Source organism: Apteryx rowi, unplaced genomic scaffold (assembly GCF_003343035.1).
Source record: "Apteryx rowi isolate R43461 unplaced genomic scaffold, aptRow1 scaffold_33, whole genome shotgun sequence".
Taxonomy (NCBI): domain Eukaryota; kingdom Metazoa; phylum Chordata; class Aves; order Apterygiformes; family Apterygidae; genus Apteryx; species Apteryx rowi.
This window is the reverse complement of record NW_020449752.1, coordinates 114227-186315: the sequence shown is the minus strand read 5'-3', so window position 1 is coordinate 186315 and position 72089 is coordinate 114227.

The following is a 72089-nucleotide window of genomic DNA, read 5'->3' as shown; positions in this document are numbered from 1 at the left end:
AAAAAAATGGCTAAAACAGTTTATTCTGAAGTGTTTCCAAATGACCATGCATCTTTGTTTCAGTGGTGAAAATCCCTTTTAAAAATTATTTTATTTCATCAATTAAATGCTACCAATTTCTGGATGCACTAACCACAAATTTGCTAAATTCCTGAGCTAATGAAAGGCTGGCTTGCTTTGACATGAATGGGAGTTTTGTTTGAGTAACAATCGAATAAGGACTTGGCCCACAGACAGCAAGGAAAACATTTAGATTTTAAATATGTATTCAGAAGACCTTTCTTCAAATCTTTTCTGTTATGGCAGCAGGCTGGTAATTGCCTTCTCCAGAAGGGACAGTTAGGTGAGACATCCAGCACCTCTCAGGATTTAGCGGAGTGAGCAAGAAACTATGCAAATATTTTAGTTTAGAAATACTTGTAGCTCCTTTTCAAACAATGAAAGCCTCAATTAAAGCCAGATCTCCGTTATTTAAAAATTCCAGGCAGCAACTGAGAGAGAAAGAGTGAGCGAGTTTGAGGTTTCTTCCTCACTCACAAAAAATAAAGTCCCAGGTATGTGACAGTCAGGAAAATTGCATCTAACATTRAAACTGTGAGAGCTGAGAAGTCTGAAGTTGTGATTCTTATCTTCTAAAGAGTTTTGCAGTTATCAATACCTAAAGCAAGCTGAAGTACTAGAAATAGGTGACCTTAATAGATATAACTCTGTATGGGTTCATTGTACCATGAAATTAAATTTTTAATCTGAATTGATGAACAAAAATGCTGGTTTGATCCTCCCCACACACAATAGTTTAAATAGTTTGGTAACTATTTCACTTCCAGAGGAATGTAGCTGCACAAACAAGATCAGTAACAAAATAACTCACTTCAGGAACCATCGGCTGGAATGATCCAGAAACAGAGAGATCATGGAAACTTTTTTGTTAATCGTTGCAAACAAGTTTTAGGATTATTGGGGAGGTAAATTTATGTTCTTCTGCCTGTGATAACTTGCAAGCGTAGGGGCTAATCCCAAACTCACTGAAACCAGTAGTCAGCAAGTCTTTTGATGGACTTAACTGGCTCTGGCATCTGCCTTTTGCAGTGGAAGCCATCAGTTTTGTGTATAATCACATTCAGCAGCACCTCATACCCAGAGTTCATCTCATTTCAGTGGGCTTCCTTACAAAGTGATGGACTTACTCCAAACGTACCTTCAAAACACTTACTGCCAGACTGAATTCAAAGCAGGCGTAGATTATCTAGCAGGGAATGACTGATTCTGTATTTGACTTATGACTACTTGACCTCAAGAACTCTAACAAAACTTGTAAAAGCAGAAATGAAGATATTGATAAAAGATCCCCTAAAAAAATAAAAATGAAGACTTGATCTTCTCTTTTATTTTTTTATAGCCAGCTTCTTTTCTGTTTTTTTTTTAAGTTCATTAATATTAAAAATACCCCTCTGCCTATGATCTTATTTATGCTATTTTTCCCTACAAGCTCTAACACAGTTGCGGCAAGTAGAAACAAAGAGGAAAAATCTGCTCTTTTGGTTAATACGGAAACCTGAACTTGAATATGTTGGTCAGCTAAAGCTGCCAGAATGGTTGGAGGAATTATCTGCTTTTATCTGTGGAGCGAACATCATCACAGAGTGAAAACTGATGCCACAGCATTTTTTATAATGCAGTAGGCATGGCCCTCACTACTCTGAGTACTGGAGCCAAATGTTCTGCCATGGCCCTATACAATAGCGCTCTTTGACAATAGCTCAGTACTTATTTTGTTATGAAACCCAGTCTATTTTGGGAGGGCCCTATTGTTTCCATTTTATATGTGCTGCAGACTTGTGTCTCAAAAAGCACGGAACTAATTGTAGAAGTTGTCGCTGCTGCCGAAAAAGCTGAAGGTTTTGTACCACTGACAGTGGAGAAGCATCCTTCTGCCAGCGAGAGCCTCCGAGACAGCTTGGTCCTGCAGGACTGCATTGAGTCTGTTGATGTCTGTAGAAAGGATCGGCTGTGAGCTAGCGAGAAATGTTGAAGTTCAGCTTGTCACCTTTTTGTAATAATTTCTAGAAGCACCAATGTCTATCCTGGAGGCAGATAAGTATTGCATTTTAGCACCAGTCACTGAAGGAGGATATAAAATAGTAAACGTAGATACTTGGCTCTTAGCATTTTTAATTATTTCCTGAAGTAAGGTGTTTTTGTCCCCATAATGAAGCTGACTCATTGTTGCCATTAAATAGGACGGGTTGCTCTATCTAGTCTGCTCTCTAATGGCCTGATTCCGCTGGCGTTTCCCTCACAAAAGACAGGGTCAGGCCATTAAAGTCAATAATGTGATGCACAGAGGAGTGAGAGGAACATGAGCTGGTTGTGCCTTCTCCCTCTCTCGCTCGCACACATGTCCTTGTCTCCCAGTTCACTTCTACTGTTAATTTCCTTACGGAAAGCAGGATCCTTAGGAAGCAACAACTGCGTTGCCAAATGGAGTTCTTTTGCAGAAATAGCTCACTGGGCCATTCCCTTGGGACGCCTCATTACTGCAAGAGGCCTCTGCCCCTGTGTGCCTCCATACCCCTATTTCTAGCAGCGGCTAAACAGCAGTGGCTCCCGTCTCGCTCTCCCTGTGTAGCCTCGGTGCCGGAGTCTGGAGCTGTGCCTGCTTTCCTGGAAACAAGGAGCAACTCCACAGACTACTCTTCCTTTCCAAAATGCCAGTCCTCATTGCAGCATTGCTTAATTAATTTCAGATAAATCCATGATCTAATGGTGTGCTTAGTTTTAGGTAAGGTAAACATTCATGGCAACCCTATCCCTGCACCCCTAAGAGAGGAAACAAAGTAGAGGATGATTTGGGGCATTAGGAGAATTAGAGAATATCAAGAGGAAAAAGGGTATTTTCCTTGCCTGGTTTTATTAGTAAGCAGTGATGTCCAGTGGTTGCTGGAAGGGACTGGTATTAATATCTCAGGAATTTAATTGTATTCTGACCTATGTCAAGGCACTGGACTAGCCACTTCACTGCCACTGTGCTGTGCCTCTGCTTTTAAAACTGTAAAAAAGAGATGTTAATATCAACTCTGTGAGATCGCCAGCAGAAACCAGAGAATTATTTGAACCCATGAAGATGACTCAAAGAAAAAAAACAACTCATTGATTCTTTTCTTTAGCTTGCTTTTGCTTTTGTCTTGCTTTTCATATATTTCTAAACAGTTAATGGTTTTTCAGAGTTCCCCATAGACCAACGCAGATGTCCTTTCCTAAYCTAGGGACTCAAAGTAAGGTTAACGAGTTGACTGAGATTGCCAGAAAGACTCAGCCCTTAGCATCAGGCCTTTTAAGCTTGGTCATGGCTCCACAGAAGCAAAATCTTCCATTATTTTAGACCTGGACTCTTTGCTTGGCATTCTAGGAAGGACCATGTTAAATCCACAGCATAGCTGGAGTAGACTGAGGCCCAAGCCTTTCCTAGTGCAAATAAACTGTAATTGTGCATCCTCATGCAATCTTACTCAAGTTACAATAAGTTTGAACAGTCAGCTTTTCTCTGCTGAGATCGATCTGAGCAAAATTAGAGCTATYGAACCTCATTAAATAAATATTTATGGTTGTTGTATGTGTATTTTTTCCCTTTTCCCCATTTAAAATGATTCCAAGTTTGTGCATTGAATGTAAATCAGCAAATGAGAGCTGATGAGGAGTTTGCAGACAACTAATGTCGATGCACTAGTTTCTGGTATGTGTTTCATCCTCCCTTTTTAGAAGACAGGATAAGTGACAGGYAGCACAGAAATGGTTAATTTTTATAGTGACAGAATCTTCTGAAGGACTTGGCCCCCCCTTGAAAGCACCCTCTGATTATTAATGGAAATTAGGGACACATACTGAGGAGACTAGAGGTGAGTCATAAAGAAAGAAATATTTGTTCTAAAGTTTTTATGTCTAAACTCAGTACAGGTGAAAGGAGCTGGACTGACAGCTCATGGGAAGCACAATATGTTCCCATATGGGACCCAGCATGGTAGTAGCAGAATACAGGAAGAAACTTTCACTGCCTCATCTGCCTACCTCCAGCATGGACTGTTGAGAATGATACATTTCAGGTTGTGCTTTTTAGCTTATTCATAGGCTCGTAGCAGGACAGCTAAGTGGTTGCAGGGATGGCAGTGGTTTGAGGTGCATGTGCTGACATGTATGTGTTTGCATGTGGTCCACCTTTGTGCTCCAGTAACGTATACCATCTTTAAAAGGAAATGTTGGTGCAAGTTTCTCAGGCTCATGGGCCAGAGGCTTACCTGGTATGAATCAGAGGAGTTCTGTCAGAGTAAAATTGAGCTATGCTAGTTTGTGCTGGCTGAGGATCAAGCCCGAAGAAATGTATGTGTGTGTATTAACTATTTAGTATAATTGTATGAGAAATGGGTTGCCTTGGAAGCTCATCTATCTTCCCATTCTGAATTTGGACAGTTTGCGCACATGACGATGCATTTGTAGATGAAGGACCATGCTGTTGTTTTCCAGACCAAGTTTATATCCTCAGTTGGCTAGAACAGTGTCGCCCCAGTTATTGAAAATTTAGCTGCCATCTGCAATATCAGACATGATAGGCCCAGAGTGAGAGCTCTACTTAAAGCAAAGTCTTTCCAGCCCCACCTCGCAGGTCTCCCAACACAGCATGTAAAACCTGAGAAGATATAGCCTGAAGGGCCCCTGCCTTATATCTGATCATGGGAACTATTGCCTAGTATCGATATTGCCTTATTAAAGCAATTAGCCAAGCATTTCAGAAGCTTGTTAATGTTTCTAGAGTGACTTCTAATGAGGGATAATGATAACAAGCATGGAAGGTCTCTGGTGAACTTTAGATAATGATGTAAATCTGAGAAAGGTCAATGGTATTCGTAGATTCAATGACRGCCATTCCGTTTCCGTTCATTACCTATTTCAGCTTTTATTTTCCCTTCCTAGGCCATTTATATCTGCAAGAACATGTTCCTCATCCAATCTGGAGTCTACCAGTTGGTTCACAGATTGATGTAGCTGCAAAGTAAATGATGCTAAGCCTTAGAACTGTTTGTAATGAGCTYGAGTCTAGACAACAGCTAATCAATTAGCACAAAGCAAGCACATACAACAGGAGGCACTGCGACAAACAAAGACATTGCTTTGCATTTATATAGCACCTTTCCTCAGAAGTCCTCGAAACGGTGCCTGGATATCACCATGAGCATGGTGGGGCTGCGGAAAGGATAAAGTCAGGGTAAGTGGGATCAAACTGAGAGATATAGAGGAGTCCTATAGTGAGGCAAGAAACGGAGCTTATTTGCAGAGCTGCACTGAAAAGCTCAGCTATGACAGCAAGGTCTAGAGCTGCAGGAACTATTTGTGTTGGTATTAAATGGGTATTTGGCTGGCATAGAAATATCATCAGATTACATACCCCCCCACAGTAATGTATCTGTGGTGACAGATTTCTTGTTTATCCCTGTCCATGGACAAGGACCATGGGCCTAACGCACAGGCCAGGACAACAGTAAATTTGCGTAGGAGTTAGGAGTGCGTAGCAGCCCTGCAGAAGGGGTGCAGACTCCTGAAAGGGCGCCTGAGGAGGCTGCGGGCGTCAGGATGGGCAAAACTTGAATATGGTTTTGATTAACGGTTTTGTATAGTCCTTTAAGGAGGTAGATGTGAAGGGAGTGTGTAGCAAGAGGAAGGGTATTTCCATCCTTACATAAAGTCATTACAGAAATCAGTGCTGTATGTATTTCTGATATGAGCATTGTTTTTATAAAGAGCCACGAAAGTAGTTGGAAGGATAAAGGAAGTATCTCACCAGACTAGACTGAAAGAGTTGTCTATTTAGGAAAAAGAATAGCGAGAGGTGACTTGATTGCTCCATCCTGGCACATTGCTGGTACATTCATGGGAAGAAAATACTAGATACCAAAAGGCCATTTAATCTACCAGAGATAAGGACAAAGGCCTGTCACCAGGCCAGACAAATTCAAAAGGGAAATAAGGCACACTTTTTTGTTTTAAGTGAGGGTGACCAGCCAGACTCTTAGAGGGGCCCTGGAGTCCCTCTTGTGGTCAGTGCTCCAAGGCAGGTGTCCCAGGAGCATGGGCCAGGAGCCCATGATTTGCTGGGCTCCACTTAGGGGTAACAAATTGGAGCCTGAAGTCCTCTGTTATAAAGGAAATCAGAATAAGTAAAAGACATGATGCTTTTTTGGCCATAGGTCCCATCAAGGTATGATCTCGCCACGCTTTAGAGTTTCAAAGATGGGTTCACCAAGCAAAAGGAGGATGAGCGTGAGCAGTAGGGTGGATCTGGCCGGGCAGCCCCATTTCAGGGCGGATCGAGGCCTTCTCCTGCACTTTGCTGCCAGAGGATGGTAGGTGCACTGGCCGTGATGGTGACCATCCCTGGTGGGGGCGGTTGTGGGGATTAATGATTAACGCTGGGCTTCCCGAAGCAGGGCCTGCTCTGCGCAGCTCTGCGGGCTGTTCCTGACTCACACGGAAATCAAAGCGGGCAGAATACAGCTGTAAATCATTTTCGGGAAGTAGTTTTCTGCCTTCGGTGGAAAGAAATAAATCAGGGGAATATTTACGTGCTCTTTGCTAGTATTTCGAGTCTGTAGATCACCTTTTGATTATCAGCGCAAATATTTGCTCTTTGTTTATTATTCTGGGTCTCTTTAAGACTGAAAAGGGAGGGAACTAGGAAGGGCTAGCGAGAGGGGCAGGTGGGAATTATTAAATAAACAAATACCAGGCCAGGCACAACATTAATCACCCCAGTGCCCACTCCAGGAAGATCCCCACGCTGGCCGATGCCGAGCTCCTACGTGTTCGGGCAGCGCGGAGCGCAGCAGGCAATCCCACTCCGTTTAATAATAACTGGTAACTGCAGGGAGAGATAAAATAGCGTGGGGGAAATAGCCGGTGTTATTGTGCACTCGAGCTGAGGGATGCCAAGCCACCGAGGCTGGCTGTGGGAAATGAGAAATCTGGTGCACTGAACAGAGACAAAACGTGGAGGGGAGACACCGAAGTTAAGTGACTCGCCCGAGGTTACGTGTTTGGGGAAGACCAGATGCGGCAGCCTGAGGGAGCCCTGCCTGCCAGGCTACCACACTTGCGCAGGTATATAATTTTAAGTGATAAGCCTCTTCCCCAGAAGCTTCCCTCAGTCCTACTTTGATTCGAAATTTCTTTCTGGGCTTATTAGTCAAAACCGCCACCGCGACTGGGGTTTGTCTGAATAACTGCTCTGTTGATTCTTTGCAACTTTTTACACTTCAAAAGTTCTTATTTAGAAAAAGAAAGAAACCACACGCAGCTTTGCCATAGAGCATCCCTTGTCTTCTCCCAAAGTTTCTCTCCCTGAAGAATGTGTGAAGAGCTGCTTCATGGTTTGGATGAAATTATGTATCTTTATTAGGTTTCTGTTCTCAGGAAACAATTTATTAGACACAAGAATGTTATGTTATACTACCTCCTCCTTTTTGCCTGGGAATTTACAGTTCACACACTGCACCAGCACATAAATCCAGTTTTATTTCTCAATTTATTCACCTGGAACTAAGTGGATTAAATCTTTTTTTTTTTAAAGGGGACCGCCACTGCATTTTCAAATAGAAGCACTGCAAATAATCACAATTGCTAGGCAGAAAAATTAGAGGTGGTTGTGGATACGCAGTTGCTTTCTATGCAAACTTTTCTGCTGGCTGAGTTTAAATGGTGTTTTTCTTTTTTTTTTTCTTTTTTTTTTTTCCAGTGCAAAATTTACCTTTAATGACCCTCTTTCCCCTTAATAAACTGGGATTGATTAGAATTTGGCTTTAAAAGATGAAAGGACTCTGCAATTATCTACTTGTATATGCCCTTCAGTAAACTACCTTGTCTCCCCCTTTCCACCTCCCCTTCTTAAGAAGACTTTCCCAGGTCCCTCTTGGCTGCGGTTGAACGATGTTGGCTCATGTCCATGCTGCAACAAAGACCTGGCATTCCAGCTGTCTGCTTCTAATCTCCAGTGTCAGCTCTTGTTAATGTTTCAGCATGAAATCAGAGGGGGCAAAGCTGCATGGAATATTAAAACCATGATCAGAATTCCACTGAAATGCTGATAGTCTGCAAGCACCATTAGGAGGGCCGTCAAATCACTGTCTCGCATTAAATAAAAGAAAAGATTTCTATCGCCGGGGCGCACGGGAAGTACAATCAGTGAATCACTGAACTAAATTAGCATTTTTTCAATTGGAGATCGAAGTTGATTTATTGTTCTACACAACATTAATGTAACTATGTGCTTGACCTGTTAAGGCAGCTAATTTTTCATTTAAATGGGTTCTTTCTGTATGCAAAAAGGTTGCAATCATATTTCAACTTTGCAAAGTGATCAGGAAAAGTACTGGACTGTTTCAAAATTGTCTTAAGGAGTCTCTCTTCCTTTTTTCCCCCTTATGCCTAGTGGTCAAGGGCAAGCAGATAAATTAAAAAAAAAAGCTGTCTCAAGTAATAAGCTTAATTGTCATTTGACTTGAGCTCTTTTGCACCACATTGACCATGCAGAAAAGCATTTGAGCGGGTATAAATTTTGCATTGCAATCTATGTGAAGGGATCTTAGTATAAAAGGAGGATCTGTCCCATTAACAATTTCAGTCGTTACAAAAAAAAAGCTTTTTTATAATGCTTTCTCATTTATTTTTCTCACTGTCTTGATTAAACAGTTGCTGGATATGACCATGGAGATGTCAGATTTTCTGTAGGTTAAAAAAAATAGCTCTGAGTTCAGTGGCAGCAGAATGAACTAAAGAATGAGAAATATAGGCCAATACAAAGCTCACTGAAATCAGTGCAGAAACTCCTGATGGTTTTAATAGACTTCACAGGGGACTATCTAGAGGGAGAGTTGTAGTTTTCCAGTGAAGTTTGTTTTGCAAATGAAAATGATAACTTCGTAGAACTGAAGCTGCCTGTGAGAAAGTGTTTCTGATAAGTCTGGGAAAAAAAAGGTAACTGTCCAAGAGGAAGTCTCCTTCTCTGATTTGAAATGCCATTTCTTTTTGCAAATGTAACTTATACTTTGAAAAGAGGGGAATGTTTTTTAAAAGGCAGAAATCTAATCTGTGTGCAAAAATTGCTGAGAGTGTCCCTTTCTTCTTGGTTCAGGATGGTGAAGGAGGTGGAGATTTGAAATCTGCAGCACTTGCGGGATGGGAAACCCATTTCCCATCTGACTCCAGTATGTTTCCTGTTAAATGTGTCTACTTTAAACCCAGTCATTTCCAACTGTTGCTGCCTCATAGTCCAACATCCCAATCTGGGAAAAACTTTTGTACAAATTGACATTCTCCAGATGACAATATAGAACACCCCAGTGCCTCCTCCCTAACAAAGTGAAGATAATATACATTTCCAATTAGTGGTACACATTCTAGTCATGTTCTCTTTTTACTCCCTAACTATCTTTGTTTTGCTAAAAAGCTGTTCGGTCATTAATGAAATCCTGCAGTTCTGCTAATCCTAGATACAATGCAGCTTTTCTCTAGCAAGCTATCCCTGACATAAAACTACAGTTACCCAAGCTCCCCACCACATTAAGATTCGTTGTCATTTGCCTTTCATTACATACCTGATGTAGCACAGTAGCAGTCAAATGTCCTTGGCAGGCAAAGCAAAGTATTTAATTGTATTAGTTTCCGCTTGCTCCGCCTTAGGAACATTTCTTTTTTTTCTTGGGGGCTGGGGTGGGGGGGGAATACTGTATCATGGAAACTTATACTTTTTGGTTGGGCATAAATTTAATTATACTTAAATTCTCAAAGCTATCTTGCACCACCGCCACCCCCCTCCCCAGCAGCACTGTATTGCCAGTGCCATATGAAATGCCTCTCCGTAGAGGCGAACAATGAGGCATTCATCAAAGGGAACTAGTGATTAGATGTTTTTCATTTTCAGAACTTTAAGAGATAAATAGGAGCCCTGTTCCTTTATTTGATGTACAGTACTGTTGGGATTCAATTAATCTCTTCTGATAAATACCGAATTTCTGCAATACTATTTCGGAAGAAAGAGTGTCACATAGAATGTTGACTTCAATTCCTCAGAATACGAGTGCTGGTTTTCAATAAAGAAATATATTAAAGAAGGCTTGGATGGCTCCGAGGCTGGGAGCAGGGGTAAGAAGCTGTACAGCTTTTCCACTGAAGAGCCTTGTGTTTTCCCAATGTTTCCCTTCAGAAAAAGGACATTGGGTGGAATAATGAACAAAATGTTAAAACACTGGCTTAAGCTTTAGGAGATCTGAATTCTGTCCCTGGCTTTGCTGTGAAATCGTTCAGTCTCTCGGTGTATGCGTCTCCCCTCCTGTTAAGGGAAGTTAACCTTTTCCTTCATCAAGATGCTGAGGAGATTTTGCTTTGTTTTGTTTTTTTAACTCTTTTGAAATGCTCGGGTACTGCTGAGATAAGCGCTGGAGGAATATCTATAGATCAGTCCAGTTACTACCGTTCATCTCTACGGTGTTCATTTGAATATGCGGAATTGCACCGAAAGGGAGCTATCGCTGGCTGGTTGTTCTATGGCCTATGAAAAATGAATTGCTGCTTTCAGCCCAGAAAGCACAGTCTAGCTGGTGTGTCTGTGTTACGAAAGCTGCTTCTGCAATTGATAATAATTTACCCACCTAGTCCCATTGACAATTTTATTAATAAGATCAATGACTGAACAGGCAGCAAACGCTGAACATGCATCTTGTCATTGCTGGAGCAAATGAGGGATATTGATGGAACAACGTGGTGTAGGTTTGTGTTGTTGCTGCTGCAGTGTGCATTATCGGTGGATAGACCAAGAAAATAGGTCGGGTTTGATCAATAGGCCTCTCTTCACGAGTACCGAAACTACTCATATAGACAGGCCAGCTCAATTAAAAAAATAGTAACTAATTTGAATAGGCCCAGCTTGAACTTAATCTAAAGAAAGAGTAACTTTGCTGCCAGCAAGCCGTGTGGGTGCCGCGAGGGAGCTCTGTGAACGCAGCGTACTGCCACTCAGAAAGGTTCCCAAACGATGCCACCGGGCAGTGGGGCGGCTGTGCTGAACTGTCTGCTCGCCCGCAGCAAAGAGCTGAGCCCCTCGGCTGGCGCAGCCCCATGGGGCGATTTACGCAGTTAAAGCCCAGCTCAGCACAATCCCAAACGCCTAAGATTGTGCACATATTTTAATGACTGTGACTTAAATTGCTACAACCCTTTTTGCTTCTATTTATGATTTTTATCATGATCGCATTTCACTGCTAGAATTTCTAATCTTTTTTTCCCTGTGATTATTATTTAGTAGCACTAAAACTACTTTGTTTGTATGTTTTGCTATAAAATGAACAGCCATTTATTTAGACTGGAACACGCTGTAATGGTATGTCGAAAGATTTAACAAATGGTGTTCATTAAGGGTTTGATCCTCCTCCCATTTACCTCCTGCCACTGATTTTACTAGAGCAGAATCAGATACTGATCAAATATGAGCTTACCACTAAGGAAAAGATAGGGATTTATAGTCAAATGCTGCACTGCAGCATGGTTTCCACAGCACCACAAAATTATCAAGGGACAAGTGGCAGCTGTACCTATGAAATGAGAAACATTTTTGGCACAAATCTTCCTTTTAAAGGATGCAAGAACTCTTTTGTAGTTTCCAGGTCTGATATTAGGCTTCTTGAGGTCAGCAGGAATCTTTCAAATGATTTCAAGGGCTTTGGATCAAGTCTTAAACCAAACTGCTCATAAAAAGTCAAGAACTACAGATAGATTTGAGAAGGGACAAGGAGGTCATTCAGTTAAAAAAGAAAAAAGTGGATTTTCTGAATTTCTGCTGGTTTTATCAGGTGCTTTCTGAATGCAGCTCAGCTTGTATTATCTGCAAGATTTTATGTCACTGCAATATCTCAAGCTGCACCGATAACGGGATCTCACAATGTATTCTTAACACAAAACATGTAGAGAGTTTTGGAAGGTTTAGTCTCTGGATTAACTGAGTGGAAAATGTCTTTCATTGTATCTACAGATGGCCCACAACAGAGGGGAGGAATCTAGAGAAAAAATCAGAATCTCTTTGTCTTTGCAACTTCATTATGTTTTCCAAAATTCTAAAGAGCAACAAGATTGTAAAATGAGAGGAGGGACAGAGAATTATTATTTTACAAATTTTCCTCATTCCTATGCATATTCTTCTAATTTTCCCAAATAATAGAAAACATAAAATGCATTTTTCATTTGAAAAATGGGAACGCAAAAAGAATTTCAAATCCTTTCTAATTGTAGCTCTATAGGAGAAACTAGGACTTCAAGGAAACCCAGCAAGCCACCTTGCAAATAGCATGAAAATATCAGAAACCCAACTCCAAATTTCAAGGATTGGAAAGTGGTAATTTCATGATATTGTATTTCTGATTTGTTTTGTTTTTCTCCATGCGGTTTCTCCTCATGAGGAGTTTGATTCCTGATGTACTGTGGTGAGATTCCTGAATATTTGGTGTCATGGGAATTCATGCTCCCTTATGTCAAGTCATGCTTCATTATGACTATCATCAAAATCAAAATAGCAGCCTTTTTGCTGACTGCATTTCTAATCCAACAGAGACTGGAGAGAGGTGGGTGGGCAGAGAGTAGGCAGAGCAGTGATAATGTCACTTAGTTGGGAACACAATATCTTCCTGTATGAGACGAAGTTATCAGATTAAAGCCTAGCATCATTATCAAGAAACTCAATTCTCCATATGACGTATTTACCAGTCTGGGCCAAATTTATCCTTGACAGAAAGCCATCTGAGCATATAATTATGTCCAGGTTGAAGTAGATCCGCTGATACTACCAGGACCACCATCACCACCAATGACTGTGGTGCAGTGAGAAGCAGAAGCAATGAGATATCTGTATGCAAACACCATTTTGGGCTCTTATGGAGAATATTAATAAGATGTCTAGAACGATTTTCATTTCATTTCTCAGCCCCCCTATAGCAAAGGGTCACCGTTCCATGACAGAATATTTACCGGTGAGAAGACATCTCTGCTTTGTGGGAAAATGAAAAACTAGACCAGCCAGCAATTGCAGAGGAAATCTGTAGCGTGTATTTGTAGCACATTAATAACATGACTAGTGACCTTTCTAAAGACAAGAAATGCGTAGAATTGATTTTCCTAGCCAGGAGTTGTGCAGAATTATAGATCGGTTATTTTCAGACCAATTTTTGATGCGGTCACGTCTTTGGCCAGTGCAAACTCAGTGTGGGTATAGTTTAGGCTGGTTAAATCCAAATGCAGCTGAGTAGCTAGAACAATGCCTTGCTAGGGTTGCCAAAGATGCAGTTGCTGGTGGCTGTGCTTGAGCTTGTACGTTACACAGTTCCTCCGAAAGAGAAGGTAAAACTCTTTGGTCTTTGTGAAGCTGCAGAGTCTCACTTTTATGGAATATATATATATATGTGTGTGTATACGTGTGTGTGTGTATATATATATGTAGGTATGTAAATACATACTTGACTTTTCTTTATGATCAGAGGGGAGGATGGCAATTCATATTCCCAGAGGTTTTTAATATTTTGATAATTTCATACCTATTTAGGGAATAAAAATCCCACAGTCTGGTGTCCTCACTGATGGGGAAGTAGGCCTCAGGGCAGCTCCACAGTGAACTGCAAAAACCTAAAGGTCCCCAGATCTAAAGCAATCTTCCAGGTCAGCTTCACCGATGGGTTTCTCTGGCCTGGGAATCCGACTTTTTAGCAGCCCTCCTGGGTTATACTTGGAAATCAGAGGGGGTTCCCTGAGTTATGTCAGATCGGTAGAAAAGCCAAACCCTACTTGGAAAACACTTTGATTTTGCAAGCTGGCGGTTTTTACAGCACTATGATTTTCCTGACAATCTCTATCTTTCCTAGCAAAAACCCGCCTCTCCCGTGAGTTATCGCTCCCTGAAGACAAACGGGACACAGAAAAGCTRCATGATTTGCTGCAGGCCAAGAAAGAGATAGTGGAAGCATAAGACTTCTGATTTCTTTCAGTCATGACTGCAGCAATGTCCTTCTATAAATTGTGAGGCAGTGACAGATCCTCCAGACCTCTGTTAGACCTGTCTGTCTGTCTGTGTGCCTGAAAACTGCTGTAAAGCCATCTCTCCTCTCCAGGTTCCAGCTAGACTATAATGTCCATGTGGCATGGGATAGTCTTAACATTAGTCATTAGATAGTGCTGGTCCCTGTCACTTGCTCTAAATTTTCCTTAAAATACTGCTTTATCTACCCAGTACTGTGAACCCCTATTGCATCAGGATGCTGTTTTTTGTCCCAAGAAGGTTGCTTTAGGTAGCAAACAACTGGCATGAAACCTTACAGGTAATTTGCAGGTTGGGTTTGCTGTATGAAAGCAGGTAATTGTTTGGTACCCAGGAGAGGGGTGGATGGTCGACTTCCTGCATATATCCAGGAGTAATATACAGAATCCATTAGAGAGATGCCTAATCATCTTAACCTGTCAGATCCAAACCGCCCTCTTTTAAGAGCCAATTTGTTTTCCTGCCAGATCGATGTTCTTATCTGTAATTGCCCAGGCCATGAATGGCACCCAATAACCAGTTAATATTCAATTCCATTCCATGGCAGGGTGGGGAGCAGGGAAATGTCTTAATTTAAACATTTATTGTACAACCGTGAAAATGTCCTAAGTGAAATTAATTGAAGCTCAGGGAGAATAACTTATAAATCACCTTGTCTGGCTTGCATAAAATGATATAGGGATATGCCGAAGCCTTATCATGGTGCTCTGTAGAGATGAAGAAATCTTTAACCCTAAGGTTACTGCTGTTATTCTGGCTCCAATATAGTGGAAATCTGACTCCTACAGGTTATGTGATACAGGGAGTGTTGATCTAATTAATAATAATCCCAAAATTTTTACTGACACTTTACACTTCTCCAGCATCACCCTGCAATGGATCGTGCTAGACAGTTTGAAAGTAGTGTTAATATTGTCAGCTATTCATCTCTTATGCTTCAGTAGCACTTTAAAGAGGGATAATATTCCCATCAGACTGTGCTTTTCACAGAACAAATATCACCAGAAAATGGAAAACAACCCTACTGACGTTAGCAGAATGGGATATAAACAATACTGGCTAAAATACAAGATAGAAATTAAGCAGGCTAATGGGGAATTTGAAGAGCACATAAAGATGCAAACAACTTGCAGAGAATTTATTGATTTGCTAGAAACAGTAGGACTGCAAAGGAAATACTTGTCAGACTTGTGGAAGGTTAGAAGAACACTTAAGGAGAATAAGGATATTGCAGATGAATAAAAATCATACCCACCTATTAACTGTTATTACAGAGGCTAGGAGGGGAGGATGCAGGGAAGTGAGAAAGAGGAACTACTGAGAGAGGGACTGCGGTGTGAGGTGGGCAGCGTCTTTTGGTTAGCTTTTGTACAGCACTGAGCACCGTGGAGGCCTGGTTCACCGCTCCCATCTGCTGCCGTAGTGCAAACAGCATCAGAAAGAACGAGTTGCAAGGACCAAAAAGCACATACCTGCCATTTGTGAAAGATGAGACTGAACTATTGAAAAAAACGTGATGATCTTGCTCAAATCAGCTACTCTGTAGGAAGCCTGCAAAATCTGGCTCTTTTGCAATGTTCATTCTGCATATTGCAAATCAGCAAAGCTTAATTAGGCGGTGGGCAGGCTGAATGATGAGGGTGTTTAAAACAGACCTCTGTAACAACTGCGTGATACGGTACCCAGGAACCTCGGCAGCCTCTGGAAAGGGAATTCACGTCTCTATAACGGACACTTCGGAACAGGTCAACAAGATAGCAAATAAAGGAGAACTGGTTGACATAATTTATATAGACATGCAGAAAGGCTGTGGACAAAGTCCCTAATGAGACGCTACTAAGGAAACTAAGTAGCCAAGAGGTGACTGGTAAAGTAGTGCCATGTATTAGAAGTGAGTTAAAAGACACTCCTCTGCCCGGAATAGAACTAAATGGTCCATTTTTATCGTGGCAAAAAATTAGCAGTAGGGTGCCTAAGGTTTTGCAGTTGCTTAAATATGTTTACCAGTGAGCTGGAGAAGAAGTGAAAAGTAAGGCAAGAAAATGCAGAGGTGATTCGAGACGATTTGGGCAAAGCTGGAGATGACCGAATTATTTTAATGGAAAAAGAGTAACCTGATGGTAAAAGGGAAACCTGAGGGACAGAATGGAAATTCCTGGCTGACAACTCCAAGGGACTCTTCAAAAGAGTACTTGGATAGCCCATATCTATCTAACTTATCGCTGAAGGAGAAAAAGTGTCTGTGACTGAGCAGTTCAATGATATCAGTGTTCAGTCTACGGCAGCAGCTGAGAAAAACACCCGTGAAGTGGTAGAAGCAAAAAGAACAGCATAGAACGCGATACTGAAATTTATAAAGATATTATATAAGTGTCCCATGATATTGGTCACTCCTACGCAAGTAGAATATGGAATAAATAGAAACAGCTGGGAGACGGACAACAGGAATAATTAGACGCCTGCAGAACTTCTCAAAAGAATAATTTCTTGAAAGGAGAGAGATTGTTCAGGTCAGAGAACATACGACAGAACAGAAGTAAATAATAAAAGGAACAGAGAAGGTGAATTGCAGTACATTTAAAACACTCCGAAAGAGCTGGGTTTTGTACAGTGTACAAAAAACCTGCGGAGTTCTTTGTCTCTTGACATCACTGAGGCCAGGAATCTGGTGGGATTGAAAAATTCATTGAGCGTTTGTACAGTGAATGGAAACATCTGCAGGGAAATGGTTTGGGGCGCTATTCTTAGGAAAGAGTCGGCACCAACCCTCCCACTTTGGGGCATAGCTGAAACGGTGATTGAGGAAAGGATCAGGAATAAACTTCCTCATTAGGGTATTCCATTGCAATCCAGTAAGAGATATGTACTTTCTTTTGAAAAACGTGGTTGTCCCTGTCAGATTACCATAACAGGCTAATCATTGATTTAAACAAATATGACAATACATGCTTTTATAGTATATTGTAACTGAGTCCAAATTTTTGTAAAAGTAAGGAGAGCTTAAAAGTGAATTGAAATTTCTTCTAGCTGCAATATGGCATCATCAATGTACATCTGTACACAACTGCTTAAGGCAGTAACAAAACCGGTTTATGACCCTCAATTAGAATTTGTTGCACAGGTATATTTAAGTGCCAGCAATAAATGACAGACTGAGGGAAATTATTTGTGGGTATTCCAAGTGGGGGTGGGGAGGAGGAAGAGACTCTTGCATGATTCTCTAATTCTTTGCCCATTTGGGAGAACATTGAAAATAATACGCTTGCCAAATGTGAAGATTTTTGGTTTTCATTTGAATGAAGCGGACAAGCAGCATTTGTCCGGATGGGGAAGGGGCCCGTCGTCAGCTGGGGCGGAGTGTGGAGGGAGCGAGCAGGGCACGGGGGGCACCGCGGGGGACGCCGGGATGGGACGGGGCCACCCTGGCCACCTCCCGGCGTCCCCTCGCCCGGGCTTGCCGAGCGCCCCTGCACCGCTTCACAAAAGTGCCTGAGACACCTCGGGGGGCCCAGAGTCAAGAGCCCCGAGTCCGTTCCTGAGAAAGAAAAGAAATTAAAATGAAACAGCTAAGCCCCACACCCGGATTTTTAAGAAGGGCTGAAATTTGGTGACACAGGCAGTAAATCTGACAGCTTCTTGCCACCTTCTCTTGGTGTTTACTTCGAACTTTTCAATATAAACAATGCTAAAACTGGACTCAGGTGGGGGTATATATCACATTTACTTTGCTATTTTTATGGCCAAGTTTTGCAACTTTCCTGTAACAGCTTATGGGCTAAATTGCTGCCCAGAACAGGACTCTAACAGTCCTATCCACCTTTCCCGATTGCAAAACTGTTACTGAATTTAGCTCACAGAAAATCTACATGCAGGAAAGCAGAATCTGATCGCTAAAGAAAAAGCAGAAGCAGAGCAGGGAGAGAAAGAGAGAGAAGCACAGTATTAGGCCAGAAAATGTATCAGATGGAATAGTTTTCCTGTATTCTTCACTGCAAGCAAAAAAGGTTGGGATAAAATACATATATACAGCCTCACGGGGAAATTAGTTATGTTTTGAAATCCAGATGAGTGCAAAGGGAAAATAAAATGCTGAGCCACCACACAAACCTCTCGTCCTTCTTTTCTGTGTCAACTCGTACGCACAGAGAGCAGCATTTCATTTCCTACTGTTGAGGCAGCAGCAACTAAAGTGAATGTTCATATGTGTGGTGAGGCATTTGTCCTGGGAAAAATAACATCTCTCCTTCTATTAACGTTTTAATTAATCCCTTTTAGTTATGAAATGTAACTTTACATTACATAAAAAAAAATTACATGCAGTCTCTTAATCTGCTAATCCTTTCTCCAGACAAGCTGGTTCTTTTTAAATCAACTGCCATTTTATCAACCCAATGGAGCAGAGATCCGGACTCAACTCTATTCAACAATACATTCTTTTCATGAGAGACTGGCCTAGCTAATATGACACCACAAAGGGCTTGAGGAATTCCAAATACCCAGCTCTTTGGATTAAAAGCATAATAATCCCATGCAGTTTTTTGTTCAGAATTGATAGAATGGTTGTATAGTGAGTCACACTTGTTTGAACTTATCAAAGTAACAATATATCAAGCATTTCAGAGGATGATATTTTATTTTCTCAGGTTGATTCGACTTCTTTCAAGCCTTTTCTTTAACTGTGCATTTATGACTGCCAAATGCCCCTGCAGTTAAACAATTAAAACATATAATCAAGCACAGACAATCTGATAGCTTTTGTTTTATGACTAGAATTCTATACAGTTTTTATATAGGTGTAAGTATTGTTTTTACTGAAACAGTTGCAGGGGCGCAGCACAGTACGCAGTATGTACCAGCATAAAAGTAATTTATGCCGCTATAACGTTTTCCCCTACCATAGGCATGTCTTTACTCTGTTTTCAGGCTATACAGCATAGTCAAAGCAGGACAGCTTTTGTGTGTCAACAAGTCCTTTGGGAGGCAGAAAACAAGACTGTTGGAATTAGCGGCCCAGTAGCCTTAATAAAACAATATGTGAGTCTGAGCTCTGGAAACGAGGGCGGTAAGGAGGAGTATTGCAGGGCAGTTGCTGCGTTTCTCCCTCTGCCGAGGGCCTGATCCTGCAGGCCTATACGGCTGGAGCCATGGGAGTGCGGTGCAGGAAGGGACCGGACTCTTGCAACGATTGTTTTCTACCAGATACTCGATGTGATTTTTCATCCTCCCTTACCCTTATTCTGAACTCAGTTGATGTGGGTTTTGCCTGCAAGCCTCACTGTATTCCCTCCCACTTTGCATTGGATTAAGTGAGAGGAGAATGAGGCCTTAAATTTTCTTTGAGATAGGTTTTATAAGCTTATTAAAAAAGCTATCACTTACAATTACAAAACAGATAGTCTCTTAAAAGTGAACTGAGATATTCATTGCCATATTGCAGTTCTTGTTGGAAGAATTGGTATTTTTATTACTAGCTAGTCACAATGTTTTCTGCAAGTGTCAATAGGACTCGGGGCAAATTTCATGCCTGTGAGCTAGGAGGTAATGGGCTGGGGTGCTGTGTAAGGACCTGCGCTTCAGCTAGCATGGGAACAGCACATCACGACTGGAAGCACTTTCCCCAAGAAAACTCTGTCATTGGGATCAATTCTCACTGAAATATATTCTGTTTTTCTCCTTCTTCAGCCTTCCTATTTAGGAAACTGCTCGATCCCAGCTTTAAACTCACAACTCACAGGACCTTGTTTTGTAAACAATCCTGATGTTGCAGCTCATCACGTAGGTGGAGATGCAGGAGGGACCAGACAAGGTCACAGCATACACAGACGGGCTGGCAGCGGAGGTACTGGTGTCCACGGAGGGTGGGAGGGGACCTGCTGGGATCGTTGTCTGATATATTCATCCCGGTATGCAGGAGGATCGTCTCTGTTCTCCTTCCCTCTCCTTGGACCCTACATGGGCCACAAAGCGGGACAGCGGACCTGACTGGGGTCTCCTTAGCCATAGCTGTCTCTGCAGGCTTCTCAGAGAGGTCCATGCTTAAAGGAGGGGAGGGGAAGAAACGGGTCTTCCCTTCACGCTGAGCAGCACTGCAAGAGCTTTTCACTCTGCTCAGCACCACACACACGAATCCGGATCCCTGTTCAACATCCTCCCAAMGCCGGAGTGTGGGAGAGCATCTTATTCTTGTCAAGGAGCAGCCGCAATTCTCCATTATGAATAAAAACATAGAGAACTTGTCTGGCCAGTGTCTGGCGAAGTGCTGACTAGACCATGGTAAAACCACCCCGAGGGCCTCCGGGGACGTTCATTCACTTGCTAGCCTCCACTTTTTCTGTAAAAACTCGGGGCTGAAAGACCCCTCCTGCGCTGCTGCCGCCTTAGCCAYGCACTTCTCGAGGAGAAGACATTGCTTGTGGCCACGCTGGTGAGTCCTTAGTCATGTCCCCCCAGAGAACACAGAACTTCCTTTATTTTATTTATGTTTTTGTTTTCATTGTCATAACTCTTCCCCCGAGTTCCCACCCCTCCTACTCCATATGGCATCTTGCGAGGGAACAACAGAGAGCTCTTCGGGGGGCTGCGCTATAACTCCTCAGAAGCAAAGTGTGCTCTGAGGAGCCGGTCACATTCTTCATCCCAATTATTTCAATATTTCTACTGAATTTCAAAACTAAGTACATTCACAGAAGAATTGGCAATGCTTGAGTGAATATTTTTCATTTTTACTTTCGACCAACTGCGGAGCTAACCAGAACATTTTGAAACTTGACTCCCTTGCCAATGCCTGCTCTGAAGAAGGGAAACTTGGGGAGTGTGGTGGCAGAAATGTTTGCTAATTTCCCCGTTTCTTCTCTTTTCAGTTCGGGGCCCGACCCTGCAATCAGTGAGCCACCTCCTCAGGCTAGAGGAATAAAAGTGTTAATGAGGAAGTGAATACAGTTTGAAACTTGAATTCTTACAGACATGGCAAAAAAAGCAGGAACAGCCACAGTTTTTCAGGCCAGATTAGTACACTTTTCTTTTGCCAAGTTAATATTGTTTTCATGCCTTCTTGAAGGAGGGCTAGGCCCTTCCATCCTCTGCCAGTGCCCCTTTAAACAAACACCTCATAACACTATAGCTATAAATAGCAGCGAGGTGGAAATGGCTGGATATGTTTCTATGCCCTCCGTTGTGTTCACATTTTTTAAACATACAAACCTTCTCCCCTTTTTCCCCCTCCTCCACAATGTGTGGTTATATATAGAATATTTATACTAGTCCTATTTCTAAGCAATTTTCACTGCTGCCACACAGCAGGAAGAAATTGAGAAATTGCTGGTTATTTATTTATTTATTTCTCAGGAGAAATATGTACTTAATCCTGCACAATGTGGGAATATGTACTATATATATACATGGTATGTATTGAAGCACATACATTAGATAGATAGATAGATGCATGTTTGTGTGTGTGTTTTAAATGCGGGCCATATTGATTTCAATGTGGAACTTACAAAGATGGGAGATATTCTTATCTCTGCAGGAAATAAAGTGTTTTGGCTAATATTTATGGGCAAGATGGTGGCCAACTTATACACCCCATCTCTCACAAAGCTCCTTATTTAAGTCAGTGCAGGTACACTGGAGGCTGACTGTGTGCTAGGAAGGAAAGAAATTGCAGTCTGTCTGCASAGATCCCGGCCTGTCTTCGAGTCGGTTGCAACTAGAGGAGTGTATTGGGGAAATGCTGCTGTGCACATGCCGTACTCATCCGCCCTTGCCTGGGCATCTACTGCTGGCAGCTATTAATGGGATATCAGGCTTAATGGCTAATTGTTCTGTAGCCCTATTAGCAAAGCCTCCTCTGTGTCACAGGATAGGGGAAGAGGTTTAAGAGGATCACAGGTCGCACCAGCCAGACACCACAGCGAAGGCCGGCAAGGGCTTCTGCAGTCCAGGTTTGACGAGGAGTCAGCTGCTGTTTGGATTTCTCCAGGATATAGAGTAGCCAGGGATTATACTGAGTGGGGTACCTGGCTTCCACACGGCAAATTCAAAAGATACTGACCATATGAAACRGAAACCAAAGTTGTATCGTCGTGCTGCCCTTGTGTAACGTATAGGTGTGTTTTCATAAAGTTTGCTTCCCATTTGTGACCCCCAAAAAAGAGGATTCTGATGTTTCCATTTTGGAAATCAAGCCGAGTGGGAGCTGGGCTTCCATCTTTGGTCCAGGAATCAAGCAATATAAAAGCAGGATGTTAATCTCCACCCCTCCTATACAGAGATCGTGGTCTAAACAGGCCAGGCAGACAAAGGAGAGGAGAAAGAGGGCGAGTAAAGCTTTAGTCACTAGTCAAGACAGTCCTGGGTATCGAACCTGTTCCAGACGCACTGTGCGTCTAATCTTCATATGAGCCATGCATAAAACCTTACCGGTTTTAGCAAAGTATCATGCTTGTACAGGAGGTGTCTGTAAGGTCAGCTGTGTTATGGTCTGATCAAGGTCCTTCTCAGCCAGCTGCCAGCGTCCAGCAGGAGCCAGTAGCTAATGCTTAGAGTTTAAGAACAAGGCAAGTGCTTAATGCTTTCACAGATATCAAGAATATGCTGGTAGCTCCTGGTAATCTATAGCTTTGCTCTTCTTTGCATTTCATAGCTTAAGTGGACTTTTCTTCCATGTCTTTGGCTAAATGCATTTCAAACCCCTCATTTTCAATGGGCTTTGTAACACGCCACGGCGCAGAGTTCCACAGATTTGTTGTGTGCTGCGGGAGGACCGGAGCAGATTTTATAACTTTTCCTAATTCGAAGTGGAAATTTTTTAGGATTGGGACTTCCCTGCTACATCAAGGACGTGAAATATATAACAGGCTAGTAGCAGTTTGGGGGCTATTTCTCTTGATCGCATTTGACAAGCCCTGTCTCTCGGCTTAAGGAAATGAAAAAGAGCAAGCATCTATCTCAGCCCCTTTTTTCATCAGTATCAAGCACCATCTTAAGGCAAGCACTATTATTTGAAAGGATTAGACCCTAAAGAATGTGCATGGGCCATGAGAAGTATTGAAGCACAGTGGGTGATACCAGCAGCATCTGTGATCTAAGAAGCCCTGGGGAAGGCGACGAGGAATGTGTGGCTGTCGCAACGGGCGCTCTGGAATGCCAGACGAACATGTGGGTGCCACCGGGTGCTGCCGAGCATGCAAAACTGTCTAGGTGGGCGCCAAGATATGCACCAAACAATATGAAACATGCCATGTGCAGTGACTGCTACAAAGGAGCGAGCGGGGGGAAGGGAGCAGGGTGTTGGAATTAAAACATAGATTAAGCTCCCAGTATGTTTTGCTCTCACTTCTGAAGTATCTGTCTCATGCTGTTCTCCTCTTAATCTGTCAGTTACAGTTAATAGCTGATCAGAGCAGTACTTTAATGAGTCAGCCAGATTGTTTGCATAAACAGTTGCTAGGCTGATGTAACCAACAGCAGTTTGATACCGAATTCTCCCTGTATGGTTTACACCTGCATTCTCCCCTCTCTCCCTCCCTCGAGCCTGTTTTCTGCCAGAGGGGCACCTGAGCAGCCGTGGCTGAATGCTAGGTTGTTTTGAAAAATATATTTACATAAGCACAGTATCCTTTGCCTTACCCATTCCTTTCTCTCCCGCCACCTAGGCTGGATTTTGCAGCTAACACACTCCAGGATGTGACTTCAGGTGTAATAATTCACAACTCGAGCTTTGTCTGAGTACCGCCTTTTGCAACTAGGTGTGAATTATTAAGCTCTGCTTCTCACCTCAGAGTGCCTTTATCAAGATTATAGTAATAAAAGCAGTACAAGAAGAGGTAAGTGTGGAGCACAACTTAGGGGATCAAATTCAAATGCTTTTCAATGTACACTGACATATTTACAACTTAAACATTTCCCTTTGAAGTGATTTCAGGCATTTCATGTCATGGCAATAGTTCTGTCCGCAAAACAAATGTTTGCAGTCTCATTTATTAATTACTATTATGAGGGATCCAAGCAACCCAAGACTTAGAGCAATACAGGTTCTGATCCAAATCTGATTTCTTTGGCCTCATCTCAGCACTATTAATAATGACTTTCCATTTATGCAGTGCCTTTCTCTGACATTCTGAAAGCCCTTGATAAAAATTAATTAACCCATAATGCAGATCTGTCAAAGCTGGAAAGAGAGCCCATGACTCTTGACAGGTATTGCTTTGCATGAATATCCAGGCAGTATGCAACTTCTGATGATGCTACCATACTTGAAAACGTACCTTTTTAGACAGTTTTTATGTAATGCTGTGTGGGCAAAGTGAGCATTCAATATTCTTCTCTTCCACAGTTGGGGAAAAGAGCCATCAAATGACTAAATAATTTGCTCATAGTCACGCAGAAGAAGAACCCAGTCTTCCTAATTCAAGCCGTGTACCTTTCTTATTTCTCTTCTGGATACTCAACATGGTATGGGGACCCTAAAGGTTTAGATTTCTGTATTTTGCAAAAGGTATAAAATAAAGATATGGACCTCTTTCGAGAGCTTATGGTCCCATGCACAATTCCGTGTCACTAAGTTGTGCTTGTCCCCTGGCCAGATTTCAGTCTGTCAATTTTTTTCTGATTTCCCTAAAATTCTTGTTTTCTAGACTAGGTATTCCTTACTGCCAGACTCAAATTATCCTTACATACTGTGTGTTTTAAAAGGCTACAGCCTTCCACTGTTGAAATCACTTAAACATGCACTAACAGTATTTTAACATTACCCTAATTCATGTTCCCTATTATAGACTTGATCCCRTCTGTTATTCAGTACTATGACAATTGGACATTGTGTGGCTGAAATGTCAGATATAGGTAGACATGTCTCCAAAAGTTATCTCTGCAATGCTTCTTCTATACCCAGTTTGTAACCTCCTAGGCCTGTTTTTTAGAGATGCTATGAATTTCAAATAGCATTTAAAGTACCCAAGAAGTTTCAATTGCTGTAGTTCACAGATGATGGGTATGTTTGAAAATGGTGGGTGTAATGATGTATTAAGGATAAAGAAAAATAAAATTTCCTTAAACAAAAGGAAGTGCTGAGCACTGAATGGAGAACACTTTTTTTGATAAGGTGTTTATTGGATGATATACAATATCTGCTTTCCTTAAAAGCTGTATTCAGATCAGCTGGAGCTTGCTGAGGTGGAGCATGGCTTTGCAGGGTAGAGGCAAATGGGAGTTTTTAAAAAGGCTGAGGAGGGTAGGAAGGTTAGTCTTCTGGGGAAGTGAAAGCATTTGAACGACCATGCCAAGCGTCCATCCTCCCCACACTCAGGTAGGATGTTCTTGGTTCTTCTAAGGCAATTTTTGACAGTGTCATTATAAAATGTATTTATGAAAATGTCCTGAAAGTTGATCCACATAAGTGAACCTAGGGGTTTGAGCATTTTCTTTGCTTCAGTGGCTCAGTTAAGGCTCCTTGGCCTTAATTTTCAGAGGAGAGACCTTCTTACCTGAGGAGAGTGGTGGCAGGAGATGTAGGCACTTGGGAGTGCTGAGAGTCACACCAGAGGGAGCGCGGGAGCAATAGCCGGCCCCCGCGGCGTGCCCCTTGTGTCGGATGGCGTGCCCCTCGCGTTGACTCGTGTGTCGCTGCATTTGACTGTCTTTGGGTGCATACAGCTGGGAGAGGTTTTTTCGGTTTGCTTGTTTTTGAGCTTGAATTGCACCAGCGTCTCTTTGATTAATGAAGTTTATTCTGATAGTCCCTAGAGACCTGTCTGGAGCAGGTTTTGTCTAGCACTGTGCAGACAGAGTAAAAGTCTTTTTCCTGTTTCYAGTCCGTTTCCCAGTCAAAGAGAAGCTTTTCCTCTTTCTAAGCCCTTCCTTTGTTCCAGATTATCAACCTGATGTTTAAGACTGATTTTCTCCTTGTACTTATTTGAAATAAGAGTAAATCTGGATTAACAGAATACAGAAGCCTGGTTTCCAGCACCACTTCTCTGTGTGAATTTGCAGATGTTAAATAAATAGTGAACCTAGCCTTTCTCGCAGTGGAGACATTAACAGAGTTGCTGGCCTTCATCTGGCCTCTATTTTGGTGGTATTTATATGAAATTAAGAGATTCTTGAGACCTTTACCCTATCTTTTAAGCTTGCTTGATAGTGGCCAGGAAGTTCAAAGTTTGGGAAGTGGCAGGAGAACACAGACTGCCAGAAACACACAGGCTTTATTTTCTTAAGAAACCAGGCTAAAAAGAATGCTGCTTTTACGCTATTTTTACTTGGATTACTTCAGTGCTGGTATCTTTAAAAGACTGTTTTGCTTTTATTTTAAATGTTTGTTCATAAGAGGAATGGAAAATGCTAAATAACCCAACTGCACGCCRTGTCTCGGGCACCTCACTTTTGTTATTGTTGTTATTAGTAGCAATAATATATTTATTGTAGTTGTACATGTAATAGCATCTCYTGACCTTTTCCTAGTTGCAGTTCCTTACAGAGAAGTATTTTCCTACAGCCCCAACTGCAATCACAGTGCAAGTCCAAATGCTCACATAAATACCCAATGAAACTGATTTTTTCTTGTGTTCATGATTTTCTGGCCCATAGGCAGCAGTAAAGACCATCCTTCCTCGCTCCTGGCTATAGCCTCAACAAGTACAGGGAGAGGTAGTCCCCCCTGGAGTATTTATAGTCCGAATAAGCAAAGCACAAAAGGGGGAATGGAGGCATTGGCAAATCAAGGTCACACATGCAGTTAGTGGCAGGGCTAAAAGGGCAATATGGATCTCCTGATGCTTGAGCTGGTGTTGCAACCTCCAGATTAGGCTGCCCTCCCCATAAGTACTTCCACCCTTTTATGCACCCATAGTCACGCTTTTGCTCTCTCCTTCACACATGCTTCTGTTAAAATATTCACCGGGAGTGTGAAAGCAGCTGCTCTTGTGAAGAAACAACTTTGTGTATTATTAAGAAAGTGTTCCCTGTACTTCAGAGTGATGTTGCGATTAGTCGCTGATATTTTCCACAAAAGTGGGCACAGGGATTGGGTGCCTGGTCTCACTTACAGCACTGCAATAACTGCAGTTATTGCAGCAAAGGCCACGGAGCAGCGCTCGCCGCGGTCCCTCCAGTGATACGCTGCTAATGTCGGATAGCACGGTTATACCAAGGGTTAAAGATTAAAGGGGCTGGAGATGAAAGGCTGATGTGCTTTCCAGGTAATCGGGATAAGCTGAAGCTCATTATAAAAGGGATGAGCTTGAGCCCTCTGTAAAATACAAGTACCTTGGAGGAGGGTGGGGCTGCTTTCTTAGAGAGCACCAGGCAGCCCGGCGCATCTGCTGGGTGCTGGCAGGAAGGGTAGGGAGCAGAGGAAGGGGCAGGAGGGAGGGCTGGCAGCTTTTTTCTCTCTCGGTCAATAGGTCTAAGAATATCTGCTTGCTCATTTATTATTTCTTTAGCTAGGCTATACGAGATAATCGATATGCTGCAGTGTAGGCTTTGATAGTACTCGTACGTCTTGGGTGTGGTATGTGGGTTAATCTCAAAGCGCTGCTCTGAAGCTGCAGTGGTTTTTTGCTAAGCTGCCAAGACAGATCCCTATAAATGGCTGATTTTTCTTCTTTTGCTTCTCGAGGCAGGCAGTGGGAAATGGCTGCCTGGCTGAAGGATTCTTTATGGGGCTCTGTGCTTTACATCTATCTTGATTATTTTCTGCATTTCGTCTAGGCAAAGGGGCAAGATTCTAGAAACAGGCATCATATTTGTAATGCAGAGAGGCTGAGCACACCTGCCTCTATGTGCAGGAATACTAGAGACCTCTGCTGTGTATCTGAGCATATCTGCTCTGCAAAGCACTGGGCTTTTCAGCCCCCCTCCATGTGTCAAGTTTAAACCTTTGAAACACATTATTTTCATGCTCTACAAAGACTTGTACAAGACGATTAGGACACTTCTCTGGTGTATCATATGGGTAGAAACATTATTCCCTATAAATAAAAGTATCGGAGGAAAAAAAAAAAAAAAAACGTGTACAAGTGCACTACAACCAAGTATCATGTTTCCTAGCATAGTATAAGTGCTCTTGCAGGCTTCTGCTCTTTATAGGGCTCTCGAACCTGTTCGAAGTCCTGTTGAATTCAATGTGAGTTGGATATTCTTTTAAAGAGAGGGTCCAGCTGTAATATTGATGTTATATCTTTTGGTTAGGCAGGATATGCTACTTCGGTCTCCCTTCTCCACTCATCTTGTGGAAAAACTAAACGGGGAATAGCTGGCACTGGGGAAGTATAACACAGGTCATAGTCTACTTCTTCAGTCAGAACTGTAATGGTCCTTAAATGTCTTTATCTGTTTAGCTTTAATTGCTCAGAGCCGTGCAGAAAGGTTGCAGGCTACCAGAACACAGAAAATCAGACATGTTTAGGCCAAAAGAAAGTTTGCCCTGGAACAGATTTACTTCTAGTGCTTTGCAGGGAACTGGCCTGCTTCTGAGAGGTGCTCCAAGGGATGTGAGGGGCACTCAGAGTGCCAGAGCCTCTTTAGCTATGGTCCCATCTGCGAGGATCAATTGGTTAACCTTGCCCCGTGCCTCGGTTCCTCAGGCATGGTCATGGGGAACGCACATCAGAAGAGCAGATATTTAGCAAGAGACTTGGAGATCATGCGAATGCAGTGTGTTAGCAGCCATTTTCTTTAAATTAGTGATCCAAAGCAGAATTTATTATTAGATCYTTGCAAACCTGTAAGGGTGGGGAGTTCAGCTTAGTGTGAAACTTCACTTGGTCAAAACTACTAATGACTCTGAGATTTATTTTCCTTTAAATAATTTGATTCAGGCAATGAAATTTGGAAAGCAATTACTTAGACGCAGCAAGTAGCAAATCTGCCGGGAGCTAAATCTCTGAAGGTTTTTTGGCGCTTCCAAGTGGGGGTAGACATGGAAGTAGAGTGTTGCTCACTGCATTATGACACTCGGAGAGAGATAACCTGCACAGCTTTTGCTGCCAGCCTKAATGGCATTGGTTCCCTGAAACCTGATCCGAATGTGAAAGTTGTTTGGACTCATGTAATCAAAGTAAGGAAATAACAATTAAAACATTCTTTCAGATGGTCCTACCGTGAGAGATTTGCTATTGCTGTTTTCCTGGCTATATTTTCATATCTGCCGCATTAATTAGACTATCTCAAGTACAGCCTAAGTGCTCCCCCCCTCTGGCTATGGGCACTTCAGTTCAGAAGCAGTTTCAACTGAAAAATGGGTCTGTTACCTGAGAGGAGATTTTATTTTTGTTTTGTGCTGCTTTGCTTCTCCACATAACTTAAACATTTCAGTTGTGTATTAAAGTTCCAGCTAATTTTCACTCTCCAAAGCTAGCTCTTGCTTTCCAAGCTAATGCTTGAGCACAGTGTTCGCGTGCATGAATCCTTAATTGTTAGGCGTGTCATAAGGTTCAATCACTTCAGCTTGTAACTAAAACTGAACCTGATATCCAAACCCAAATACCAGTTGGATCATCTAAATTATTTTCACCAATTTTTATTTTACTTTATCCCCAAAAGACATTTATTATTAATAAACATGCACTTTAAAGATTTCACAGCAATTAATGCCCAGAAATATAAGGCATTTGAAAGTTTATTATTATTTATTTATTATTCTGCTCAAAAAAAAAAAAAAACAAAGGTTTTTTTCCTTACTACAGCGTTTTGAGAGGTAGAATAGCATTTGATATGTGTGTAGAAAATCTGTAAACACAATGCTTGGATAATAAATTCACTGTAGTAATAGGGTGGCATCAGTTTCAACTAAGGAGTTTTTCAGCAGTGGACTTAGAAGCATGAAATAGGCTTTTTGTTATTTTCCCTTTTATTAATTATTTTTAAACTGAAGGAACCCAGTTGTTATACAACCACAAAAGCTTTCCTAAAAGAAATGAATTTTACTGGCAAATTTTATTTAGACTCTTGCCAAATGTGTGCTTGAGACCCTTGAAATCTTCCCTGAACAGCTAGAAGTTTTATTGAGGACATTTTGCTATCATGCCATTCAGACATAAATGGCTCTTAAACATGGTCCAAGGATCTGTTTATGTCTCTAGCCAGAACATCGATGGTTCAGCTAGTGCGCCGACACAATGGCTTTCTGTTCTTTGTATGGGTAAAAATAATATTCCTTATTAACAGGAGCTATAAATGGTTTCCAGTTCTCAAAATCCAGCTGCTCCTGGAGGTGCCTGACTGCCAGTCATACAGTGTGAAGATGACCAGAACAGCTCTTCTCATAGAAGCTCAGATCATTTACCTAACATTGTCTTTCTCTTTTCTTTTCCATTATTCCATTATCTCCAGATACTTGCATGAAGAAAATGCAGTTTGCTGTTTTAGGAATTCAAATATTAGGAATGTTACATTAAAAAAAAAAAAACAAAAAACCTTCAACATTTCCTCTTAGTTTTTTCAACCTCTTGGCCACCTATCCTCTTTCTCCTTGCTTGACTTTGTCCTAGTTAATATTCCAACAGGTGTTTCCTTTTTAAGTGGAATTTTTTAGGCTGGTGTCTCAAGAGGCCTTCTGCATAATAATGCTGTATTCATTATGTGGCACGTTAGTGGGAGAGAACTTTATTTTCTTAACCCCACCATTTCCCCTTCTTGCAGTGAGTGCGGGGGGTTGAGGAGTGAGCTAGCAGTGATTTTTCAGCATCTTCTGCCACTTTCTCTTCTGTCAAGACCGTTGCATAGTACCATTGCAGAAAAGTCCTGTTGGGAGGTTGAGGAAAATTAGAGATGGGATCAGTGAGACAAAGTTTGTTTTTGTTTGTTTGTTTTTTAACAGTTTGTAAAGCTTCTCAGCTTCTGATTTGTGTGTCCCATCCCAGTCGAGAGGCTGTCAAAAGCAAAGTTAAAAATAATGAAATTCAAGCTTGTAGGCAAAAGAGGCTCATCTCTCTGCCCTCTGCTGCATTCAGATATTGGTAGATATCTACTGCGATGGCATCTTGGCGTGAGGGTTAGTAGGAGCTGCTGGTTAATTCGTACAGCTATCTGAAAGGGTGTTCAGGGGGCTTCTCTGCCTCTTGCAAAATTCACCCCTTTATATCTCTGGATAATGCTGAGCCATCATTTCCAGTGAGCAACAACGTTACACGTCAACATAAAACTAAAGAGCAAATATTTTGTTTCRCGGATGAGCCAAGTTTCAGGCTTTTTTTCAAAGAAAGATGGAGGATATGCAAACTATGTGCCACAGCTTCCCCCTGTACGGGTTTGTTTTACGTGAAATGCGGGTCTAGACTACCAGTGCACTCCGTGAAGTAGTAGTAGATACATAACCGGTAAATATTTGCCGACGCTGTAGTAACTTTGAGTTCRGTTTGTTTCCAGTAAACACCCAGGAGGGAAAAAGAATAACAACAATGCAACATTTTTAGATCTTCACATTGTTTGAGGATTAGTGGGATATGGCTGGTCCAAAGCCGATCAAAGTAAATAGTTATTCCCACAATGCATAATCAGTGGGATTTGTTGGCATGTGATATCATCGAAGCCAAAGGCTCAGGCGGTTGCAAGAGAAAACTTTTGCAGGAATAGCCAAAGATGAAACAATAAACTTGCATGTATATGCAAAGTTGGAGTCTGTTGCATGCCTTCACACTGCAGGGCATTAACTTAGCCCAGAAGACGTTTCCAAGTTGTTTATCTCACAACTGCAAGCTTTCTTTGGTGTTTCACCAAGGCATTGAGATCAGCCGGAATATGTGAGAGCAGGATGAAACTGTGCCTATTTCGCCAACTGCCTTTTCCCCTTATCTGGTAAATTCTGGGTGATCAGCTAACTACTGATGGAGATACTCGATTTGGCAGRACAATTCTTATGTGATAATCTGGAAGTGATCCTAAGCTGGAGTTGAGAGATTCTGATTTTTTTTCTTTATCCTTCACTGAGTAATGGCTATTGATATTTAAGCTCTGGGATTGCATAGGGGTATGAAACTGGTGTGTTCAGAGGCCCTGTTACACTGAGCCTTTCATTAAATACATGTCTGCCTGACAGAGCCCTTTCTATGATTTTGATAGTATGAGAAACATATGGGAGAAATGTTAGAATGGTAAGCAGGAAAAAAGTCACAGTTATACCAGTTTTCAAAAACAATCCCAGACTTTTGAAAAAACAACCCTAGTCTGTCGCAGGCTTGCTGCCGGAGCTTTCTTTGGCCAAAAACAGGACAACATGATGTTCTTCCACTTGTCTGGTCTGGGCTGACGTGAGATCCCAAACCAATTTTACATGCATAAGCTTTGTTTTGATGGTATGTATAACATCACGGCTTCGAAGAGTTGTCCTGGGTTTTGCCTAAATGGGTAAAGTTACCTATTGCAAGAAAACCACCTTGTGGGTATTTCTGCGGGTGGGGGAAAGGGTTCGCCTTCTTGTTCATTGCTGCTGTCAGGCTTTTAAAGTTTCCAGATGAGTCCTCCTCCCAGAGTTTATTCAGAACACACTTCAGGTACATCTGGGAATGTTGTTAGTAACTGAGGAGCCAGTCCATACAGTTTCATGTGTGGAAGAAGCAGGAGGAATAATGAATTCTCAGCCCCATAGATTTTAGGTTTATATATGTGTAATAAATAAATATTTGCCTGTAGAATAGTAGCAATCCTTTAGCTTTTCAGAATATTAGAAAAGGGAGAAGACTTGTGAATTCAAGCATTGGATTAGCCTTAAACCACTTTTTTTTTTTTTAAACTAGCAAAGTGTCCAAGAAAGGAGTCCTGGCATTTTAGGTGTTGATCACTGAAGAGCAGCACTGTGATGAAACAGAGGAAGGGAGTGACAGGGGCTTTGGATATGGTCCATGTGATATCCAAAAGCAGCTTGGAAAACCCTTCCAACTGAGTTCCTAAATCAGGACCAAGTGCTCCAACATTTTCCTGTATACCATAAATGTAGAGTACCACCTAACTTTATATTATGTATGGCAGAGAGGATAAGGAAAGAGGGATGTGAGTGCTGAAGCAATATAGGCTATGAATAGATTAGATTCTTCTGTTATAACTCCATTAAAAATTGAGTGTGCAGTAATGTTATGCTATTCTTAGTACAGCTAACTTTTAAAAAGGTTAAGACCAATAAATTTGCTTGCCGTTGCAGAGCTCCTACTTCTAGCATGGAATGGGGTAGGTGACCTCAATGTGATGCTACAAATTGTTGGAAAGAAGACGATCGCAATTCTTGGAACCTTTAATATTGATTGCTTAAGTAAATCATCTGTTAAATGGCAATCTAATTTGAAAGGCATACATCGAACAGAATTAATAAGTGAACTGATCAGATTCAGACGTTTTAAAAACAAAAAAAACAACAAAAAAAAMCCCACTGCTCAGATTGGTTGATTGGGTGCTTGTAAACAAACCTGGAAGTGGAAGATGAGGAAGAAATACCAGATTTATTTAAGGCTGCTCTTCTTATATTCTGTGTTAGCTAGGCATTAAAGATAAGGTCCTCTGAGAGACTGCAGCAATTAATGCTGCTATAATTTTGGCAATACAGCCAAAAATATTTTCACAGCAAAACTTCCTTTCCCAGTTTAATAATACATGAAATAATTAAATCCAAAAGAATTATTTAAACAGATTAGACTTACTCTGCTTGTTTACTTGAACAAAGAAAGGTTTTCATTTACGTTCTTGCCGGGCTCATTTTGAATTCCTGCCCTACTGATATATTATTTTGGTGTTTGGATCTCTGGCTCTTTAGAAAGATGCTTTTTGCTTGGCCATTCCTGTAAATATGCATATGAAAATCTGCAGACACATGGATAGTCCTTTTGAGTTTAGTGGAGCTACTGAAGTACATATTAAGAGGATCAAAAAATCCAGAATCCTGGCTGCAACTTATCCTATTTGATATAAATACTTTGTATGTTTATGTGGCTCACACATATATTAACATTAAATCAGTGAATGTTTTTAACCATTAAAATATTTATACTTTTGACAAAGTAAAATTTCACTGAATCACAAAATCATCGTTCAGAGAGGAATATGTTTCTGTTTCTTTAAGGTGGACTTTGCATTATGCAGCAATTAAAAATGTTTTTCAATATTTTGAATTATGAATAAATATAATTACTCACTGATTCCATCATTTATGTTTACATTGCATAATTACTACCCAGCCTCAATGCTTCATAATAGTTGACTTTATATTGATAAATAGATTAACTAATACAGTAAATGATTCCCCAGTAAATGAATCAGTATGCTTTTGACTTCAAGTACCATCAACAATAAATTCATGGATTCAGGACAGCTTATGCATTTTACATTAAACAGCCCCTGGATAAAGACCCAGAAATTGTGAAAGCAGGGACCCAAGCCCAGGGTTGAATCTCCTTCCCCGATGAGCGCACCAACTGCTCGACTCTTGAATTCTGCTCCTCTTGAATTTGCTCTTGCCGCCTTTGGCTGTTCAGCTCCAAAATAGCTGCCCTACCTGGTTAGGCCTTGTGGAAAGCTCTGCATCTGTGGATTTGAATTCTTTTTAAGGCTGAGGACAGAACTGAAATAACTTCTGGGTAAATGTTCTATCCAGTGTGTCACCGCATAAATCGTAGGTGTCACCACCCACCTCTCTGGCAGCTGCTTTTCCTCAAAAGAAAGCAGCTATATCTACGTTTTTGTGAGCAGCCAAGCCAGTTATTGTAGGACTGGTACATTCGGAGCACATCCCAGGGAAACTAGTATCAATGCATCTCATTTCCGGATCCTATAACAGACCTTGAGCTTAGCAGACCTTCTTGAGTCAATCCTGTATACTTCAGTACTCACTGCAGAACTGAAGTATGTGGGAACTTTTGCGTAGAAAAAGGGACTTGAGGTTCCTCCCCAGGAATAGCTAGCTACTAACCAAGGCAATTCTGGATCCTTGTTAGAGGCTTTGGTTCCTGAAGACCCCCTAAGTCTTTTCTGGATCTGACCCAAACTGCTGAAGGAGTTGACAGTCAAAATGATTTATGGGAGTAAATTCTAGACCATATGTTGAGTGAAATCTTGGCTCCATTGAAGTGAATTGTGGGGGAGGCAAGGACGCTGGCCTGGATTTCATGGCATCAGGTTTATAGCTGCTGTCTGTGTGTGGGAAGGGCAGTGGGACAGAGAACAAATAAATTGTCTTGGTGGCAAGGAAAACAGAGCAAGCTCTAAGCCATAATCCCACCATTCATTAAGTCAATAGTAAAATCACCATGTTAAGGGAACTGTGTGCTGTAGGATTGAACCTAGGAATGATAATATGATTTTCTGTGCATCTGTCACATGATCTGGGTTTATTTTAGTCATTTAAAGTCCCATCATATTAATTCCTTTATAGTTTTCCTGTTTTGCAGTTGCTTTAACTGTAATGCTGTCTTAATGATATGTGGAACCTCAAATATTAATGAACTCAGAATTTTCTAGGTTTCTGCTTTGTAATGCATTTCAACTCTTCCAGCTTCCAAAACTAGTATTAAATGCATGTGCAAAACTATAAAGATCCTTACTGGTGCTGTGGGGAGAGATCTCTGTACAACTTCAGAGCATGGGAGAACTTCTCACTGTTCTTTAAACTGGGTGACTTATTTCATGGATCAGATGCAAGAGGATCAGATCTGGAGATTCTTGCCTGCAACCATGTTACTGGAGACTTTCTCTTAGACTGCAGAAATGCAATATTTTTAGGTCAAGTAAACTTYTAAAGGTGTTAGAGAGCTTACATGCCAAGAAGGAATTTCACTTGCTGCTAACTTCTGAGAACTCCTATAAAACTATTTTGCAAGATACAGCAATTTTAAGCTTTTAACCAGGCTGTTGGTYGTTTTGTCTAACTCAAATAACATTTGTTCTTGAAAAACTGGCATTATCCTTTTCTCTATGTTATTTTTTCTAACTGTATTTGGTTATTTCATTTTGTTCATACTTTAGTTCATGTTATCTTCTTCAACACTGAGTACCGATATGTCAAAGTAGTATGGAGCTTTTGGCATCACATCACAATGTTATTACATAATTCCACTATTGTCCTATGCTAGTGATTTTTCTCTACCTGATTTAAGTGAAAAATGCAAAAAACCCAAAACATTTTGGGGGGGCATAAAAGATGAATGTGAATTTTAATGCCATTGAAAGTTGACAGATGAAGGAACTGAAGCTGGTTGATGATAGAAGGAATATGACAGTCTAGCATCTGTTTTGTAGGACAGCACTGGCTACTGAGGACCTCAGTAAGCATATCAAGCTTCTGTGTTCATGGCACCCTCTTAAGCTCACCTTGGTGATTAGACTTGAGGGATTTGTGAGTGCACCAGACCATGAAAGCCTTGATATGGACAGGTGGTGGAGGATTCTAGAAAGTTAGAGGACTCCAGGAACTTTTGGATATTAGCATAGAGACTTGGACTGCATGGACAGAACTCAGAACCACTCTTTGCTCCGAGATACTGCAAATGCTAATTTTACCCTTGTGTTGTGTAAGATCTCTTTTTAAAGCACAGCATGAGAGAGTAAAGCAATCCAGGATGGGCAGATGGTATAGAGGAAATAGTTGCCTACAGCTGCTGGAAGCAGCAAATAACAAAGCAATAGCAGCCAAAACATAGGCACATCCAACTATGGGACATGGAAAGCAGAGACCTGGAGTTTGGGCAAAGGAGTGAAAGATGGGAACAAGCTCAATTTGAAACATTTGGTCAGTGGCTGGTCTGTCCATGAGCTGAAATATGTTCTTGCTGATTTTTATGATCACTCTGCACTGCATCTCATAGAAAAACAATAAAGAACTAGCAATTATGCACTGTTACGTTTTAAATTTTGACAGAATAAGTTGACTTAGAAGACCTTTTATTTTACTAACCAGTTAAATGAGATTGATTCCTAAGAAGTGTTTCTATGACTCCAGGATTTAGTGTGAGCTGTTGACTTTCATCCAGAGCGGAACAATTCTGTTCCTCACTATCAACAGAGCTGTTGTCAAGAAAGATTTAGGAACAAATGAGCTTGAACCTTAATCTCTCCACAGAGGTACAGCAGAAAGCATGCTTGTGCATATTTCTCCAGTGCCCACCTATTGTGGAGTCCCTAAGCAAATTAACCTTTTGGAAAACAAAGACTGCAGTTATGATATAATCAATRTTTTCTGGGTGCAGAGATGCATGAAATCAAGACCCCTATGGAACAGTTCCATGAAATTTAACAATAATAAAACCAGTAATGGAAGARCATATCTGAAAAACTACAGAGCTTACTAGACAATAAGGCTGTTTCTTTCCTTGGATTTTTTTAACTGTCCTATAGAAATCTAGAGCAAGAATTAGATTATATTAAATTACATAGAATGGGTCAGAACACCCTTAGAAATGTGATCGTTCTCAGTGTAGATTGGAACTTTTCCATAACTTGGGGGAAAGGGGAAGACCTATAAAATTCCTGCTATGTCATAGAAGTCATTCAAAGGTTTTATTTACGTATAAATTACTTTCTCATTTGTGTTTATGAAGATGAAAAGCTCACCATGTTGGAAAATTCACTTAATTAATGCACAGATACGATAATATACATTTTCATTACAATGCTGCATTGAACCCTGACTTGGTGGTAATTTGGAGTTCATAATAGTTTGGTCTACTGAGCAGGCATACTTAAATTTGTTCATTGGTAATAAAAAACACATATGATGTCTCTGTAATGAAGCAATGCCTATTTTACAAACTGAAACATAAAATATATTAGTTTTTTTTAATATACGATGAACTGCCAGTGTGAGCCAAAGACCTGTGAAATCCAGCTGAATCTTCCCACTGGTTTTCAGTTAGCTTTGGATGGGATCCCCTTCTTTTCTATGAAAACAGTGATGGATATCTGAATCTTCTTGTCTTGCCGTACTCTTATCTGGAAAATAAGTTATTTGTTTTTCCTCAAAAGCTTTGAGTGCTTTTGGAAAAGCAATGGGCTTGTTCCAGTATCGTTAGTTCCAGCAGTCTTGGAACAGTTCCATTCCAAATTTGCATGGGTTCTGTTTTAGCAATTAGCTGAGCCAGAACATGTGTTTTAGCCTTTGAAGTTTTGAAGGTGTGCGTTTGTTGTCTTATTATTTTGGCATACTTCTTTTTGAGAGTCTAGAGCATCCTCTGTGATGTTATTGTGAAAGTGTCTTACCTCAGGGCAACCAGAACATGGATGTTTTGGAGTGTGTGTAAACTTAAGAGCTGAAGCTGTATATGTTGATTACAATGGGGACTTAGATGTACTGTGTTGCTAGGTAATAAGCAAATACACTGTTTAAAAAAAAAAAAAGCTTACAAGCTAAGAGGGAGGTAACAGGCAAGAATAAAATGAAGAGGAAAGAAGTATCCAGCAAAAAGAAGACACCTTCATGTGTCATGCTGCCATAGTTTATACAAGTTACTCACAGGTTTCATTGGATTTTTTTCTCAYGGCACACAGTGGGACATAACATTCCTTGTTTTCTACACCTGGGGAGACGAGAGATGGAGAGGAACTAATGGGAGCTAGATGCTTATGAGAATCAGAAAATCCTGTTTTCTAATGGCATTATGTTATTGGTTCCCCCATGATATTATGGGGTCTTCTCTGCATCTTCAGTTATTCTAAATAACTTGGGATCATGTTTTAAGACTTATTTGCCAGTGTCGTACAAGAAGTTGAGGACAGAGCCTGAAGAGAAATGTGAGGCTCCTAGATCAAACACCAGAGTTTTAAAAACAGAATTATCCTTCCTCTTTTTGAGTCCTTTAAAAAGTTGTGTTTTACAATCAGTAAAAGAGGTGGATTTATGACGTGAGAGACTAAACATTCTGTAGCTCTCCTTTATCGCTAGCATCACACTCTACTGCATTCCTCCTCTGCTTCTCTCACTACGATCATCCTGGCTGCAGTTGGCTCTGAATCGTAATGCACGTGCAACGTCGCTGGGGGAAGGTGACCCATTAAGAAGTAGACCCACTAAAGTGGATAAGCCATGGTTCTGGCTTTACTCCCACTGCAACGCCACTGTCCATTAAGAGACAAAGCAATTAGTTAACAAAATAATTTGCAACTCTGATAGTATTCAGTTGGCATGTGGTAAAACTCGTGAAGAATTTTGAAAAGCAATTTTTTTTTCTTTACAGACAATAAGTAGTTGATTTAAAAATCCCTCTCATTTGAAGTAAGACCAGTATTCAGGATAATGGAAGTCCTACATCTGAAATATTCCTTCTTAGTTCTACAGGTTATAGGGGAAAAGACTCTTTCCTTCAATAAGGAACTTAACAGAGCGATATATTTTGTTAATTGAGTCTCTGCATGTATTACTTCTGTGGTGTGTGTTTTATTAACTTCAAGATCTCCTAACTGAGTCACAGGAATTATAATCTTTTGGTGTTGTACATAGCTGAGTAAGGGAGTATAAGGAGAAGTGTTGCTTTTTACTCATCAGAGTTTCAAACAATTTCTCAAAAGAAGATCTGCTCTCTTACAACACAGGCAGTGCTATTAGAGAATGGAATTTGGGGATCACACTCCTAGTTATTATTCCTTTTACTCTGCTCTGTAATATCATAAGCCACCTTATGAAAGACTTGTTTTATGCAATCATTTTTGGACAATGTAGGAACAGTAAGGTATCAACACCTGCCTTCTTAGTTTCTAGGATATATTGGTGCCAGGTGGGAAAAGAGTGGGAGATCAAGTCCTTGTAACAACCTTTGCAACTGGATCTTTACAGCAAGCTAGAGAGACAGCGAAAAATAGTCAACATTATTTCAGCTCAGTGGGGAAGAAGGGATGAAAGCTCTGCAAATGAATTCATTGTGACAACCTTTGTGCAGGATCTGAGTGTTTGATCTTTTAAAAGATTTAATAATTCTTTTGATAGATTAAAGAATAAACTGGGGGGGAGGAGAGGAAGTTAACTTTCTTTCCCTGATTCTGTCAAAATAATAAATAAAGCGGGGGGGGGGGGAGAGAAAGTCCCTAAATTTAGTRAGCTTCCCTCTCAACACCACCTCTTTTTTGAGCACTGGATGCATGTCAAGTTATAGTCAGAGCAATAGATAAACACTCAGAAATACGACCCTTTAGAATGAAGACTGTGGACAATGATCTAATRTGCTTATATCCAGTGGAAATTGATCTAAAAAGCAAAGTAACTGAGCTCTGGGAAATCAGTATTTCCACTATGTAGATATTTATGAACTCGCATGTGTCTCCAAAGAGCCAGACCTTCAAGCACAACTAATCTGCATTTGAGCTTTGCCCATATATTCTGTCTGTTTCTGAGGCCTTTAGGTATCTGAGCAATGTAGGACTTTCTCTTTTATGGGCAAGTATCTTGAAATGGCCTCAGACTGATGAAGCTGAGCTCTGAACCTATTAACCTACATAATGGACAACTTGGACAGAATAATTTTTGCCTTCTCTAAGCTTGAAAACCTTTGAATTTCAGGTCCTATTCTTAAAGCTAATTCAGATTCATGATGGCATGATGCAAAAAATCAAATTTTCTTACAAATTTTGGAGATTCTGCTCAAAACCTAGGAATTTTAAATGGGTGGATTCTTCTTTTAGCTGGCACTACTCCTTTTCAAATAAAGAAAAGATCTCTGTGGCAGGAAAGGGCAATTCAGGGGAATCAAATCTTTCTCCTTTTAAGAAGTACTCATCACTAAAAACTAACGAAGGACATGAGTTTAAAGGTAATCCAATGACCAGCCTCAAACAAACAAAACCCACTGTTTTGACTGGTAACAGCTGTCGTATGTGCAAGTAGGAAAGGGTAGTAAGAATTCATAATCATTTCCTCATTAAATGCTGAACAGCCTTTCATATGATAAGACCCCAGGGTCTTATCGAATGAGCCAGAAACTCATCTGGATCAGAGCAGAACAGGAAGGGCACTCAATATAGGCATCTATTTCAAACGACTCCACATAATGAAGATTAATTAGACCTTCTCTACCTATCCAAAGTGAAATACGCACATTCAAGGCCTTGGGCTTCTACACTACCAAAGAGTTTCCATGGAAAGCCAAGAAGATTAACAAGTGGTAGACACAAGAAAGAAGATCAGCTCTCCTGTAAAGTTACTTCAAGAATATATCATGACTGACTGTGCTCATTCACACAGAGTGTATAAAACCACATAACATGTACCTCCAGCAGAATAGCAATGTAGGAATAAGGTCATACTTCTGCTTGTACTAATGTGTCTGGCTTCTCCAACCCGTTCTAGCTAATCTTGTTATCAATGGCTAATGGTGTTGCTTCTTCTTCATGTATACCATATTTGGATATACAATATTTATCCCTTTCATAGTAAAAGGGCAAGTTTGCAAACTTACCTTCCCATTTTTCACCTTTAATCTAGAGTGTGAGCTAGGTTTTGTTTGGATTTCAAGAGCTCTGCAACTGTAGCCTCTCTTTCTGACCTGTTTGCCTCCAAGACATTGTTTGGCCTACAGCTCAAACGCAGCCTATGATGTTCTTTCCTTCTATAGTTTCAGGTCTAGGATCTGACCTAATCTCCTTTTAAATGGCACAAATGGGGAGTAAAACCCCAATTCAGCATGAACTCAAACTGAGGATTTCAGAAGGGGGACAGAAGTGGCTTAGTTGTATTTTCCAATTGAAGGGTATGTCTGAGTAGCTGGCAGAATTAGGGGCTCCGTCTATTGCCACCAGTAGCCTATGCCATTGCAAAGGTGAGTAGGGGATTGACTTGGTAGAGTAGCTAAGAGGTATGGACTGCCCCAACTGCTAGTTCAGAAACATCAGGCAGTTGCTATCAGCACAAAGAAAACGCAAGCCACGAGTGGCAAAGGAGTTGGGCCCTGGCTCCTCACAGAGGGTCTCCAGCACCTTTGGGCACGTAAAATGCTTGTAGTATCTGATTGTCAAGGCTACTGACTGCTCTCATTAACTTCAAGTGGAATCAAGTGCTCAACACAATAGAAAACCAAACCCTTCACTTCTTTAAAGTGATCTTTTGTTTTTCATATTTATTTTCAAAACAGGGTAATGTATCCTGAAAAAACATTTTTCTCCTTGCACAAAATTTTAGGTAGATGCATCTAGGAAACACATGTTCTTGTGGCACAATAGCAACTTATGAATAAGATCATACTTGTATTTGCATTAACACGGCTGGCTTCTCCAACCAGTTTTACATAATCTCCTTTTCAATGGRTAAGGGTGTCATTTCCCCTTCATTTCATACAACTGTGCTTTGAAAATGTAGGGAGGAAGTATTTAAAGAAAGTCCGCATTTTATGAAAGGGAAAATTGCCGGCGTTCCTTTGTGTGTCTCAGTAGGATTTGGATAGATTACTCATACTTAAAAAGGAAGGGAGCTTTTGCTTTCTTTTCTCCTTTTTTAAAAACTTGCATTAACATGATGTATTGACATATTACTAAATCCAAGGAATGCTGGAGAGCAAATCGGCCACGATTTTGTCCACAAGTTGCAACAAATTCTTAAAACGTCGTCACCTTCTGAAATAAAATTGTCACGTTTTGGATACAGGCAACTTTTATAAGAGCTAAAGCTTCACATATCAGACAGGAACAACAGCATGCTCTCTCTCACTTTCTCTTTCTCTCTTTCTGCTTAAAAATTGATTCTATTCATTTTTTTTCTTTCTTTTGATCCAATAAGCTTGGTAGGAATACAACACACTTTAACAATTTTCATAAATCAAGCAACTGGAATAGATTTTAATACCGAATTGTATTACTGCAAGAATGCAAAGCATGCAGGCTCTAAGCACTAACATTTCTATTAGTTGAATGGAAGCCAATGCTTTAGCTGTAAGCATGTTAAAAGAAAATAATTCTCCTCTACATTTCTGAGGTTTCTGATGTCAAAAATCCTCCCTGTAAGTAACTCACAACTTTTCCTAAGTTGTCCTTGTGCCATGAGTATTACTACCGGTCAATCACAGTTTGAAGAATGTATTTTATTTTTCATGCCCAGGTATAAAAACCTATTGAACTATTGTTCTCTCTCTGACATGCTTTGATTAACCAAAAAAAAAAAAAATCAAGCAGAAGTAGAATGTCAAGTTTCATTGCTCCAGTGAATTACGCTTCTAGTGGTACCTTCTATAAAGGTACCTTCTATACTTTATAGGAAGTATATTTATCACTTTGATGTTTTCTAATCAACTATTGATATTTCTATTCTATTTCTAATCAACTATTGATAATAATTGTCTTCCTTTTGAAGGACATGCTTTTATGACTGTAGTCATAAAGGCATTTTACATGCTTAAATTGCTCTGTGCATATGTGTGTATGCATAAATATGTATATGTCTACTAAAAATATTTATACTAAAAATACTTTTCTTGTGCATCTTGGTATTTTTTGTCTTTCTTCTTCCCTCTCATTTGCTGGTATCATTTTTAGTTTTTTTAATCATCAAATGCTGTTCATTGTTAAATCATTAATAAGGTCTTAAGGTTCAAACTGATTTTTTGCCTAAAACTGATAAAGAGAACTACAAGGAAATTTTAAAGGTGCTTTTGTGAAAACCTGTTGGTAAACATTCAGTTATCTTGGTATTCATCTCTGTAAAAACAGTGAGAATATTTCTTTGAAATATATTGATAAAATTTACATCTAAATCCATTTAGTATTTCATATTCTGAAAGCACATAGCTCAACAGGGCTCTGTACCTTCACTGAGATTTCTAGGTATCGTTATATCATGCATCCTAACCTAAGCATGCATAAAAGATAGCACCAGTTGTTATTCTCTGACTCAAAATAGAGAGCAAATAAGTTAAGACATCCAACACTGAAAGTGTTGGCCTTCAAGTCACTTGAAGGCATTTCAGTTTATATTTAGGCATTACAAATTTTTTTGCCTTGGCTTTCCACAGGTTTTTCAAGTATCACCAAGTTAAAAGGGATGCTATGAAAAGTCAACATCTCTGAAAGTTAGATCAAATAGATATTGGCCTGTTTTTGAGGGCACGCTGCTTACTGCAGCTCATACGGGAACATGTGGATTTCTGCATTTGTAGTTTTGGTCCCAAATATTAGGCATTTAACTTCAGAAAGCAAAGGATTCAAAAAACACATTTTCCATTTGCATGCACCATTCTCATCTCTTTGGAGAACAGAGTCCTCTTCTAAAAATAGCAACATGTATCTGTTGTCACAGGGCAAACCGATAGCTGGGGCATTGAAGATTGGTTTCCTGCTAGATGGGAATACTGGTACGTTCTCAGTTTAATTGCCCTATTTAGACTGGTGTACCAGTCTTGGAGCAAGTGTGGTCAAATAATATTCAGGATAATCCCTTCTTATAGGAATCTCAAACCTAACCTCAGTGACTGGTACCCAGAGACTGATTCTGGCTCAAGAACTGACCTCAATCAGAGAGCAGGGCAAATGCAGCAAGCAAATTATCTCACCGCTTCCACAGTTTGCTCCCGAAGGACTACAGAACCTTGCATAAACAAAACTAATTATAACACAAAAAATTTTTCGTCAGRCTGAACCTTTGCTTGCAGGCTAACAAAAAAGAACCTGGAAGAGTGTATGTCACAGTGCCATCTACTGACGCCAGTCATAACAATAAAGAAGAATACCCAATTACAGTAAAAATAAATAAATAAATAAGGCTGGGACTCTTGAAAGGATTACACAGTCGTATGTTTAAGGGAATGAGATGACTGCTAATTAATCTGACAAAAGAAAAAGCCTTACCTGCTGACAGATCATCCCTCTAATGTTAGATTTCTTTTCAGTTATGATATATTGGTTCTGGTAATTCCTGGAAACAGAATACTGCATTGGAGAAACAACTTACCATAACTTTTAATGCCAGTTCCCATATTTTTATTTCTTGATGAACATCTTATTCCACTGTCGTGAAGTTGCAGCCTACTATGGCTAGAAATTTTGAAAACGTAAAGGAATTCCTTAAAGGAAATGTAATTGCTCAATGATCTGTGTTGTCTACTGCACGATAACTTTATCTAACAGAGAAAACAAGAGCAGCAACTTGGAGGCAGGTAGAAGTAACATGTAATCCAGTTGACGTAAATGAAAAGATGATATTGGTAGAATGTAGAAGAATGTAGGAAGAATGGTAGGGCTGCATATGAAGATATAAAGGCTCTTGAATAACAGAAAAATGGAATATGTCATGCTTAGCAGCAGTAAGGTAAAGATGAAAGAATTTCAGAGAACACAGGTAAGGGAGAAGCCAAGTACTGAAATTCTTTGCTGATAGAAGCAGAATTGAATGCTGAAGCCTACTGTCCTAGCTGTGTTAAGGGTAGCCAAAGTGTCAAAACAGTTAGTGGCTGAGATGTTCAGCAAAAACATTACTAAGCAATAAGGTGCATCATCTTCTGTATCACTGTGCTTCCAAAGTAAGAATGAAGTGAAGGACGAGTGACTTGGCATTGAGACAGATAAAAAAAAAATCAARAGGTGAGAAGACTGCAGAGTGTTGAATGTAAAAAATTATATATTCTTGAGCCTTATGTCAAGTATAAGAATTCAGAAGCAAAGAAAAAGTGAGCACCTGAGCTGTACTTGCTAAGATTCGCTCTGATGTGTTGTAGCAGATGGAGCTGAGATCCTGAGAGAGGCTGAGGGGTGAAAATAATAATGAACAAACTTCATGAGGTAAAAGAAATATTATAGCTATTACAAGAGAGAAAGCAGGAGATGTTTAGATTAATGAGTTCTTTTGGATAGTAGCCATGCCTTGTCTTTATTTTCTAGTAACTGGTTCTTGGTTTGAGCTTTGTTAGGTCATGAGACTAGTGCCAATAGCTATAGTAGGCTTTTAGTCTCTTTGGATCATCTGGTAGACAGGGAGCTAACATGCAGTGTGCAAACACGTTACACGTGTTTGGAGCCTGTAGTGATAAGCAAAAGCAGTGGAAATAGGTAAGAACAAAGTAGGGAATTGCATTATGGCACCATCCATCTCCTTGCTCTTAATATTTTTCTCAACATTTTGCAATGATTTTGAAACTTGGATTTGAAATTGGGTGTTGTAGTTGAGAACTTTGTTGCTATTTAAGGGTGGTTTCAAAAGGGAGAACTAAACCTTACCAGTAGCTGTCCATCCACTACAGCAGAAAGCAGATGTTCCATTGAAGTCAACTGGATGACATTGATCTTTAAAGTAACACACACAACTGAGACTTTCCTTGGATCAGGGCCAGAAACAAATTAATTCTAATTTACTGCTCTTCCTGGGTCTTGGTGCAAGTCCTATGCAAGGCATTTCTACTGGTACTTCTGTTTCTCATTCTCTTCCTCCTTGTACTGCCTCATTTAAAGTAAGTTAAGGACAGTAGAGACCTGTCTTCAGCGATCTACACTTACACAGAACCTAGCGCGGTGGAGCAGTCAGCTGGGACAAACATGCCTACTGAATGTTAATAAAACCCTGCAAGTCCTTTGCTATCACATTGCAAGGTATTTTCCAGCTGGCCCAGAGATTTCAAACAGCAGCTTCACCTTTCTTTTTTAATTTAGTTGAGGAAAGTAAAGGAAGCCTCTGATTTTTTATTTATTTATTTATTTATTTTTTTACTGGTGGATTCTGATGAGGACTGAAGTGGCTTAAACTTGGCCAACCTTACTCATGCAGGTCACCCTTTTAGAAGTTTTGTTTACCTCCTGTTGAGCTGCTGAAGACGCGGGGGAAGCAGCTTGCAATTGCTAAAAACCCTCGTGGTATTGAATTCTAACCAAGTACATCCAGCCCTGCCAGGCAGAAATGCCAAAAGGAGAAAAGCCACTGAATCAAAAGCAAAGCAGGATGAGGAGGATGGTTGGGGAATATAAGTAGCACTATGTGAGCTTACTTGATGGAATTAGTGCTGGTTTATATTTGCAGATCATCTGGGAGTAGGCTTAGGGGTTTTTTATTACTATTTTTTGTTCCTAAATTATTCAGCAAATGGTTTATGAGGGSAACTTCCAGCATATAGATTAGTTATCCCCAGCCATTTGCTATTCTTGAATATGTTTTGCTGTTGTGAGCTGAACTTGCAAGATGCCAAATGCTTTCGAATGCCCAGAGCTACGGTTCAAGTAAATGGGAGTTCAGGGTGTGCTGCACCTCTCAGGTTCAAATCCTATTTGCATGGTGTGGAGTGGCCACTTAAGTCATGTGGTTTTGTTTCTGCTRCCTAACTGAGTGACTCTCAAGGGCCTTTCAAATTAGTCACGTGAATACTCTTGCCACAAGTAGCGAGGCAAATAGACTAGTCCTGGTGCTTTCTCCCTATCCAGGGATGCAGTTCTCCAGCTTTGTGGACAGACAGCACGTGGCGTGGCAGGGGGAGACGATGGACAAGAAGCTCCAGCTGAGCTCCTGCAGCCGGAGGTCACAGCCAAGGGCAGCACAGCCTCTTCTTTGCTTTCTCTCCCCTCTGAAGTGCAACGGGGGATCTGTAATATGGATCCTCTGCGCCTCTGTGGTACAGGTGGTCAGTCAGTCACTGGTTTGAGCTCAGTGAAACGGTTCGAAAGTGAGTGCTGCTCTAAACATGTCCTGTTTCCCTGCCCTGCTGGAACGGTAGTGCATAAACAGGATAGCCTAATGGCGCTACCTTTGTAGTCATCACGTGAATATGATGGAGCATCTCCTCACTGCAATGCAGTGGCAGAGTCACCCTCTGGGGTAAGCACACTGTCATTTCTCTCTAATTCTTAAGCACAGATCATCTTTGACCCCAGTATAATCATTTCACTGAGGGAAAGAACTCCAGACAGGTGCCTGTTTCACTGTAGACTTTATTGCATCTATTTGGGGTACCAGATAAAACCTAGTTTAGCCATGTCTTTGACTTTGAGACAGTGAGCAGTCCCTGTGGCATATTCTCCTCTTGGTTATTTCTCCTCTCTGTCTGCTGAGAAGTAGGGTGGTGTTATTAGGAAACCTAGGAGATGCACCACGCTGGCCTTGTGCAGGAACACGTCTTTGCTGAGAGTGGTTTGCTAAAATGTGTTGTGCAGTCATCAGCTAATTAATGCAATGCTGCTTTATTCTGAAATACTGCCCAGCCATGACTGTCTGCTTTTCCAAAAAGACCACGCATATTTCTTTTCTCTACTACACTCAATCAAGTATGTTTGCTGAAGCTGCTGTTGCATGCATTTAAGCAATAAAACATTTACAGCTACTTCAGAAATTGTTGCAGTAGGCAACTTTCCTCATTAATTTTACCATTGTAGATGGTATTTCATGAGGTGTGAAGGCATGCAGAGCCATACCTTATACTATCCCTGATCCTGCCTGTAACACTGACCTTTTATTTAATGAAAAAATGCATTGAAATAATAAAGGCATCTTTTAGGAAAGACAGAGCAAGAGGCTTGACACGAAATGAATATAGTGACACTAAGGCAGTTCCATATCCAGCGATGTGATGACTTGTGCTCTTGCTCTGCATTGCTACATTGGTTGTTTTGTATCAATCTACCAATTACTGAGTGCAATCTGCCAGTCCACTTGGAGATGTTTTAAAGGGCCTGGTATCGTTAAAATACACTTTACAGCAGAAGGAAGAGTCATGACTTAGTAGGTGGTATTATTGCCATTGACACAGCCAGGGAGTGGCCATTCTTCCACCAAAAGGTGGAAACAAGCTTTTTATCTACAAATTCCCGAGAGTAAGAGTTCCAGAGTAAGGAGAATTTAGTGTTTTTGTCTCGTGGCAGTTTGGAAGATGATGTTCCCTCAAGATTCCCTTTTCCAATTGCATAAGCCATTCTCCTTCGCTCTGCTGTATAAAATTGTTACTGAGGGATGTATCTGGTGACTGTGTACTTTTCAAGGGTTACCAGGTTGCGCATGATGGGAGTATGATACGCCATGACATTCTTTGCTGTCTCCTACCCAAGACTACAGAGACTTTAAAATACCTTTGGGAGCCTGTAGGAAGAAATGGACTATAAAAATATAACAATAATAATTTCTTTCTGGCACCTTCAGCTAAGAAATGTTTCGAATATCAAAGAGCAAGAAACCCATTGTAGTATTATCCCCAGGGTGTAGTTGGGAAATGGAAGCACTAAGAGGGAGAAGGACTTGTACAAGGTTAAATGTAAAGCTTGTAGCAGAACCGGATATAGAACCCAAATCTGCTGGCACTCAGTATCTAGCTCTTGCTACAGGAGTTATCCCTGTTCTGCTTTTGTGAAGATGATTGAAAGATTTTCTAAATTAAAAATCCAGTAATCAAGTTTGAAATAAAATTCTCCTGATTACTCTCTACTTGCCCAGCATACTGCCAAGGAAAGGATCACTCTATACACTATAAGGCTGCTCCCATGTTCTTACGCTTCTATTCGTAAAATCTAATAATGAGGAATAGCTTTGTGAAAGATGAAAAATGTGAAATTCTTTCAGTTTGATAGGAAATGACTGATAACAATCATATGACAGAGGGATTAACAGAATCCCTTGCAATAATCTTCATTTATCAGAAACACAAAACTGAGTTTTCAGCAACTCAGTATTGTCAGTGAGGTTCAACAAGTATTGGGAGAATTTTTATTAAAAATGTGTATGTAAAAACTTAGTGGCCAGTAAATATTTTGATATGTTTTTCTCACAGAAAGAGCCCTCTCTTTTATTTTAGAAAAGCCAGTTTTCACTGATGCCTATACTTCTGCAAACTAGATATAATATATTACCAGTGCAAAATCCTCTATTCCACCCTATCAGTCACAGGRCTGTATCTTTACTTGGCTCTCCTGTAAATATTAACACACATCATAGTGATGATTCAAAGCAGAGAAGAACCAGAACCATTCTTTCATATTCCAAAAGAATGAGCCTTCATTATTTCTTATACTTCCATATTTGCCCCAATTTATGGGGTAGATAAGGCTTGAATTTTGAAGAACAACATCATGAATTGCTTTTCTTATTGATCTAGCTTTTAATGTGCAAACAATGAAAACAATAAAACTTGCATTTGAAAACAAACATTTCTAACACAGGAGCTGCATTAAAATGACACAAATTGCTTTTGTGGGCTGAATTTAACAGAACACCCATGAGGTTCCACTTAAAAACAACAAGCCAACAAAAATCAAATTGCATTGTTTTACTAGCAAACAAAATGGTGAACATGCCTTGGGCTACGTTTTCAGCGTGTTTTCTTGGAAGATCAAAGCTTAAATCCTGTTAACCCTTCAAATGTTAGACTAGTGAATTCATTTCTTTACTCCTGGGCTTCTAATATTCCCTTTAAGATGAACCAAACTCTTTGCATACATCTGACTTTTTATTCCTCCTCTGAGTGCAGTCAATGTTCCACTTGTGTCCCCCACCAACATCTCTGTGGAAGTGCCACCTTGTAAGTGGGCAGAGTTCAAACAGAAATAGACAGTCATCCGTCCCATGGGGGGTGTGGTTTTTGTTGTTGTTGTTGTTTGTTTTTTTAACTAAATTTGAGATCTAGATTTGAGACTAGCATCTGCTAGTCAAGACTCATTCCCTTGGCCAGCAAAGCTGTTTTTAGAGGAAGTTGATGTCTGGGTTTCATCTCTTGCTGTTAATGATCTACTCATGGACATCAGGTTACATTGGCACCTCAAAGTGTCCGACAGTTGGTTGCTCATGGTGGAGGAGAGCTGATTTGTGTTGACACTTGTTTGTCACCTATTCCAACATGCACTAGTCACCTCTCATGCCTCCTATTCACACAAGTAACTGCATACAAGAGACCTTTCTTTCGGCAGTTAGCTACTTTCTAAAGGATAAGGAACTAATAATTCTGTAAAGCATGCCATTTTTGACATGGTGGACCAGATTCTAATCTGGCTTTACGCTTATTGCATTGCTCTGCTGGGACCCTGCCCCTGAATAAATAATGAATCTTCCAGATAGTTATTAATTCCAAATATCTGTGTGTCTGTATAAGTTGTGTAATGTCGGGAAGATGAAGAAGATTGAACAGACGCACCCTTCTGGTATTGGTTTGTCCTTTCAGGAAAGCGTGGAAAGATTTAGATGCACACAAGAACAATCAAATTCTCCCCCTAAGCACTTGGGAGTTGTAAACTCATCCATACCAGAATGGGATGATACCAGCAAACYAGTAGGATCCTTGGAGTGTTTGGAAACTTGCCAGAAGGCGGGGGTCAAAAAGGAGAATTTTCTTTGATGTCCAGAATTAAATTTCTTAAAAAACAGAGAGTGGAAGGGAAAAAAGAATAGAAGTCTGCATGAATTTAGTTCCAACCAGCTACTCATTCGTTAAGTTGAGCAGTGAAAGAAGGTGAATGTATTGCAGCGAATACAGAAGCAAACTGTACTTTCTGGCTGCGCTACCCTTCTCGGGCCTCCCGCCGACATGCCAGAGTTCACTCTTAAAATGATTCTGTTACAGTACCAGCCCCACAGCTGTCTGCAGCTGTATGCCTCCCAGCTCCGCACAACTGGCTTTTCACACAGAAGTGGCCCCTTTTAAAAGGGTTCACTCGAGCAGATTGCTCCAGTCTAACAATGTGTAAAACGTGGTACTTCAGACAGGCTTTCCTTTTTATTGTGTGGTCTTTTTTTGGAGCCTTTTATACCCCCAGATGAAGAATAGAAGAACTATTGGCAAAATAACTTGGCCGCGCTTCCCCCCCMCACACCTGAGTACTTCACGAGGAGGGGGTTCTGCCTCCCCCAGTGCCCCCCTTTTCCTTTAGAAATGCTTCATCCAAGCTTTGTTTCTTTCTAGGAAAAAATGAAAACTAACCCCACGTGCTTTCTTTCTGAACGATCACCATTTAAAGCCCTGAAAAGCCAAGTATACAGATCAGACTATGGCTCTCAGGGCTGTCTCCCCCAAGCACCTGTGCAGAAATGGTTTTGTGGGACTGCTAAGCGCTTGTTTTTCATTGTACAGCACCTTGTGCAGTTGGTGCCATGGACCATGGCAGCATTTGTAGAGAATCGTATGATATAAATTATAAACACCAAATAAATTTTCCCTTTCCCCCTTGATGTAGATAATTCATAACAAATGCTTTAAACCTGGGGAAGGTGAGCAAGAATACACAACAAGAATGGCCACCTGGTAGCAGTTATTGTTTTATTTTAGAGAACATTTGCAGTTTGCTCAGTGCTGCACAAGCTAGGGTTAAAGAAGAGAGTCTCTTGCTGTGGAGAGCGTGCAGTCAAAACAAAAGGTGCAGAAGTTCATCGTCATCCCTCCTACTTTTACTCGAATATCAGTCTGCAGGGAAGAAAACCAGGTTTTCTGAGAGGAGGGCGGCAAAAAAAGTGTTTCCCTATGCCCTTATTTTTGTTAGTTTGGGAAGGTCTGGAGGCAGTGGGAGGAAAGAGTCCTTACTGCTTCCCCTTCAATGCAAACTAGTTCCTCCCTCTCCCCTCGCTTTTCCATTTTGCTACCCGAATGAGGAACAGAGAAGAGAAAGGAGCGAGCAAATAGAGCAAAGCAGCCCCTTGTTTCCCTTTGTCTGACATCCCAAACTTGTACATGTGTTTTGGGGAAGAAAGAGAAGGGAAATTAAAAATTATCTCTAGCCAGTCGATCTTCTCTTATCAGACGTCACTTGAGAGGAGCTGCGAAATGAATTGCCTTTACCAGCAGTTCTCTCTCTCTAGTTCAGCTGCTCTTGCCTAGACTTGTTCTGAAACACATACATACCACTGCGATACCTGCCAGGAGGCCGCCTTTGCTGTCATGCTGCAATGTTTCGGGGGATTTCATGAACACGGGGAGTTAGAGTAATGCTGTGTTTGAAACTCGGATTCCAGGGAGAATTTCCCTACACAAAGGGCTGCATTTAAAGTGGTTTACTCCAAATAGAGTGGGTGTCTGAGTCCAATTTCCAGTATGAAGCAAGGTGTGATTTTTAATTTAGTTTTATGAATTCTTTTTTCCTAATCCCATCATCACTATTCTTTTCTAAGGCTTTTGCCAATGCTGGCTTTTGGTGTTGATTTGAAATACAGCAGACTCTCGTGGTGCCAACTTGCATGAAATAGAGGCTGACCTTGGTACTGGATAACTGTGGTCAGAGTTGGTGGTAGCATGACAGGGCCTTTCACCACTTGCTTGTTGGTTCACATCCATTCCCTTACTGTAAGTCGGACTGCTTTCCAGTTAATTGGAAAAACACCCATTTTATACCAACTGAAGATCTGGCCTTGAATTTAGCTTCCATCTGAGGGCAACTGGGTGGCTGGCATGATGTAGTATAATAGTCTAAGTGCAGTTTGTGCCAGCTCACCTCACGGCAAGCATTAGCTGGCCTCCTTGTTGGCAGTCTCATCGGAGAAGTGAAGCAGAGTTCCCGTCTTGCCCCTCCTGGTGATCCCATGAGGTCAGGGTTGAAGCACGCTGCATTGCCTCCTCTCTGGGATGTGACAACTGGAGACTCTGAGATTGGCCAATCTGAAACTTTTCACTGGCCCTAAATTCTCACAAACCATTTTTTTGTAAAGGAAAGCTAATATCTTGGCTCTTTCCTTTGGGAAGCATTGTGGGATACCCAGGAAGCAAAGGCATCAAATAAGCAGGACCTTCTGGGATCAGAAGGCATCCTGGAGGCATTAGATATGGATGGTATTTGATACAAGAACTGAGGTTTTTCTGTTTTATTGATTTAACCTATTTGTGGTTGTACACGCACAATGGGCTACATTATGAGTGCCATGTGGATCTGTGCTCCTGCCAATAAAGCCAGAAACCCCACATGAGTGAGCTGAAGGGCAGATGTTTCCCACCCTCGTTCTCATTCCATTAAAGAAGAGAGGGGGAGAGTCCGTTCCACAGGACCTCCACAACCGAAAGCACAGAGGTGCACATTTCTGCCCATTTGTTCACATATGCCCCTTGGCCCTCCAGTAACAGAGGATAACCCCCTTCCCGTGCAGTTTATTCAYGTTCCCAGCAGAAATAATGCATATAGGCTGAAGGGAAGTCAGTGGAGAACGGCTGTGCTCAGCTGGAGCCTGGAAGCATGAGAAGGGGGATCCGTCTGCAGGGTGAATATACCTGTACTTAAGCAGCATTTTCATCCTGCATATCAAGTATTTTACTGATCATTTGCACTTACGTTGATGTCACTTTGATTTTACTTCTGAGGGGGAGGAGTCCTTATGTCCACCTTTTAAAAAAAGTGCTGTCTAGCTTTGGACAGCCCAGCTATTTGAACAAGATCCCTAAGGCCTGGTTTTCAGGGATGGTCGGGACGTAGAATGGGCACACACTCAAGGCAGGAAAGTCGGTGGGAAGGGGATCCGAAAGCCAAGCTCTCAGTGTCTCAGGCTGAGCTCCTTGAAAGTGAAGCTCAAGAATCAAGAGAGATGTATGTTACAGTTAGCAACTGCTCTAAATGATTGGGTCATATGCTTTGTCTTTCTATGGGCAGCTCTTTTCAACACTGATCTCAACCCCTCCAGGCACAGTGCAGTAGAGGATACATTTTAGGAGACAAAAGAAGAACTGTAATTAACTCAGGTGCTACGCACAGTGGTCGCTGGCTGTATAAATGTTGTACGGTCCTGGGGTGCCAGGGTGCCACTGGGCATTTAACACAGAAAAATACAGCACAGACTTCACTAAGAGTTGTTTCCTCACATGCCAGAGGTGGACATCTTGGACAAAAGTCGTAGACTAATATTCACTCTGCTCAAATGCAGACCTATACGCTGCACAGACAGCAACATAGCAACGTAGATGTGAGAAATAGGACCATCTTCTTCTGCAAGACCATGGTGAAGTGTCCTTCTTCCCCCTTCATGGAAGTGGAGAACTGAAAACTTGAACTCTAAATCTTAAAGTTGCTGAAATTTCTCTCACGGGACATTTTTTATTTAAGCTGTTACCTTCCTCAGAAAAGCCTTTGTTTTGAAAAAAATAGTTATTTACTCTGTTTTAAATCAAGATGGAGCATTCCAGTGAAGTTGAGATATGCTTTCCATCCTTTTAAGAATTAAACACTTCAATTTTCCATTTGGAAATGACTTTTCATTTCCATTTTTGTATAGTACAAATACTTTTTGAAAAAAGTCAAAATTGAAATAAAACACTTTAATAATAAAAGTGAAACCATTTTGAGCTGTGAAGCRAATATTTTGTGCTGGGAACAGAAGAGATCTTCAGGCATTCCCAACATGTCAGTGCTTTTCTGTTTTTAAAAAAGACTAACAACAYCAAAATGTGGAAAAATCACAATTACCCACAGAACTCAGACTCCAGGTTGCAGCTCACCCCAAGCAGTTCAGGGTAAGGATTAGCCATATATGCTCCTGTATGGTGCACAGCAGAATATTTTACAGTTCTGACTGAAGTCTATATTTAAGTAGCAATAATTTTACACAAAGAATTAGCAGATTGCAATACACCTAGTTAAATCTTTTTGTTTCTAATATCATTCAAAGTTTTCCCTGGTAAAAGCCAACTAGGTTACTTTATAGGTATGTAACAGTCATATCTAAGGCTGCTGTAGTTAAATATGCCCTCAAATTAGGTGTGTGTTGCAGGCTTACAGAGCTAAATCTCAGCAGACAGCTGAATTTAGGAGGCTCCCACTGTGAAGGGAGATGTGTGATTCAGAGGGCTCCGCATCTTGTGTGCGAGCATATGAATGTGTGCGCACCAAACTGGTCCCTTCAAAGAGCCTTCAAGCAGGACCCGAAAAATCTGAACCACCCCAAATCACTAGTTGCTTTTGAAAACTGAGGCCAAGCTACTTAGCTGCACTGCTGGCAATATTGTTTAAAAACAATGGGGCTCAATTAGATGAGAATTATTTTAACACTTCGGAAGGCTGCCAAGTCATTTCCTTCTCCTTTATTGATTTTTTCCGTTGCCAGTAAATATATATGCAGCAGCAGAATGAAAGAAGTAGCATTAGAGAGGGGAAAAAGTGAAGTGTTAAAAAGGAGACTGTAACGAGATATGTCCCTTGAACCTCTGGGAAGAAGGAGGACATTTTAAGACAGAAGGAAGCAAGGGATTCACGGAGGCATTTCACCGGGTTAGATGTGGTAGCAGACAGCCCAATATTATTTTCCTTCCAGTGCTTGCCTGATCCTTTACTTAGATTGGCTCCTGTTTCTTCCCCTTATTGTGCAGTCCCTGCGTGAGCCAGTCGCTATGTAAAGACATTCCACCTACATTCCTTTGCCACCGGGTGAGAGGAGGGGGGAGTGCAATTATGTGGGCTAGCTAGACACAAAGGGCTCCACTCCAGAGCTAAAGCTTATAAACTTGAGATAACTTTTTTTCCTTTAAAAAAAAAAAAAAAAAGGTGGTTGCCGACAAGTGTCTGGTTTGCTCCTCTGCTTTTCTACCAGCCTACAACCAAAGCCTTCAGAGCTGTAACTGTCCCAGCACAAATATTCCCCTGCTCAGCACTCCATAGGTCACTGCAGAATAGATACCTTTTTCCCCCTGCTTTTTGGCAATATCTATGTTTCTCTCTGGCTTTTTATCCTCATCTTCTCCAAACTAATGGACAAGCTGGGAACAGATCTAAACAGTCCTTGGATAACAGGGGCCATAGCTGATAATTTTGCAGAGGTGCCTGGGGTCTAACAGGGGGTTGTTACAGCATCTGTCCAAACTAGCTTCTGGGCTTCAGGGGCGACCCGGCCTTTCTCCATCTTCACCCGCATGCTCGAGAGTCATGCCATGATACCGCTTACAAGCGTTCAGCATATTCCACTTCACGCATCACTGGAAGGAAACTACCTCTAAAAGGAGATGAGGCAGGGGTTATCTATAAAAGCACTGTGAGGCACAAAAGGTGGGAGCTGATCAGATTCTCCAGTCGACTGAGCTGGAGTATGAGAAACTGTTTGCAAGTTCACACAAGCTGGACCTCTTCCGGGAGAACATCTTCAAGGATGTTATCAGTACCGGGTTTGCTATTGGTGTTACTACACTTCTCAGCAGTGAACTTCATTAGCTATTCTTTTTTCCATGTGCAGTGCCTTTTAAATGTTACTGTCCTGCTTGCCATATTGATTTCTGTGCCCCTGCACTCTTTCTTCCCATTTTGTCTAATAAGCAAATTTCATTACCTGACTTCACAATTTTTCCTCTGGGCCATTAGAATTGCTTGGCTGTATTCCTGGCAGAGCTCTTAATTAGAGATGGATCAGAACTGATGCCATTAAACTGATCCATTAACCACACTCTTCCTGTGATTCCGAATGTGAGTGGTTCAGGTAAAACGCAATCTGGATCCAAACCACCATTGAGTTCATTGTGTGAAGCCCCAAACCTCCCTAGATTGCCCAGGCTAAAGAATAAAAGTTAAATGAGGCCAGTTACCCCCATGGACCTCTCATAAATTCTGCTTAAATGATCCTGACACAGAAAACATCTCTGTTTTTATTCTGCAGCCAAAGCATTTCTGAGGTATTAATGATTTCATTTCTTCTTATCGCAGCCTTTGGTAGGCTAGATGCTTACTTTGTTAATACGAAAATGTTGTCATTTTCCTCTGCTCGCATAAAAATCTTCTGAGATCCTAATTTTAGCACAGACATAGTAAGAGTGAATACATGTCCCTTAAGCTGTGTATTCTTCCCACATCTCCAGCTGTCTCTGAGTGCGGGTCAATCACTGTGCCCTCTGTGGCGCCCTGCTTAGAAGGGAACAGGCAAGCTGAACCAGGTAGGACCAAGTAGGCCTGCTGTATTGAATTTCCAGCCTGGTGTCCCAGTCTTTCTGAGACCCCAAATGTCTGAATCTGTTAACCTGTGACTCCCTCTAACTCTTGGGACTCTCGTTTCTGAGCTAATAGAGCATGAAACCAGGAACCCAGGTTTGGCAAATGGAATTTCCTAACTAAATTCACTTTGCTTTTAACAAAGTACCCCTGAGAGCTCTCGAAAAGACAGTCCAATTTGTAAATCTTCATACAAAACCCAATTAGGTTGAAATCCTTAGGCTACAGCAGACCTTTTGGCTTTCTGTAGCCTCATCAGGTGATGTATTGCAGTGGTCTGGCCCTTTGCTTAAAGAAATAGTTTTCTTTAAGAGTTGCTCTAGTCTTTCTCTGTGTGTTTCACTCGGGTCCAAGACATCTCCATCAGCTAGTATGCAGTCAGTCACAGCCTCTGCTCCTGCTCATAGGAAGCTTGTTGTGCCAATGGCCTGCAGAGTCTTTTTGGAGCTAGACATAGTCAGAGATGGACATAGAGAGGCTGCACCCGATGATCTCAAAAGAGATGCTCTGAGTCAAGCAGGAGGTTGCTATGGCGTGGGAACATCACATGCTAAAATGAAAGTTGCAGCATAAAGTTCTGAAGCAGAATGGGGTTCTCCAAGCAAAAGAGTTCACAAAGACATATCCTTAGCTGGCTATAGTTGTAAAAATGTTGAAATCATCCAGGATTTTGTCCTGTACCTCTTGGAGCATCCACACTTACCTTCCCTCAAGCAAACCAAACAAAACCATACAACTGCACTCCCCCCAGACCTCAAGTGTGCAAAATTGAACTCAGTCACGTTCTGGGGCTTACATAAATATCACAGTAAAAATAGTATTAGATCACACCTTCCCCCCCAGTTAGGGCTCCCCGAGGGTGGCTCAACACATATACTAGATCATCCATCTTTCTAGAAAGTTATTCCCATCTCTCCTTTATCCAGAGAGGCTTAACTTGGCCTTTCACCTGACCTAGCAGGGGCAACACGGGCTAGCAGGGTGGGGTGTTTCCCTGCACAGCTTGTCATAGTCAGATTATCATTATTATGTAAAATAACATGTTTCTTTGTCTGCATTCTAACACACAACCTTCAATGGCGTGTCACTGGTCTCGCAGTCCTTGTTGCCAATTTTGCTGCTTTTGCTGCTCGCGGAAACCTTAATGCTCTGTTTGAACTGGCCTGCAGAATAACTCTTCAAGAAGGGTGGCTGAACAAAAATGGAAGGCTTCCCCCCGTTCCCCCTCTCTTCCCCCCAAAAAGAAGCGTAATTTACCTTTAAAGGCTCTTAAACAGCAAACACATTCTGTCTGATCCTCCTTAATAAAGTATCCCAGCAGTGCTACAGTGCCTTATTTGAGGTCTGTGCAGTCTCATTAAATTTGATGTGTCACAGAGGGCTTGGACATGTGAAAGGGAGGCTGCAGGAACCAGGATTGAAGTTTGCCAGATTTACTAAGTAAAAATGATTCATTACGGCTTTTCAAAATGGACGCCCTTCAGGCTTCCCGCTCCATTGATTGTGTGCGCGCACGCCGGAGAGGCAGGCAAAGAGGCCATCGCAGCCTGCAGATTTAACCCTTATTAATAGCTGGTTAAATTAAGGATTCGGTTTGATCTCTCAAGATGTATGCTCCTACTTCTGTGCTCTGAGTAAAGAAAAGAAAGGTTATTAAAGATTTAAAGGCTGGATGTTACAGCTGCAAACTCAGGGCTTGATTTCTTTTTTCTGCTTGCTCTGTTGTTGCAAGGGAGAGGGGAGGAGGGTGGCAGCTTCAGACGCTTGTCCTCCTATTCCTGTGCCAGGCAAAATCCTGCATAATCCATACATAAATTTAGGACAGCCCTGGGACCATTCGAACGAGAGTCCTGCTTCCCCGTAGGGAGATAGAGAGGAGGTGTGGAGAAGTGTGTTCTGGTCTGACGCACCCCACACGTCATGGTTCGAGACCCAAATATGCCAACTCTGCATAGCTGGCGGGCCTGTTGCACRAGGACCACTTCGGGGTCGTGTCCTCCTTTACACCGCATGGAGCTCGTGCAGGGATTTCGTGCATCATGTGATTACCATTACAGGTGGACAGCTGATAGACGAGCGCTGTCCCGTGCGCTGCAGTCTGGGCGGAAAGACGCACTGCCAACRTGTCGGTTTCTGCGTCTTTGAGTTTGACCCCTGCTAAATTCTTGCACTGGCAGAGTTGAAAGATCCTGCCTTGAAAAAGCTCAGATATCTGCCTAGGCCTTTAATGGGAGGAGAGCTGATACAGCGCGGCGGTGTGCTTACAGGGGCTTTCTTTCCCACAGTTGCTTATCTTGCGTGAGTGGTGTATGACGAGAAGGGAGATGTCTTTGGAAAGGTCTCGTAGGAAAGGTAGCCGGGACAGAAGGGAGCAGTTTTCCTGGAGCACTGCAGTTCCTCGGAAAGCAAGGCAACGGCAGGTTAAGCCGGACACCAGCAAGCGAGGCTCCTAGGCCAATCGAGTGTAGCTGGAAACCATGTCTGTGGATCAGGGCAGCAGAAAGAACCGCTGAAGTGAGTGTTGTGTGACACCGCTAGCCCACGCTGCCTTCATGATGAGGTGAGCGATAGAGTCAGGCTTGTTTGAATGAAAAGGTGATAATCCTCGGCGAGCAGCTGAAATGGTGAGCTGCCGAACAACGGGCTAACGCACCGCTTTTCTTTCCTCCCTCTTTTCCCTCTCTCTGAGCCGACAGCCTAAAGTCCACAATGCAGCCAAATTTCAGTTCAAAACACCAAGGGGAAAAAAAAAGCCGAGAACACTGATCCCCAGGATCCACGTCCAATTCTTTGGATAACAACAAAGAACAGGAGAAAACCAGCAAGGGGCATTTCCTGATGCTGCAAAGATTTTTCCTGATTTGTGGCATTTGAGTTAGGGGGCTGAAAAGAAAAACATTTGCGCTTTTAAAAAGGTTGTAAATCATGCTCTGAATGCTCACCATTTACATTTTAAGTGAAATAGGATGTCAAACCATTTTGCTTTATGTTTATTTTCAAATACTGTACGCTTTACTGTCCACTTTCTCTAGTGCCTGTGCCATTTAAATCTTATTGTATATAGTCACAGATGCAGGGAATGTAAATCTCACATGGTGTATGTATACACCAATTATTCTTGGGAAATGCAGCCTGCCAGCTACGGTTCCCTGTACCTGAGAAACATGCATACAATGGGACATGCTATTTCTGTGAAACTTTGGGCTTGATTCTTACCCAACACAGATTTAAGAGCAAATCCCCTGAATTCAGTGGTGTGACACAGGTATAAAATGGATGTAAATGAGGCCAGAATGAGATCTTTTGATTTTAGAGAGCAAATTGTAGACGTAGATGCGTACAGATCCTGTATGATAAATACAGTCTCTCAGCTGCATATTTAAACAAAGCATTAAAGCATTCACACTTCCTGTTGGAGAAATATTTTATTTCTTTTCCTTTATTTATACAGCAAGGCAGAGAGCAGAAATAAATCTCATCGGCTTCTTACTGCCTCATCACCAGCAGAGAGACACAGGAACAAGATGAAACATTGTTCAACTAAAATGTAAATTTAACTTGCGTGCCTTGTCCAGTAAAACACTGTGAGACTTGGCGAGGAATAACACAGGGCAATATGGATAGCTAGACAGGGCCACAGGAGGGATGGACCTGGTTGTGGGCCAGCACTAAATGAACTGAAGTAGTGGAGATAGGATACAGGTTTTGGGCTCAGGTCCATCCCTAACTTCCAGCCTAGAAACATGCATATCTATTCCTTGAGCTTTGGTGCTAATGAAGTTTGGTTTCTAATGGCCATGTGCTTCACCTTTGCTCGAGTCGCTCTCTGAGAAGGTGCGAGTTCCCACTAAAGCTGTTGCTGTGACAGCGCTATTCGTGAGACAATCTCTGCTGTAGGTTCTCCGGTATCGCATAAGAGGAACATTTTCAGCTTTTCCACAAACTGGAGTGCTTTACTCAGCCTGCCACTGCTCTGACTTGCCTACAGTTACGAATATCATAGGGACGTAAGTCCTGTTGAGACATCTATCTGTTCAGTGAAATTGTCTAGCAGGTGACAAAGGAGCTGGGCATGGAGACACGGTCAGCACGACCACCCAAGCCCCAGCTTTGCAGCAACCTAGGCTAAAATCAGCAATGCTGATGGTCCAGATGGAGCAATATCTGTGCAGAGCTTCTGCTGGGTGCTTTCTGGACAAAAGAGCTCAGTGTGTTCCTAGGAAAAGTGTTTCTCTCCAGCACTGCAGTGCTTTGGATTTGTTTGGATCTCTCTGCCCTGAAAATAAAGAGACTATCTTTCGCTGCAGTTAAGTAGCAAAGCTTCCCTGACTTCAGTGAAACCACACAGATTTACCTCATCGGAGAATGCACTGGTGCAGATGAGGAGGTCCCAGTTCTCAGTACACCCCTGCTGAAACGGGCTGAGCCATGGCTGGTTCCTGCATCTGCAAAGCTACACCTGCTCTTGGAGTCATCCCAGCTAACATATGAGCCCAGTTAAATCAGGGGAGATGAATCCAAGTCATCATGAATTTGATTTGCAATTACTATGCTACCTTAATTTGTATATGTTTTTCTCACAGTGAGGCTAGAAACTCAGCTAAGAGATGATGCTAGATCTTCCCTGAGCCCCCCTTCTGGTTAATTAAAAGATATTCTCTCCTACAGCTTCTAGCACAAATCCCATTTACTAGGCTTTCTCATGGGCAAAGAAAGGCTGAAATTCAAGCTATAAGGCTAAATAGATCCACATTGTACTGTGGGAAAAAAGAAAGCACAGCACAATTCAGTTAGCTGCTTAAAAAGCTGCCTTGCTTATTGCTATTGTTAGAAAACCTAATAAATCATGAGATTACTTTCTCAGGGTCCTAGAAGCTATCCTGTGGGTAGAGAGATTTAGACAGTAGATGAAATCAGGATGTTAGCTCAGCACACCTTCAACTCAGTGAGCACAAGCAACCATCGCCCTCAGAGCCCTCCAGCCCCGAGCGGCTTGCACGAGAGAGATGTGAAGTTGCAGTATTTCTGGGGAGGGGGAAGGCTTGCTAAGGCTCTGCAGCAGGCATGTAGGGAGCTTGCAGGGCTCTGCTCTTTTGTACCTTTTAGTTTACATCTTGTATTGCTGAGAGGCTTTGCTTTGCAGTCGCCCACATCACATCATCCTTCTGAAATTTAGACGTAGACGCTCTGTCTGTATTGTACAAAGGATATTTCTCAACATTTAGTGTCAATAGGTCTGGCAGCCTTCAGGATCGAAGCTAGTACAGAAGAGGTGGTTGTCTTGTTTCTATATTGGACTCCGTGTGTTCGCTGTGCTTACAGATTTCCTATTTACTGAGGAGATACTACTTAACCACCATATAGGTGCATGTGACTAATTCATGATTGGTATAATTCCACCCAAATTTGTACTTATATTAGAAATGGCGTTCTGATAAATGGCTGATGGAATGAAACTGAAAAGTATGTTTATAAGTATGTATATAAGCCATCAATTTTTGTTATAGTATTCCTAAGAACCCTATTGATTTAATCTCTGTTATAGTCTGCAGGCAATGAGTTTGACCTGGTGTCCATGGGTTGTCTATAGACAATAAAGTATTTTGAACCACAGCTCAACTTGCCTTTACTTAGCAGAAAAATTCAATACTCAGAGCAGGTTTCTACGGCAGACAGTATGGTGCAATGGATGGGACGCCGACGTAAGAGTCGGCAAGCGCGGGAGCTTGTCCTAGCGCTGCCACTGACCTGTTGGGTGGCCAGGGTGCGTCATTTCACCTCTTTCTCTTCACTTGCATCTCTTTAGATCGCAGGGGCTTTGAGGATGAAACACTTCATGTGTGTGTACGGTGCTGAGCACAACAGGGTCGCACTCCACACTGGGACCAATGTCCTAAACCCCACTGTACTAAAAATGAACAGAGTGAATTCACGCAGCTCCGTTTCTGTCAGTGGAGCCATACCACTTAACACCAGCTGAGCACCTGGCCCTAATTTTAGCTTAAAATCTGACACGCTCTTCAAGTCAAACTGGGACATCCTGTTCTTGGATGAGAAGATAGGAGCAATTCAGGGAGATAACATATTCCAGGTCTTTCTCATTACAATTCTCCTCATGCAAGATTATCTTTGATTTTTCCATAGCTCCTCCACACTGGCAGCCAGAGGCTTTGTTTAAAACGCATCCATCATTATCACTGTAATGTATTATTATTATAACTTATTCATTTATATAGCATTTTCTCACAACAACATACGAATCACTTTGCAATCTGAAAGCAATCTGAAAGAAGCAATCTAAAAAAAAAAAAAGAGAGAGAGAGAGAGAGAGAGGTTAAAAATACTTAAGTAAAATTTGAGGTTCACAGTGAAAGCACCAGGTCTAAATAGAAAGCTAAATAAAGGTGAGGAGCTGTGGATAGGTGGGCAGGAAACTATTATGTTGCATTGCATTACATGTAACTCTTGGTTGAAAAAGATTTAGAAAAGACTTTGCCACATCTCTACCTCGAAGGATGTTCTCCAGGTAGCTTTATGCCTGCCCTATGACACATAATACCTCACCTCTGAAAGTGGAATCCGGATCTTCCTCCGGAATTTGGACATGTGGGAGCTAAGGTGTAGATTTAGCTGGATGTAACTAATAAGGGCCAAGACTGATGCCTGATCAAAATGCCAGTGATACAACATTTGAAGTTCTCCAAGTCTGTGTTTTCCTCTGCAACTATCTACCAAGAAAAAAGGAAAAAAAAGCTCCAAAAAGCAGAAACAAACAAACAAAGAGATAGACAAGTGAACAAAGAGAAGGGATTTGGAACTGCATGAGGTCAATGTAAGCAGCTGTTAATGTAAAGGGGGGAGGTAAAACCCAATTGAAACCATAATTATGCCTGGGTCCCTTCTCAGTGAATAAAACTGTCTCACATCTGCATCGCTCCAATCAAAGACAGCAAGAGACCCTGAAAGAGATTATAGTGACATCTTGATTTTAGATCTATCCAGACAGACCCAGAGAACCCTGAAGCCTTCAATAATTCATTGTTTTCTCCTCTTAATTTCCTTTCCTGATACGAACATGCACAGTGCTGTGTATTTCATGCTCAAGGTTTTGCTGAAGGTGATTCTGTTTGTGCAGCTTTTAGATGCAGCCTCTTTCCTTTTTAATTTTAATGCAGCATTTTGAGGATGTCTTCTGAAAACCTTGATGTCTGCTTTGTGGAGTATCAGTAAGGCATGAAAAGATATGACTAAGGAAGATTATGATATCATTCTGGTTAAGTGCAAATGCATTTTATAAAATGCTTTGGCTTCATACCAAGAGGAAGTGACAGATCATCTTTGGCAATTTTATTAATGTATCTCTTCTGTATCGTACCATATACTCCCCTTATTTTATAGAAATGGGCCAGGACCAGAATTATTTTTCTAAATCTTTCCTGTCTTCTATTAAAGAAACTTGTATGGATTTTGAAAATTACATCCCAGATCCAAATGATCCTTATTCTTTATATACACACACACATATATATATATATATATATATGTATTGCAAATCCTTATTTGAATATCTGCCCACTGGATATTTTATACCATCATTTGCATAGTTTAACTTTAGGCTGATTCCTCTTCAAGATTAAAGTGTAACAGACACCCTTTTGGCATGTATCAACAGGACTGTTACCCGTCTAGAAGTTCACCTAGCTGTCTTCTAAGAGCTGCCATGTTCGCAACCAGAAAATAAGTAAGAGAATCATGGTGGCCAAGAATTTTCTGGACATCTTCCTAGCCCGTGTTCACTATAGCTGTGAATAGGCTTCTGCGTCACCACGGTCTCACGGACACATTCCCAGTCCCTAGTGCGACCTCCGAAGCAAATAAGGAATGGCTGTCCATAGAAGTCTAYCTCTTTGGACACTCCTTTGCTCACAGGAGTTTTATCCTTCTGTTTTGCCCTTTCTTCCATCACAAGTTGAGCCTCTTCCCTGGCAGGACAGGAGGCAGTTAATCCTATGTAAGTCTTGTGTGAAAGGTATGTCTATAAAGCATGCTGTCCATCTGTCCAGCAATGCCGAATGAAAATGAACAGTAGTGTCCTTGTGTTCTGAGGGCCACATGGTGTTTTTGCCACAGGAATAGACATAAGGCTAATTACAGTATCAGGGAAATGCTGTGAGACTAGTCAAATACAAAATATTCAATTTATTTAATATTCCTGATGAATAGGCAAATTACTCTAATCACATTAGTTATTCTATTCATTTATTAGMTAAGAGTGATTAGTAGTGAATAGCTGTAAGAGGATCTTCCAGGTGCAAAAATTAGACATCTATAGTTTCATGATGTTTATTTTCAGCTGAAGATAATTGTCTCTTTAGTTCATCTCAGACATACATACACACTGACACACACAGATACACTCTCTTTTGTCCAGGCACAGCAAAAAGGGTAGAAGAAAACAGGACTGGCACACAGGTGTGGAGAGATAAGGACAACTCGCAGCAGAATTTAACAGGATTTATTTAAAAACAGTTAGGAAGAGATTTTTCAAAGATGCTGCCAAGTGACTGCAGAGGGATTTGAAATTCCGTTTCCCACCGAGCACATTGATAATGCCACTTTAAGCACTGGGCTCTTGTACATTTGTGCTTGATTTGATTGCACTAGTGAGTTGTAGCTTCACGTTATCCATAGCACAAATATGACACAGGGCCTTTGTGTGGCAGCGGCGTTTCCGTGCTGCTCCATTTGCATTGATCCTCACTAGGCACCAGATACTCTTTTCCGTTGTTCCTCGTGGGCTGAATGCATACGCTGTCATGTAGAAAACAGTGCTGGCTATTTTACAAATAACCTACAAGTCTGAATCTTCTCCTTCATTAGCAACTATATCAGTGTGCCTAGGTGACTCCAGCACACGAGGAAGAGCTACTGAAATGGCTGGAAGTCTGCCTGAAATAAGTGCTTTTATAAAGCCCATCAAATATTCATGAAGAAAAAACATGGTTGTGTTTACCCAGCTCTGCCTGTGACACGCAGTTAAGCACTAATGGATGCATCCAGCGGGGGGCAGGTTTTGCGATAGTAGCAAAAAGCAGCGGGTTTGGCTGTGGGTGGTGAGAGACAGGTAACAGGGAATTTCTGCATACTTTAACTTTGGCTCTCATGCTTGTGTCGTTGCCTTGGGACTCATCTTTCAGTCCATACCTTGGGGCTTGATGGATTTAGCTAGGGTTCTGCACCAGTTTGTTTCCAGGCATGAAACTGCGAGGTCAGAGTTTGGATTGTAAGCAAGGCATTTCACTTGTTTCACCAAGTAGAAAACCAATGGGCAATAGTATTTGGACAGCAAATTGATAATAGTATTTGCTTCCTTATTGTATGCAGTGTTACYAGGTTGCATTGATTTCATGTTCTCATGCACTTTTAGGATGTCATGCTAAGCAAAGCCTAAGGTGTCATTATGTTTTTATAAAGTCAGTACAGTTACAAACAACTTAAAAGAAAAGAATTTAAAAAAACTTATCAAATATCTCATTTTTCTAAGAGAATCTGGTCCTTTGGATTTCCCTGAGCTGTCAGCTTTCATTGATATGATCTGATTGATGCTGTTTGCCACATTAAAAAATGTTGGAAGCTAATCTGTTTTAATCCCATTCTCTGTTCTAATATAATACTCTTGAAGGGAACTGAAGGTTATTACTTATTTTAAATAGCTTAAATATTTGTGTCACAACATTGTCCTGAAAGGTTGAAACCTGGTCTTTGCCACAAGGCTGGGGAAAAAAAAAGAAAAAAAAAAAGAAAACCCCCAAACCACCAATGTTGAGACCATTYGGAATGATCTAATCCATCCTTCAAATCCCTTTGTTTCCTTGTTCCCTTGCAGGGTTGGAGGGTTTGAGCTGAATGCTGTTTATAAGATTGTTTGAGTGTTTGCTGGCTACTGAGTCTTGTTTCAAAGATTTTCTTCTGAGGGCTGATCTGGGAGACTGCATTTTTCACACTCACAATTTGCTCCCAGTCTGGAAGAGCACTGCCATATCGCAATTCGTTTTACATGGCAAGGACTAAGAATCCATCTCTCTYGGCAGGCAGTGCTCCATTATATTAAAGTGGTACCTGTACTTCTGTGGGAGAAAGACCCAGTTTTCTAGGACTTTAAAAGCAGTATTTGGGGGTTTTGAAGAGGCCCTTGGGTAATGAGAGTGGTGTATTATCTGGGAGGAATCATTTATCTCTATGCCAGTTGTTTAGCCTGGTTTGCCAAGCTTGAAAATTTAGATTTATTGTTGCCAGAAATAGGAATGGAACCATTTAATGGAATTGTGTTCCATGAAGGTGATGAGGAAAAGTCAAGAGGTGGCTGCAACGGTGGCTGGAATTGCAATGCTTTTTTTTTTTTTTTTTTTAAGGAAGCAGTTTTGATTGCTGAAAGTAAAGATGACTTTTAGGAACGTGCAAGATAGGAAATGCTGGAGACACAACAGGCAAAGCTTGTCAAAATTTGAGTGTCAGGGAACTGATGGCATGACTTTAAATCCCTGACAAAACATTACATTGGAACTTTAAAGTCCCACATTCCTCCAYGTGTTGTAACGCTTCACCAGGGCTAGCAGGCCTGAATCGAGACCCCTCTGTTCWAACACCACCGTTTCACAAACCGTAGCTTTGGCTTTCCTCTAATGAGCGGGGAGCGTGTGCTGCCTCCGTCTTCGCTGCAAGGCGCTCGCAGAATAACGGGAGCCCTGCGGTGGGGAGCTCCCCGCTGCAGGGTGCGTTTTTAGCAGAGGAGGGGCGCGGACCCTATCTGCGCGTGCATGAGGGCCGGGGCACGCAGCGTGCCACTCTGACCCCAGCCAGCAGTGTCCTTGTCAGCGGTTAGTTTACGTGAGCCCCCGCGGCAAACCTTCACCTGCGTGGCTGTTGCGCAGGCTAGCACGGGGGGATTTCCTCCTCCCCGGCCGCGGCCAAGCACGGAGCCTCTCCGTTTCCCGGGCTCAGGATGGCCTCCTCGGCACATGCACGTTTGCTTGCGCTTGTGTTGCACTAGTGATGCTGTTGTTTACACTACATGCTAAAACAGGGCTTGCACTGGCTTCGCAGGAGCAGATGTGAAGCATAATCTTGGCCGCTTTCCCAGCCCTCGCTCGCAGCGTCCAAGTGCTCAGTATTTCCTGCACGAAGCAAGAGTCTCGTCTGACACAATGCCAGCTGCACGAAATGTGCTCTCCGAGCGAATGCTCAGCGTCTGGGTGGCGGATAACTCCCGTACAAAACCAGCATTTGCAGTYGGGGCCCTTTCGAGCTCATTTGCTTCAAATGCAACAGAACCTTCCGCGTCCCGGTGCCACTTYTACCCTCGGCAAATGTCAGCGGTGCTCCTGCTCGGAGTCTCTCCGGGCAGGATCTTTATGTCCGAAAGCACRCTCCCCTTGTGCCCAGCGCGTCCCCCACGCACCTGCTGCTTTGCTGGATCAAAGCAGCCRCCGCGGCTTCCCCCGGACCTGCAGCGGTCTGGCGTGACCTTGCAGGTTGCATCCGACCGCGGCTTTGAGCCAGGCTGTCCTTACGGAGGCGAAAAGCAGCAGCCTAATGGGGAGCTGCTTGCAGACTGCAGTCCGCAGAAATCAGTTTTCTCCTAAAATGTCTGCCCCTCAGGGAAACAACCCGTCTCCTGCTTTTGATTATGTCTTCAAATTGAGGCCTAACAAATACACATACATTTATATTTTATGTGTATCCAGCAAAGCGGTGAACATTTGATTCCTTCCTGCCAGGTTTTTCACTCGCTATAGTACGTAGTCCACTTAAGAGCTACAATCTGCTTGCTTCATTTGCTTTCAGATTCAGTTCCCATTTGTTCCTCCAAGACATTTGGGTAAGTGGCAGCATCTGTCTTATGTTTGTGTTATTCACACTGAATTTCCAAATGGACATTTCGAATGGGTGCAAGATGCTACTCTGGCTTGAAAATCAGACTTCTCCAGGCTGTGCTTGACTTATTAGACGTTAAATAGGCTCAATTTCGATGTAGACCTAGATGGAAGACCTCCAGAGCGGTGCTGGAGCCCCTATAAGGCGTATTTTTCCTTCTGAAGCTGTATCAGTACCGTGGCAGTAAGGGACGGGCCACGACAGGGGTGCAGCGGGGTCACGGGCAGACGGCAGCGCTGCAGCCTAACCCTGTATCTTTATGATCGCGAAAAGGTCACCTGGCAGTCTCTGCAAAAAATTAAGGGCGTTTAACCCCGCTGGCTTGGCCGGGTCCCAGCGATCAGGTTAATCCCATTCTGCTGGCCGAGGGGCCCTCTAGTGGCTTCGTGCTCTGACGTGCTCGATATCTCTCGCTTTCGGATGCCGCGAAGAACTGCGGCAGGCTTGCGGCGCGCTGGAATGGCTGCTGCCCTCCATTGCGGCGCGGCCGCGGCCCTCCGGCTCCCTCCTGCCCCGGCTCGGAGCCGTGCGGTCGTGCCGAGGGGCCGAGCGTGCCTGCAATCGCGGCAGGCTTCGCGGAAGCCCGCTCAGGCCGTTGCAGTTTTGGGGAGGGCGGCAGCACGTCTCCCCGCTTGCCCTCCGCCACGCGTCTACTGCCGTCAGCCTACGTCAATCCCTCTGTAATTGCCTTCTCAAAGGTATTTCCCTCTCTGTACCTAGCCAAACTACCCAAGTCCCTGCCTGATGTTTCTTTCTGCAGCAGTATTTCTGGTCTGAGTATGGCTTTCCTCCTGCTGCAGAATATCTCTTGCTATACGAAAGTGAGACCAACATCTGGATGGTCCCTGCAACGGCTCCTCACACAGGCTCCTGTTGTCTTGGGCATCTGTCAGGCATGCAAGAGGTRGCTTCGCTGTGCATTGAACTGTCCAGGGTCATGTGCTCTTTCCGTGACTGTGTTGCTGCGTTGGCTGTTTTGCTTTGACAGGACAGGAAAGGGTTTTGGGGGGCAGAGAGATGTCTCTTTTCTACCTAGCTTCTCCCGGTCACTTCCAACATAACTTGTGTCATCCATGGGTGGGGACCCATGTAAGCAAAGGAAAGCCTTGTTCACATCTCTGCTTAGTAATACAATAGATACCTGGGAGTCCTTCGGTTAGCTATGTTCCTTGCAAAATAATTTCTACTATTTATTGTGTTACCCTGGTTTCCTTCTTTTCATTCCTAACACTTTGTCCGTCAGCACTTTCACCAATTTCTAGGGCTTCTTTATCAGTCTGTTTGCAAATGTATTTGCCACCATCCATCCTCTTTTTCTTAGACAATCGTTTTTTGATGTAGTTGGAGAAATTGTTCAGATATTCCCCTCAACAAATAGAAGCTTTCAGTTGTTCCCTGACAGTTTTACCTCTTATCCCTTTCACCTACGGGGAGGGCAGGAGGAAATACAGATAGTTGCAGATCCTGTGCATCTCAAACTGTTTGTAGTGATAGTTACAATTATTGAAAATAATTGGCAGAAAGATCTGTAGTCTCAATGTGTTGGGCTAAATTAATACTTCAAATGTTAGCACTTTAACAGCCTTTGTTTGTGACGTGGCTTGTGATGGATCTTCTAAAATGGGCTAAATTGGCTACACAGAACAAAAGGAGGCATAAAAAGGTTTCTCATGTCATTTTAGATAGCTGTTCAGGGGAGCTTCGATTAGGAAAGAGAGCGAGGAATGTCACTTGCACCCATAGGAATCTGCTTTCTTCTCAACATAACTGTGATGCCCTCATCCCTCAAAGACTTTAAATAGAGACAAGGTTTCATCTGCAAAACTGTACATGGGTTGTCCAGCTTGTGTTACACAGGAAGTTAACCTTTGTCAGTGTTTCTCATCTAGTTTGCAAGTAAAACTCTGTTCTGGGTTCCTCGGCCTTCATGTGAGCCACTGCTTCACATACAAAATGTCAGAAGCTCATTCCCACCAGGACGGTGGAGAGAAAACCATCTCTAATTACTGGCTGCACATTTCCCTGTCCCAAAGGAGCAGAGCTGCTGCCAACAGAAGGTGGTGATCTCTTCTCTTACCTACCATATAAACCATTTGTGATCCCCTTTGAGCCCACCTACCTTCCCCTGGGGCCTGAGAAATGCTGGCCAAGGCGGCCTCCGTGATCCTTCTGACTTCAGCTCAGTGAACCTGTCACAGCAATTGCCGAGGCTGCGGGACAGCTGCTGACCTGCCTTCCAGTTGCCTCACAAGACTCCCGGGACTCTGATCCTGAGCTAGACAGAGAGTTTTTTTCTATCCTAATTAGGGCATTAAATCTCTCTCTTCCTTTC